Source organism: Mixophyes fleayi, chromosome 2 (assembly GCF_038048845.1).
Source record: "Mixophyes fleayi isolate aMixFle1 chromosome 2, aMixFle1.hap1, whole genome shotgun sequence".
In the NCBI taxonomy this organism is placed as follows: domain Eukaryota; kingdom Metazoa; phylum Chordata; class Amphibia; order Anura; family Limnodynastidae; genus Mixophyes; species Mixophyes fleayi.
Genome location: NC_134403.1, coordinates 334731627 through 334803715, shown reverse-complemented (window position 1 = coordinate 334803715; position 72089 = coordinate 334731627).

Here is a 72089-nt window from a genome sequence, read left to right as displayed (position 1 = left end):
CTAATATAACATGGTTTTGCCAAAGTTCAAAGGTACTATTTTTTTATTTTTTTTGCTGTACTTTCCTTAATGAAACAGGCCCATTGTATCCATTTTTAAAATACCAGGTTTCAGACAAGCTAATAATGCATTTATTAATCTACTGCATGGTCATATACAGTATTTCATAGTAAGTTAAACATCACAGCGTTCTGAATTGTGGAGATATTTCCATCTATACATTTAGCTTTTAATGAATGCCCAGTAGGATAGTAGGAGATTTTACATTCATTTTACAAAGCAGTTATTTTATTATTGCTTGTTGGTTTCAAAGGGTAGTGTAGGAAAGGCATATGGTAAATATAATTCATGAGAAAAAAAATCAAAAGTATTTTGAATGAAAAAGATATTACAAATGTTTGAACAGTATCCTATCGCGAGGTCAATAACCCACAAAAAAAAAAATGCCATTAATGGCCTACGCAGCTGAAACATAGAATATACTGGTTCACTTCTTGAAGTGAGACCATTGGTTTTTTTATTAATAGGGTATGTATTAAATAAGCTCTGAATGTATAGTAGCTGAGTGGATGCAGTTGCTTGTCCTTAATATTAGAAAGGTTTTATGTATTTGACAGATTGTGGACATGGCAAATCATGAAAATGTAATATTAATCAGGAAATAAAATTAATGCAAATGATTGTTCACTATGAATCTATTTAAAAATGAAATTCTAAAAACTTTATTATAAGGAGTCATATTTTTATTAAGATGATAACATGTGATTTTAATCTTTAGTTGTGTGCAAGTGATCAGGGATAAAAGTCGCACATGTATCCCTAACATAGAGAAAATCCATTTTCAGCAGATTTGGTAATACAGTAGAAAGTCAATGCAACCCTTCAGGGCGAAGTTTATATTAGTTTAGAGTTTAAACTATTTATTTTCAGCTTACTGGTAAATTATTACAAACTGAGATCAGTCATAATCATGTCTCTTAGCTGTGCTAGGCTATATGTACTGCAATAATATAATATTGCAAAGGAAATGCTTTGCCCTGATGGCTATTTATTTTTAAGTGGGGCATGTAGCAAGTTAGGAAGGTGAAAAAATATCTACTGTAAAATTAATTTATACTACAAGGTCAGCTAATGGTTCGGTACGTGTTTTAATGTAAGCTGCTAATTACATCTATAATATGCTAATTGTATCTTGATGCCTGCACATTTGTTGTAAAATATTAGGGTTATGGTTTTTTTCCATTCACTACTTCAGTATTTAGATTTTTCTTGTAGAGTAAACCAATATTCCTTTTTCCGTATGTTTTAATTGTATAAATGACATTTATCAAATTTAAGTAGCTGTTTCTTGTGTTTGCTCTTCCAGTTGAAGGGTCCCTCAATCTCTTTGTAAATGTTTACATTTATCCAATAGATCTGAAATTGTATCCATAGACCCCAAACATGTGAATTGGGGACATTGAGCCTACATTTTGCTGTATATGGTCTTTAATATGTATCATTAGTGGCTGTAATACACAAGTCCCTAGAGGGGTTTTGTCATTCAGGGGTGGATCACTGCATGGCCAGACCCAATAATATAATTTAGGTAGAGGCGTAGCAATGTCATTCTTACCTCCCAGGCCCCTCACTCTTCTCTCAATAGAGCAGAGTGATGGACCTCTTCTGAGCATATATGGTGCAGGGCATACGACACTCAGAAGAGGTCTCCGCTCTGCTCTTGGCATTGCTGAGCCACCCTCACTTCTGGTCATCATAGCTATCATATCCTCTGCATTCTCCTGGTGTCATCCAAAAATTAAAGTTAAAATAGAGATAACATTTTTCATTAAAACAATATATGATAGTCAGATTTGAAAGGAACATTGACTTTAACCTTTGTATTAATCCTGATGAAGGCAAAAAAAACCCTAGTATGATAGCTGTCAATTTTGTCATATGGGAAAAATAAATATTCTTTCCTGACCTCAAATATATATATCAGATAAATTCCCTGTATCAATAACACCCATAATGTTATCTAGTAACTATTTATTATAAGATAGGCATCCAATCAACTTTTAAATTCTATTTATTTTTTCTGTTCTGTGAATTTTCCATAATCATCACATGTGGAGAGGAATTCACATCTTCATCATTGTTACAGTAAAAATCCATTTCCTATGCTCATGATGAAATGCCTTTTTTCCATTTGCAATTGATGACCTTTGGTCCTCGTTATTGGTTTTTAGTATGAAGAGTTGATTAGACAAATTTATTGCAACTTTTTAAAATGATAAGTACCTCTCCAAGCCCGATCTCACCTCTCTCAATCTCTCTTCTTTCTTGTATTTTTAATCTGTACCGCCATTCATTTATCCAACCAGTTTAAGGGCTGAGAGGGTACTGTACAGGGAATGCACAATTCCCTGCTGTTAGTACTAAAATTGTGTTTTGGAACAGAGAACAATGATGTCTTTAGTATTTTATGTTTTCATATCTTGTCGTAACCAGTCCATGATTTAAGGGAAAAAATCTTAGAAAGTGTTCATCTGAATGAGCCTTTAATCTGTTACTACCCAATATTTTGGAGTAATATGCATGAGCATTCAAGCAGTAGTATATTGTCCAAACTGTACACCAGTAGCTGTGGTAATCTCACATTCCAACTGGATATGGTAACATATTTTAATTTATAAGAATATTTTAAAGCACAGTGTTCTCTCACCTGCTGCCTGTAAAAAATTATATTGTTAGATTTGATACTGATCCAAAAATTGCTTAATAACCATGGCTACACCCAGGGCTGGACTTGTGGAGAGGTATATATGTTTGATACAGGGCGGTAGAGGTGTAGCTATGACACTTTGCTCATTTGGGTTGTGATTAATGTTTTTGGGTTTTTTTTGTACATTAACATGTACTATTTGCACTAGGTAGAATTGGCTCTGAATGATTTCCGTATTTTTTTTTTTTTAAAAGATGAGATACTGTAGGGGCTTTGACCATGAAGAAATATGATGACAGAGGCATGAATGTATGGTATGCCACAGAAAGTGGCCTAAAGTAATGATCCCCTGGACATATAGCACTGTGTACAATAATTTATGTTGGTACTTTCTAAATAAAGGATAATAATAATAGTAATAATAATAATAATAATAATAATAACGGCAAAGCAGAAAAATAGATATCCACTCCTTGCTACACCTTTCATGGCTATTACATTAATATAAGCTTTACTATTAGTTATTCTATGTTCTTCTTGCTTGTTTTATCTTGTAAATTTTCTTTACCCACTTTCATTGGGATATATGCCATATACTGCAAGCTGGATCTTTGACATAGAAAGAGCAAGAATAGCAAGAATATCAAAGAAATAGGCAAAAATAGACTATAATAATAATAATAATAATTAAAATAATAATTGTGTATCCATCCTCACTAGTATTGTATGAAAGAAATATAGACCTACCGTATGAATTTTTCATAAGTGTCCTATAATAAAATGCACATCAGATTACTGTGTAGTATGAGTGCTCCAGACTTAGATAAAAATTTAGGCTGTGGATGCAGCAAGCTGTGATAATTTCGGTGATCGTGGATATTAGTAAAGTTATAGAAAATTGCCATCCGGAGAAGCATTGCCTGATGTGAATCATGCCTTGAACAAATGAATCTCAGAAGACTTAAAAATAAGAATTGTTGATTTGCATAAAGCTGCAGGGTTACAAAAGTATATCTAAAAGCTTTCATGGTTATCAGTCCATGGTAAATGTCTATAAATTGAGAAAGTTCAGCACTGTTGCCACCAAGGCCTGATCAACCAATAGGCTGGTCAGGCTGCAGCCTAGGGCGCTGGGACCTGGAGGTGCAGCACCGGCAGCATTTAAGATTTTTTTTACAATTTTTTATTTTATTTGACTGATTCTGTGCCCCCTGAGCTGCCCCTTGTGCCGACACCATGCTGACGCTCCCTTCCCCTCCTCCACTCTTCTTCATCATCATCATTATCATCTAGTTATTTATATACCACCACTAATTCTGCAGCGCTGTACAGAGAACTCATTCACATCAGTCCCTGTCCCATTGGGGCTTACAGTCTAAATCCCCTAACATACACACACAGACAGAGAGACTAAGGGCAATTTAATAGCAGGCAATTAACCTACCAGTATGTTTTTGGAGTGTGGGAGGAAACCGGAGCTTCCCCTCTTCTCCTCACCCATCCTTACTGGCTTTAGGTCATGATGTCATCATCACATCCCAACGGTGGAATGAAAGGAACTGACTACTGACAGACGAAAAGAAGACGGAAGCCAGGTGAGTAAAGGGTTGCGTATATGTAGGGGCATAGTGTAATAATGGGGGCAGAATGTGCTGCAAGGGGGGCTGAATGTGATGCAGGTGGTATAGAGTATGCTGTATGCTGCAGGGGGGCAGAGTGATGAAGGTCACAGTGTATTAAGGCGCAATGTGATAAGGGGTACAGTGATCTAAAGGCTGGGGGGAAGAGAGTCATGAATTGGCCACTTGGGGTTAAATCACATTTACGCATGCATCCTTTTCACTAATGCTATAAATTGGCAAGTGGAAGGTATGTGGAGGGAGTTAGGGCGGATGATGAATTGGCTGGGGGGTGTAGGTGATGAAATAACTTGAGAAGTGGGTGATGAAATTTCCATTCATGAATTGGCTGCTGGGGTGTGATGAAATGGCTACGGGGGGTCATGATTTGGCCACTGGTGTTTGAGAAAATGGCTGGTGGGGGGGCATGATCTCTGTATTGTGTGGAGTTCATGAGGATGCTCTTTAAAGAGCCTACCATTGAGGGTTTGTAATGTTTGCACATTTTCAAAACAGAACCCCACATTTCTAGTAGATAGCTACTAGCACTAGAATATCTATATAAACTAACACAGACTTTGCACCTTTGCAGAAGTGATAAGATAAACAGTTGTGCAAGAGGATTCGATGTAATGGAGGTGAGGGGATAGTGAAAGGAATCTGCTCACAAAACGGTAGCTAAAAAATGACACTACTGTTACAGTAATCAAAAGGAAAGAGACATTATGGGAGGTATTGAAAATCAAGGGGTAGATTAACTAAAAAGTGTTTTATTTGGTGGAATTATTGGCCTGTGGAGTGGAGGGTGAAAACCCATACTGCCAGGGATGTGTGGTGGTTCGAAAATCTTTAATCAGTGTGCTGTTTAGGGCAAATCGATTAGGTAGGGTAAAAAAAAGAAAGCAAGAAATTAAAAAATCCTCCATAACCTTCTGTTACAGCCTGTGCTGCTCAACATGGACCAGTAGGCTTTTCATCTACACACTGAAACTTATATCTGTACCACCTGAAACTCTACATAGCAGTTCTTACGCAATCAGTAGGATATAACTATGGTAGTTTGTCACTGCACATTTTGTCGTGAATTATTCATGGCACTTTAGTTATACTGTCCAACTCCAACCTTTAGTACACATAAAATCATCCTCATCCACCTGTTATGCCACGGGCAACAATACATATTCCATACTTGCCAACATTTCTTTTTCTTTTTCCGGGAGATGCCGGCTGGGACGTGGGCGTGCAGGGGGCGTGGCGGCGGAATCGCTAAACGCCGCGATTCCGGGTGAATCGCGGCATTAAACTGAATTTTTCCCACTTCCTATCAGGGAGATTGCCACACTCGTCCGGGAGACTCTCGCAAAATGCGGGAGTCTCCCGGACAATCCGGGAGAGTTGGCAAGTATGACATATTCTCTTTCCCCACCTACCGCAGTGCCACTAACAGACAGCTTCTTTAACAGCTTCTTTAACGAGATATCACAAGCTAGTTGTTGTTCTTTTGAGCAGCACTTATGCTTAGATGACAGCAGGCAACAGTGTAGCATAAATAACACTGTATTTCAGCAACATCATTTTCTGCCTATAAATTTTATTTTCTACAGATCTTCAAAACTGCCTTTTACTCTCCTGGTAGGGGGATGTTTAATTTCTGTCTATAAAAAACAGTATTTAAAGTTCAGAAATATAACTGTCATGCAATAAAACAAATTCAATTACAATCTACAAAGTTTTGAATATTAATGGCAGCACTTAAGTGTGTGATGAATTAACCATCGGCCTCAGAGTCCTTATGGGTTTTTCACTTCTATATATTTGTCAGTCTTGCTTTTTAATTAAACATTTCCAAAGGAATAAGCTACTTTGCATTTTATCACATGCCTTACCCACAATAGTGACTTCTAATAGGCTCTAAATACCCATTAGTGGCTGGGCTGTGTTCTCTCCTCGCCTTAGTTGTTTCATATTGAGAAGAATGACTGATGCTTCAGATAAAGTACACGCCTGCCTGACTGATGTGAACATTTTTATAGATTTTGCTGAGTCCAGAGAACAAGAATAAGCAGTGCAGACTATAGAGTCTTCGGATCGAAGGTGTTAAGCCAAGAGAGACGGTTTTGTTCTGCACCTGTCTCCTATTACTCATAATTTTGTATGGCAGTAAAGTTCTGAAAGACACTTAACCTCTTTGTAAAAATGCATTACAGTCTGTATTCGGTGTCACAAACTATAAGAATGCCAAAGAAAATTATAGACCAAATGAAGAGACAAGACACACATACTGTTCTTATATACAAATAGTATAAAAATAGCATAAAACCTACAGCATTAACACTAACGTTGACATGTTGTAAGGAAACTGCAATTAGGCTAAGTTTAAGCGTTTTCAAACAAACAAGATCAAAATAATGTTTTAGATGAATTACCGGCTTGAACCAAATGTTTCACAGGACCTTGATCGCAGTTCTGTGCACAGCAGGTGACCATCAAGAGGTTCCGTTTTTACCGTCCTGACCACAGATAATTTATCTTTCAATTGCGTTACTATCTGGATAGCATTACACATAAAAATAACTCTACGAATAATATAAGAGAAAACAATTACACTTTAAGCTTTTAAGACACATATCATGATTTCCAGTAAACATGTATTAATTTCAGTAATTTTTTATATATTATTGTTACTATTTCTATTATTGTTTTGTTTTTTATTTCTATATATTCATTGATTTGTTTATACATATAACAGTGGTTTTCCGAGTAAGTGTTCTCTAGTGTGTTGTATTCACCAAAAGCATGGTAGTTCATGATTAAAGAGGCATACTAACTTAGATTTGAATTAATTATTGGTGCTCTTACATCTTGCCTTGGGAAGATTCTATGTGGCCTTAGCTAATGCCGTTTAATAGTACCACCCGGTGGTAGTCTTTACAGTGAATAAGAAAATACCAACAAGAATTACCCCAACATGCTAATTGCCAAGGCTCTCATTGCTAACATACTGCAAAGACAGACTGCTTGAAAAACTGACAGGCAACAATTGCGAGAGAAGAATATCCCGGCACAAAGATATAGGTAACTTTAAAGCCCAACACTGACATTCCTGCTATTAAGGCGGCAATGCAAGGAGCCGACGGCTGTAGAATGTATCTTAGGAAAGCATCAACATTCTAGAGCCGACGGCTACTTGCATTGCCCCCTTAATATTCTCTAACCTCACCCGTACCATCACTTCTGTGCAAAAAATGGAACTTTGTTTTCTATTAGTACCAAAGACCATTTGTTAGGTTTTTAAATATTAACTGGTTATATTTAAGCTCTAATTTTCTTTTACTATTGCAAACCGCTAAATGGTAATCTAATTTCTGGGTTATTTACAAACTCTTTCATTTAGGTTATTTTTCTGTCATATGTTTATTTATCAACATTTCACTTATTCATGCAGGCGTGGGCTGCAATTACTGATCTAGCTTACCTATGCGGACAGTAAGAAAATAAATTTGCAATTTCAGTTGAAGCAGTTACCATTCACAAGAGGCAGGAAAATAGAATAAAAATAAATATAAGATGAAAGATGAAGAGTTCATTGGTTCTAGAAGGCATATTTTTTCTATATTATTTTTGTTGAAAGTCATCACTGGAATTATTCTTTCGCTTGGTTGACTTAACAATTTGTTTTATTTTAAGAAACATAGTAACTCATAAAAGGCGTGATCATTTATTTCTATATCAATATCTGTCACATGGGATATAAGGCATTTAAATCCATAAAGGCCACTTCTCTAGTTTGCAATTATAACATCAATAAAATATAATCTTCCCTACTTTTCCGCAAGCAGTTCAGAGATGTTTCTAAAGAGAGCGCAGCACACACATAAATACACTGCAATCTTAAAGGGGCCCTGTTCATTTTTACATAAAGTACTTATTTATGTAGTGACTTGTGCACTGTGTGGGTCTCATTTAGTGTAGGACACAAGGCCTGATTTGCACCTCCTTAACTCAGGGGAGGGAAGGAATGGGTTAACGTAGGCAAAGTACAGTATATACTTGTTCACATACTTGTGCTTAACTTAGAGGTAGAGACAGCCGCAGATATGTTTATCAGGAGGCAAATTTATTGCGGCTGCTCTGCTACTGAAGCAGTCCGATCTGGTGATGATGAAAATCAGTATGGACTTTTGCAGTTAGAAAAAAGGTTGAAATACAGTAAATACATTTTTAAAAAATGCATACCCCCATTTCAAACATTATCCAGGTACCAGTGCTCAAAACCTGGGCTGGTAGCTGAAATTGCTGGTGGATGAACAGGGTGCCCCCAGCAAAACAAGCTACCGGACCTTGGATACAACAGGCTGAGTGGGTGACACTATAAGAGGCAATCAGTGTGGGGTTCCCCTGTCACAATGGCTACCAGCCCTAGTCTGGTCAAAACGGGACTGAATCCAACATCCGTGCCCAGAGTGTTGGGGTACTAAATAGTTTTAAAAAATATTTCAGCCTGGTTTCCTGGTGCATTATTGGCCCAAGCAAGCCCCTAGCAGGCCTAAACTGCTTGGGTATGCTGACGCTTGATTAATCATACCATGGGAGAGCTGCTCTGTACTACTTCAATAAATTACGCAGCTCATTGATAATGTACAATTTCAACAGGAATACCACAGAGCCAATTTTTCAAGTAACTTTTCCCAATTTTTGACCTATGTAGGACACATTGATGTATCGCTGTGTCTTTTGCTGCCAGTGATCTGTACCAAAATTCCCAATTTTTGGCATTTTTATGCTGCATCAGCTTAACTGCGAGTTAGTTTTACTACATAAGCAAATAACATTTTTGGGGGGAGTGCGGCAGTAAAGGTTTCTTTTGGTACTATGGTAAAGCAAATATATGTTTAAATTATGGACATTATACAGGAAATAGGGGGAAGATGTACAAAATGCACTTTGTCACCATTCATCCATTAGCTTCTTTCAGTAAATACTGTCACGTACCAGTAGGGTTAAAACCGGATCCTAGTAGTTCAGCCGGGATTGGCGTTACTCTCGCTAGGGGCGCGGAGTCTAACAAGTGAAAGGTGTTCACCAGTGATTCCCACAAGGGAATATGGGCTTTTGCGGCTTCCACTTGTAGGTCGCGGTCCCCTAAGGAAGTTCCCAGTGAACCACAATAGAGAGAGCGTAGAATCAATGAGGGATAAACTTGCCACTTGATCGAGATGATGCCGGTAATGTTTTAGCGACGTTGCCACTTGGGAGTGGAAATAGCAGGGAGATACTGCAACGTAGATACTCGGAAGTTGGCTTGCAGACGTAGAATATAGTTGCCACTTGGGGGGTGCTGGCCGGAGCTTCGGTAGCGAAGCCACCAGAGGTGGTGTTCCCGGAGGAATAGCGGCTTGGAACCTCGGAGAGGAGCAAAACACAGGAGCTGTATCCAATACTAGAGTCAGGGACTGACTGAAAGAACCAGCATTGAGTTCTGGTCATAGGGTTTAGATATAGTGCAGTTCCTATTAGGCAGCCAATAGAGGGCAGTGAGAGCACAGAAAAGGACTAGACAGTTCTGCGCATGCGCAGAACACTGAGCGCTGAACGGAAGAGGGGAACAGACAGCGCTGGACGGTGGCAGCGGCGTGGAACCAGGTAAGGGAGTTTTTGTTAAACAGGGGGAGAATCCTGGTGGAGGAGACCTCCAGAGTCAGCGGGGACAGGCGCCGGCTCCCGCGGAGACAGCGGGAGTCCGGCGTGTGACAGTACCTCCCCCTTTAAAAGTGGGCACTGAACACCTAGGACCTGGTTTTTTCGGAAAACTGGAATGAAATTTTTTCAGCAGAAGAGGAGCACAGATGTCTGCAGCGCGTACCCAGGAGCGCTCTTCGGGGCCGTACCCTTTCCAGTCAACTAGATACTTGATTGTTCCCCTAGAACTCTTGGAATCCAGAATATGGCTGATCTCGAATTCATCAGTTTGTTGGAGGGAAAGAGGAGTAGTAGATGTAACGGGCACAGTGAATCGATTAATGATGAGCGGTCTCAATAGGGAAATATGAAAGGCATTAGCAATACGCAGAGTGGATGGTAGTCGTAACTTAAAACAAACCGGACTGATTACTTGAATGATCCTATAAGGACCAATGTAGCGAGGAGCCAGTTTCATACAGGGTACTTTAAGACGAATATTCTTTGTAGATAACCATACCTTGTCGCCAATCTTCAACAGAGGAACAGCTCTGCATTTCTTATCTGCCGCTAACTTGTAGCGAGTGGAGGATTTTTTAAGCGCCTTCCGAACTCGAGACCAGATGGATAGAAAGTCCTGCCGAAGAGTGTTAACTGCTGGTACTTGGGTGGGAGGGAGGGCTGAAAATTCTGGCATGCGAGGATGGTGCCCAAATACCACGGAGAAGGGAGTGGATGATGTGGATTCATGAAAGGAATTATTGTGAACAAATTCTGCCCAGGGCAATAAATCCATCCAATTCCTCTGATTGGCTGAGGAAAATATCCTGAGAAACGTTTCAAGATCTTGGTTTACTCTTTCCGTCTGGCCGTTGGTCTGGGGATGATACGCGGAGGAGAATTTCAGACGGATGCCCAGAAGATGACAAAGGGACCTCCAGAACTTTGAGACAAACTGCACCCCACGATCCGAGACAATCTCCGGGGGACAGCCATGCAGTCGGAAAATCTCCTTTACAAAGTGTTGAGCCAGGCATACTGAGGACGGAAGGCCGATGAGTGGAACGAAGTGTGCCATTTTAGAGAAGCGGTCCACAATGACCCAGATGGTATTGAATTTATTAGCTGGGGGTAAGTCAGTGATAAAATCCATGCTAATATGAGTCCACGGTTTGGTAGGTAGTGGAAGAGGGTGGAGTAGCCCCTGTGGGACTTGGCGGGGGGTTTTGTTTTGAGCACAGGTAGGACAGGCAGCCACGAAATCTTTAACTTCAGAGTGGAAATTGGGCCACCAGTACTGTCGAGAGAGTAATTCTGATGTTTTACGGGAGCCAAGATGGCCTGCGAATCGTGAAGCATGGGACCAGCGTAGGAGACTCTTCCGTAAATGAGGAGGAACAAAAGTTTTCCCCTGAGGGGGAATAGGAGCTGGAGTTGTTGAAAATAATTTTAGACATTTAGAGTCCAAGATAGGACGTTCCGGCAAAGTGTCTGTTCCCAGATTACCTGGAAAAGCCCGAGATAATGCATCCGCCTTCTTATTTTTTATTCCGGGTTTGAAAGTGACCCGCAGATCAAATCGGGTAAAGAAAAGCGACCAGCGGGCTTGACGTGGATTCAGGCATTGGGCTGTCTGGAGATAGAGTAAGTTTTTATGATCCGTGAAGATCGTAACTGGATGACGAGCCCCCTCCAAAAGATAGCGCCACTCGTTTAGGGCCAATTTCATGGCCAGAAGTTCTTTGTCCCCGATGGCATAATTACTCTCTGCTGGCAGAAATTTGCGGGAGAAGAATGCACATGGATGGAACCTGCCTTGGGAGTTTTTTTGAGAAAGGACTGCCCCCACACCGGCGGAGGATGCATCCACTTCTAGAAAGAAAGGAAGAGAAATATCGGGTTGCTGGAGGATAGGTGCAGAGGAAAAGGCTCTTTTGAGAGAATGGAACGCTTCCAATGCTTCTGGGGACCAAACCTGTGGTGTTGCTCCTTTACGGGTAAGAGCTATCAGAGGTGCCACAATAGAGGAATAACTAGCAATAAACCGTCTATAGTAATTGGAGAAACCCAGGAAACGTTGAATGGCTTTGAGTGTGGTTGGTTGGGGCCAGTCGATTATAGCACGAACTTTCCCGGGATCCATTTGTAGGCCTGATCCAGACACTAAATAGCCCAGGAAAGGCAATTTAGAGGCCTCGAAAATGCACTTTTCCAATTTGCAGAATAAATGGTTGATGCGTAATCTGGAAAGAACTTCAGCCACATGTAGGCGGTGAGAGGAAAGGTCTCTGGAGAATATTAGGATATCGTCTAGATATACCACTACGTAGGAATATAGTAAATCACGGAAGATTTCGTTAATAAAGCTTTGAAAAACAGCAGGAGCGTTGCATAGGCCGAACGGCATTACCAGGTATTCGTAATGCCCGTCCCGTGTATTAAAAGCCGTCTTCCACTCATCCCCAGAGCGTATCCGAATCAGGTTGTATGCACCGCGGAGGTCGAGTTTAGTGAAGATCCTCGCACCCTTGATGCGATCGAATAGCTCGGTGATCAAAGGAATAGGGTAGCGGTTTTTAATAGTGATGGTGTTCAAGCCTCTGTAGTCGATGCAAGGACGGAGTGCTCCATCTTTCTTCTTCACAAAGAAAAACCCCGCTCCGGCAGGTGATGAGGAAGGTCTAATGAAGCCGCGTTGCAGATTTTCCTCGATGTAACGTGTAGTAGCCTCTGTCTCGGGTAGTGAGAGCGGATAGACTCGGCCTCGAGGAGGGGTTTTCCCCGGAAGGAGATCGATGGGACAGTCCCAAGGTCGGTGGGGTGGTAGACGCTCGGAAGAGACTTTGGAGAAGACATCCACAAATGAAGAATACTGGTGCGGTAGGATAACCGTAGTGGGTTCTGGAATTTGCGTGAAGCCGAGAGGCTTGACTGGTGTCAGGCAGTGGTGAGAGCATGCTGGGCCCCATGCGATGATTTGTGATGAGGGCCAATCCAGATGGGGTGAATGAAGATGGAGCCATGGTAATCCAAGGATGATTGGGCTGATGGTCAATGGCAGGACGAGAAAGGAAATTTTTTCCCAGTGGAGGGCCCCCACTTGCATGGAGATAGGTCTGGTACGTCTAAGAATACTGCCGTGAGGGAGACGGGAGCCATCGATGCCAGTAGTGGCCATGGGCCTCCTCAGCGCAACAGTGGGTAGCGCAAGTTGTGTTACTAACGATTGTGATATAAAGTTCTCAGCTGCTCCTGAATCCAACAAGGCTTTGGACGACCTGGGCCCTGAAAAAAGATGCAAGGTGACAGGAAAAGAACAGGTTAGATCTGGAAAAGAAGTTGGAGAGGAAGTAAAAGTCCCCAGACTGACCTCTCCAGTGCAGGCTAGGGTTTGTCGTTTCCCGAACGCCGGGTGCAAGAAACCAGGAGGTGACCAGAATCTCAACAATATAGACATAATTTGTTTTTCATCCTTCTCTCCCTTTCATCCAGAGTTAAACGGGAGCGCCCCAGTTGCATAGGCTCATCCGTAGACGTGGGTGGCTGAAAGCGAGGAGCTAGCCGGAGGGTAGTACGTCTAGGAAAGTCTTTCTCGGACGATCTTTCCCGAAGCCGGAGATCTACCCGGTTGCAGAGAGAAATTAATGCGTCTAAGGTGGGAGGTAATTCTTGAGTTGAAAGGGCATCCTTGATTTTCTCTGACAGCCCTTGCCAAAAGGCAGCGACAAGCGCCTCATCATTCCACTGGAGTTCGGAGGATAGAGTCTGAAACTCAATAACGTATTGAGCCACAGACCGTGAGTTCTGACGGAGTCTTAGGATGCTTGTAGCAGCAGATGTTACTCGTCCTGGTTCGTCAAAAATCCTCCGGAATGCTGAGGTGAAGGCTGTAACATCGTTGAGGAGTTCGTCATTACGCTCCCATAGAGGAGAGGCCCATGCTAGGGCTTGGCCGGATAGGAGTGAGACCATATAAGCCACTTTAGACCTGGAGGTAGGAAAATTCTGAGGTAATAACTCAAACTGGATGGAGCATTGGTTTAAAAAACCACGGCAGGAGTTAGGGTCACCATCAAATTTGGAGGGAGTTGGCAAACGCAGAGAGGAAGCAGCTGCAGGAGGACCCTCAGCGACTTGTGGTTGTGGTTGAATAGCCGGCTGAGGCGGAGCCACCTGTAGTGCGTCTAAACGGGTAGCCAGAGTTTGCAGACATTGTAAAAGTTGCATCTGAACCGCATCTTGGCGCTCCACTCTTCCAACCAAGTGTTGAAGCATATCCTTGGCGGAAGGTTCTCTATCAGGATCTGACATGGCTGGTTCTTAGTGTCACGTACCAGTAGGGTTAAAACCGGATCCTAGTAGTTCAGCCGGGATTGGCGTTACTCTCGCTAGGGGCGCGGAGTCTAACAAGTGAAAGGTGTTCACCAGTGATTCCCGCAAGGGAATATGGGCTTTTGCGGCTTCCACTTGCAGGTCGCGGTCCCCTAAGGAAGTTCCCAGTGAACCACAATAGAGAGAGCGTAGAATCAATGAGGGATAAACTTGCCACTTGATCGAGATGATGCCGGTAATGTTTTAGCGACGTTGCCACTTGGGAGTGGAAATAGCAGGGAGATACTGCAACGTAGATACTCGGAAGTTGGCTTGCAGACGTAGAATATAGTTGCCACTTGGGGGGTGCTGGCCGGAGCTTCGGTAGCGAAGCCACCAGAGGTGGTGTTCCCGGAGGAATAGCGGCTTGGAACCTCGGAGAGGAGCAAAACACAGGAGCTGTATCCAATACTAGAGTCAGGGACTGACTGAAAGAACCAGCATTGAGTTCTGGTCATAGGGTTTAGATATAGTGCAGTTCCTATTAGGCAGCCAATAGAGGGCAGTGAGAGCACAGAAAAGGACTAGACAGTTCTGCGCATGCGCAGAACACTGAGCGCTGAACGGAAGAGGGGAACAGACAGCGCTGGACGGTGGCAGCGGCGTGGAACCAGGTAAGTGAGTTTTTGTTAAACAGGGGGAGAATCCTGGTGGAGGAGACCTCCAGAGTCAGCGGGGACAGGCGCCGGCTCCCGCGGAGACAGCGGGAGTCCGGCGTGTGACAAATACATTGCACCCATTAAATCTACCCCTTCTGCAAATACAGGGATATATCTAAGTAAATATACTTTGTTGGATGCTTGGTGTGTATTTACATGTGTGCTTATTAACTTTTGTAAATTGCTAATTTATTTTTCATTCCATTTTCACTTATACTACTATTTTTGCATATAACATTATTACATCGCTGGTTTTTTCATCATGTTACTATATAGACAAACGTATTTGGACGGTTGACCATTACACCAACAGGGAATGTAATGACATTGCATTCAAATACATATACTTTAATATGGAGATGGTCCCCCTTTTGCAGCGACAGTAGCTTCCACTCCTCTTGAAAGGCTTTCCACAAGATGTTGGAGTGTTTCTGTGGGAATCTGTTCCCATTCATTCCGTAGAGCATTTATGAGGTCAGGCACTGATGTTGGACAAGAAGGCCTGACTCGCAATCTCCGTTCCTGTTTATCCCAAAAGTGTTTGATGGGGTTGAGGTCAGGGCTCTGTGTGGATCAGTCAAGTTCCTCCACACCGAGCTCATCAAACCATGTCTTTGTAGTCCTTGATTTGTGCACTGGGGCACAGTCATGATGAAATAGAAAAGGACCTTCCCCAAAATGACTTGCTATGCTGAAGCATTAAGATTGTCCTTCACTGGAGATAAGGAGCTTAGCCCAAATCCTGAAAATCAGCCCCATACCATTATCCCTCATCCACCAAACTTCACAGTTGACATAATGCAGTCAGGCAGGTAGCATTCTCCCAGCATCCGACAAATCCAGACTCTCACATGTGATTGCCAAATAGAGAAGTGTGATTCGTCACTCCACAGAAGACTTTTCCATTGCTCCACAGTCCAGTGTTGGTGTGCTTTACACCACTCCATCCAACGCTTGGCATTGGTCTTGGTCATGTGAGGCTTGCATGCAGTTGCTTTGTCATGGTAACCCACTCCCTTAAATTCCCTCTGTACAGTTTTCATTCTTAATGCCAGGGGAAGTTCAGAACTCTTCAGCTATAAAATCAGCAGAGCATCGGTGACTTTTACGCACCAGGGCCTTAGTAATTGTTGACCCCGTTCTGTGATTTTAAGTGGGCTTCCACTTCATGCCTGAGTTGCTGCTGTTCCTAAACGCTTCCACTTTCTAATAATATCACTTATAGTTGTAATACCCAGCACTGATGAAATTTCACAAACCGTCATATTGCAAAGGTGGCATCCTATCAAAGTACCACGCTTGAAGTCACCGAGCTCTTCAGAACAATCCATTTTGTATGACAAATGTTTGCAAATGGAGACTGCATGGCTAGGTGCTTGATTTTATACACCTCTGACAATGGGTCTGATTGAAACACTTCAATTCAACAATTAACAGGTGTGGCCAAATACTTTTGTCCGTATAGTGTATATAGAAAAAGACGCACATAAAAAAAACCATATTCACATGCATTTGTTGAGTCGAACACATCTTAAGTTGTGTCCAGCTCTAAAACTGCAGCATTTACACATTGAGTACTGCAGGTATAACAAGTGTGTATACTTGCGCCCTAGAGATAACATTTGCTTAAGATGTGACTTTACAGTGTTAGTAGTAAGTGCTAGTTTCATTACCCTATTTGTACACAATATAATAAAACATCACATACACAAGAGAGAATATTGTCTTGACAGTGTTGTATATAAATGTGAAAGTCTAATTTTCAATGTAAAATATAATATAAATTTAATTAAATGCAGTGTTTAAATTAAATTAAATTAAATACAAACCTCTCTTGTTTTTACTGGGCAAAGATCCAATGGAAATCTTCTTTCTTGAGGTAGTCCAATGGCAAATGTCAATTAAATAATGTGTGTAGACAGCCGTGACTTTATATAACTATTATAAGTCACGGCTGTGCCTGAGCCATCGCGGCTCATTGTTTACACTCTGGTTTCATCCCGGCCATTGCTATGATGACCAAGACGCCACTTCCCTCTTCTTCATCCCGGCTGTTGCGCTGGTGATGGCTGGGACACTTCTCTAATCAACTCTGCATCTCGGCAAATATGGTTAGCCAGACGCGTGTGCATTAAGTGCATAATAATTAGTAGCCTCCTGGAAGATAATTATGCATGCTGGTGCCCTAACCTATCAATGGTCAGTTTGAGTATTTAAGGCAGGGAGAGCTAAGCCTCCCTTTTGGTTATTGTGTGGATTCTGTCTGTTGCTGACTTTCTCTTTTACTGGATTCAGTGGATTTTCTGCAGTACCTTTGATTGATCTTGCGTTGTGAGCCATGGCTTGAACTGGGTCATATTCTGATTGTCCTGATCTTTGGACCTGTTCTTCAGATATTCTTGCTTGCTGCCAGCCCTGACCCATTTGCCTGTCACTTACCATTCTCTATAGACCCCTGACCTTGGCCTGCTTTTGACCACCCGCTCCATCTTTTGCTACCGCCTCCTATCTCCCAGCTGCAGTATGGCACATAAGCTTTCGCTATGCAAGAGTTAAGTCCTGGGTGCATCCAAGTACCTGTGAGTGCAATAAGCTCTTCAGAAAAGACAGCTGCAATAGGCGAAGACCTCTGTCATCTGTTTTGCAAGCTTATGTCAATAACAGCTAGCCGTAAAATATCCGACAATAAATTAAGAGCTACCAGCTGTAGGGGTCAATACAAAATCAGTCAATCCAAAGAGGCTAGATAGTGCTGTTGATAATCCTCATCATCATCGCCCTCCAACACCTGCTAGTGATGCGTCTCTGAAAGGCATACCTGAAGATGCGTTCTCATCTAATAAAGTCACAAATATATGAACATGTCCTTACTGTACTCAACCTATGCTTGCCAGCCACTGCCCACCACCTTTTCTCCTCTCCAAGTGTGGGTCAATGCAAATCAGCGATACACAACAACTATTAACGGATGTAAACACACACCTTTTTGGTGCATATGTACGGAAATGTAAAATCAAAAATTATATTTAATTGTTTATCTGTTGCATCTTTTTTTCTTATTATGCTGGTAGGTGCTCGAGATGTACTCTTTTTATTAATAGGAGCACTATTACAGACACTACAAATTATTTTGTAATATTATCCTGGTGTCCTGGGCTGAATGTAACAAGAGGGGCCCAGAGCTCTTCAACAGCAGGCTGTTAGAGAAGAGGAATATTTTTTTTTAAAAAATATTTGTTTCTTTTTTTAAGTTCCAACAGGCTAGATAACTCATACAGCATACCACCCGATATGTTTACTGTTGACTTTCCCTTGTTGTGTTCACTGTCTCCCTGTTTGCTGTTTGCTCTGTGACCTGACTCTGTCTGTTCTCTGTGCCCTCTGTTTGTCATGTATTCTGTCTCCCAGCTGTATGTGCCATTTCTCTCTCTCTCTCTCTCTCTTCTTCCCTTATTTTTTTCCTCTCTGCTCACTATGCTCTTAATTGCTATTGAGTAAAAACAACTTGCTTGATTTAAAATACAAAACACAGACATATGACAGAATAAAGGTGTCTGATCCAATGATGTATCTAACTACTTTATTCCTTGTTATATGTGGCATCCCCTTATCCACCTCTGCATATAGGCACCTTCCAGACCTTCACACTCACAACCAACAATCTCAATGCAAACATTCCTGAAAAAGTCTTGAACCAAAGCTACTAAATCTACCTCTGCTCTAAAAGAAGATTACCCTAGATTACAATCTAGTGACTCTGACCCTTCCACTTTGCAGCAAGCCTCATTGAAAAAGCACAGATCTGCAAAACACACCAAACCGGCAAAGATTAAACCTGCAGACATTGCTGCGATTCTTGGTCCATTGCTCGATATAAAACTGGCAGGCATTAAGGAATCTTTAGCTCTCACACAGCTCAATAATCAGTTGACGAAGCTGAACCGCGAATTTCAACTGTTTAAGACAAACTTCGCACTGTTAAAAAAAACAAACCTTCATAATCTAAGTTGCTTACTTCCTTTGCCGAAAAAGTAGACGATTTGGAGAACTGCAGCAGGCGTTATAATTTATGAATTGTGGGCATTCCTGAATCTGTTAAGGGCAACGAATTGTCCAAATCCTTAGCACCTGGCTTCCTCCAGCAATAGGCCATGGATATCAAAGGTCTGATCATCGGGATGACACATCAAATTGGTCCCAACAGATGCCAGGACTCTAACTGCCCCAAGTCAGTTATCATGTGACTCCTATATTACGCTGACAAAGCTAAGATACTAATAGCTACAGGAGGACCACTGATCTCGCCTATCAAGGTGATCGGCTGTTGATTTTTCAGGACTTTTCCAAGAGTTTAGTCCCATCTGTAAACAACTCTGTGGCCATATTATCTGATTCTCCCTTCTCTACCTGGCTAAATTGAGAATTGTTCAAGATGGCAACGTTTCCATCTCCACCGATCCGGAGGAGGCCAGGAAGTTTATTGAGCGACTAGGTGACTTATGGCATTATCAAGACACTCTACTTTTGCTAGTTATGCTATTTGAGAGGGGAATACCACTGTCTCCTCCACTCCACTTAACCCCTAAATACAGGCGGCCCAATATCGGGCTCCAATGTATCTGATTCTGACTGTTCTAGCATTGTTCTATCTTTCTTTTCACATTGCTCACCCAAAATGGCAATCCACCTTTTCTGTAAGGCACCTTCACTCTGCTGGCTGAGACGGAGTGGAGCCTCATCATGATGGTCTCTTTGCGATATACAGTATATCATGTTAAATACTGGAGTTGGCTAATTCTACTGATACCGTTCCTTTGAATCATTCATGGGAAGTTGGAGCTACTCTCAATTCTTTTAATATAATTTCCTCATATGTCGAGGATCTCAACCACCCTGTCAAAAGGAAGAAAGTGCCCTCTCACCTCAAGCAACTAAACCCATATATTGTATTCTTACAAGAGACACATTGAAGAGTGGACAGTAAATCTACTATGTCTGGAGACTTCTTGGGACCCTGCTTGACCATGTGTTCTCCTCGATTTCTACCATGTTCAGTTTGTCCCTCGATTATTGGAAAACACCATATTCTCTACCATGTTTGCTTATTTGTTTTGAGCGTGCATTGTCATGCAAGACGTTTTCCTCTCTTATACCTTTTTCTGCCTTAATAAGAATACTTTGGGTACAAAAAAAAAAGCATTTGAAAACATGGAATCAATATTATCCCAATTGGAAATTATTTTGTCATGAATATAAGTCGGAATTTCTGACATCTGAGATTTTGGCAGTGTATTACACTAGCTAAATGGTGGCAGTTTCGGAGTAACTCAATACCTGTCACAATAAGGCCACCTCCAAACAAGGTGATTTTAATCACTATGATGTCGATCCCTGCCTTCATTCTGCAGATATAATACAGAGCTTAAATCTCAGCCTATTATCATGAGCCACATTACTTAATGATGCAGCCAATATTATATTAAAAGTTGTTTATTTTGTCTTCAACACTGGCACTCTAATTTAACCTAGGACCACATCTAAGGTGAGTTAATAATATGGGATTATGTTGGCTAAATCTGTATCTATAGACAGTTTATATTTCTAAAAAAACTATGTCTCACTGATGAAAAACACAACAACGTTACAGTTTTCACATACTGTATTTTGGTTTTGTTGTCTTTGAAAGATATGTTTGTCTATATTAACTGGTGTCACATCGTGATTGTCTAGAGCAGTGGTGCTATGTCAGCACACCTAAAGAAAGCTACAGAACATATTAAGGAATCCCCATCTGTCTATATCCCAAACCCCTCCAAAGCTGGGCTACACATTTCTGGTACCTTAACATAAAAAAAATCATATATTGAAGCAGGAGGTAAAAAAAAAGTTACAAATTAAATTCCAGCATTAATTTGACGTTTAGCTCCATTGTGAGGCATTGTTATCTGCTCATGTGGAAAGGTGGAAAAATCAATGTTCAGCAATGTGAGGCATGAACTTTCTACACAGGATTTCGTGATGAGCCATGAGGGGTGGTACTAAGAACTTTTTGGAGTGAAGCAGCAATGGCGGAATGGTTAGTGTTGATTGTCACCACATGAATTTTAATTCATACATACACATTTAGGATTGCCAATAAATTTATTCCACCAATACACAATTTTGTCTTGTGGAACCTTAGACAACCATTGTCAGAACCTTGGGGTTGTGAGGAACCCAGATTGGGAAACGTTGGACTACAGCATGTACACAGTGGTCATAGAAATATGTGCTCTGATCATGACCAAAGGAATAGTTTGGTCAGTGTCTATAGGGTCTATTTATGAAATCCACTCTGATTTTGTCATTAACTATCATTTTTATATAGCTGCTTATTTAAACTATAAAATTATAAAAATATAGTCTCGCTCCTATTTATAAAGCTTCTCCCAGATGGGACAGCCCCGGTTTTATCACTCTTTGGCAAGGAAGAGAACATTTCAGCACCTTGGACACAAACTTAATTTTAATGAATAGTCCTCTTAGTTCTAAAAGAAAAACTGACTATAACAGTATAATGTGCAAATTAAGTAGATATTAGTATTTTTGTAAAACAATGTCAGTATAAAGTGTTTTCAAGGCTTGGCAACCTTGATGAGTAAGAATACAGGAGGAAATTCTATGAAACAATTACTGTGAGGATTCACAACACTAGATCCAGATAACAGCTGTCAGAAACACTTCACGGGGCATCTACAAACACTTACTCTCAAATTCCTGCAATCAGCACTCTTCTAAGAACAGCAATTTATCTATTCAACTCACCCTAACTACTGCACAGCTTTCCTTACTCTGCAAACAGTCCTTCTGTGAAAAGGTCAACTTGATCACCTGTTTGTAGCGTTCATAAACCTTGGCAGGAGCAAGGTTTTGCTTTGGATTTCTCTGCTTGTGTTTTGAAGAAGCCTTGTTTTTTTTCACAGCATGTACCTCATGACCAGTCCTCTAAGGGCTAAGCGGCTCGGCTGGTACCAAGTGGTTCTTTCTTGTGAGCTGCCAGCATTGTGACATTTTGCTCCTGCCTAGGCTTGGTAGAACTGAAGGACTTCATAAAGGCTGCAAACAGGTGAGATAAATTGTTCTGATAGACTTGCCTTAATTGGAGGGCTGATTGCAAGTAAAGAAAACTGTGCAATAGCCCAGGTAGGGTGACTAGCTAGATTGCTGTTTATAGCAGAGAGGACTAGACCTGAATGCAAAATAGTGATGGACAAATCCCAAGTCAAGGTATTGGAAAAGGGTAGAATAATGGGGGATGGAACTGAGGTTGAAGGATTAGAGATGATAGAATTGAGATGTACAGTCCAACAAAACAAGTCTTCTTCAAAGCACAAGAAGAGAAACTTTGTGTATATATTTTAAAATTGTTTTGGGGTAATATCTAATTACAGTACAATAACAACTTGTTAATGTCTACAATTTAATATATAGAAATAGAATGTGTACTTGACGGATATACATTAAATTTGGTAGTTGTATTATATGTTATTATATAGGTTTTATCTTGAAAAAAATCACTTCTGCTCTAATTGTTTTTATTGCAGATTTATTGAGTACAGAACGCTTATGCATTCATGATCTAATTATTTTTATTGTTTGCATTAGAGTTTAGAATCTCACTTTGCTTCACTGCACGAATAAAGATTCTATTCCTCTGAGATGTGCAGTCCACGAACACATTTAGTTTCATAGTGCTGTGCAGTTACATTGTTTTAATTTGCCATACAACGTACTAATATTTGTTTGCTTTCATGTGAAGAATTGGCTCATTTGTTTCTTGCTATGCTTTTAAATGTCTAGCTGTTTTATTTATTTATATATTCTTGGAAGGAGGAATTGTCCTATTGCAACACAATTGTGGACTATTTAATAAATCAATAGAGGGGAATTCTCTCTCCCTGCTGGTCTATATAAAGGGTGAAGTTGGGACACAATGTCATAATTGAGCAGGGGAGGGCTGGCAGACTTTAGCCCCAGGGGGCAAGCACACAGCACTGGCCCAATTAGTGGCCCATCCTTAAAGGGTGGTTTTTGGTACAATATATATGTATCTATATAAAAAGAGGCTATTTTAGTGTTGCTTAATCCATATATATATATATATATATATATATATATATATACACACATTTATGCCCAGGCCCAGAGCTGGATTAAGGCTCTGGGGGGCCTGGGCACTTTAGACAGGGTAACGCCCTATGATGTAACATGGTTATCATTTTAGACAAATACACAGGCAATACTGTGTGCACTACTGTTAGGTGTACACAGTTCTGCCTTCACGAGCAGTACACGGTGAAGCGGGACATACCTCCCAACTGTCCTAAGCGAAACAGTCACCCAAATTCAGGACTGCCCCACTAGATTCAGGACAGTTGGCAGACTGTCCTGCTCTCTCCTACCTGTTCTTGTCACTGTCACCACTTGTGGCTGCAATTTTCTTTATCTCACTTGCTGCTTGTCTGGATCCTGGAATATTAGAGGCCCTATTTGGAGAAAAATGGGTACTTGAAATTTAGAAAAACTCCAACCAATAATAGTATTTACATTTGATAAATAGACCTTTTTCCCTCCAACTAACCCTAACATTAAATTTAATAGTATTCCCATTTAATAAATAAACCTATTTCCCTCCCTCCAAACAGCCCCAGCAATAAATTAAATAGCATTTACATTTAATAAATATAACCATTTCCCACAACCATCCCAGGCATTAAATAATTCATAATCACTTTTAATAAATAGACCTCATTTTCCCCAAACAGCGCTACATTCAATTAATAGATCACAAACCACCCAAGCATTAAATTAAAGGTCCAATCACAACATCTTAACTTCATAGGCCCCACTATTAAATTAAATTGCCCCACCATCAACACAAATAAAATAGCAATACACACACACAATACACTGGCCATACACACACACACACTACACTGGCCCCTCACACACACAGTATATATGCACCTCTCACACACACAGTATATATGCCCCTCTCACATACACAGTATATATGCACCTCTCACACACACAGTATATATGCACCTCTCTCTCACACACACACACACACACACACACACAGTATATATGCACCTCTCACACACACTGTATATATGCACCTCTCACACACACAGTATATATGCCCCTTTCTCACACACACACACACAGTATATATGCCCCTCTCACACACAGTATATATATGCCCTTCTCACACAAACAGTATATATTCCCCTCACACACACACACAGTATATATGCCCCTCTCACACACACAGTATATATGCACCTCTCACTCACACAGTATATATGCACCTCTTACACACACAGTATATATGCACCTCTCACACACAGTATATATGCCCCTCACACACACACACAAACACATTATTAATATACCCCCCCACCGCACTTACCTTTCTCCATCTGCGCTGCGCGCTCTGCACCTCTCATGCTTCCGACATGGGATGGCACCAATCACATGGTACGCGTCCCATGTGACACAAGAATTCTCAGTGAAAGGCAGAATGTTTGGCCTATCACTGAGTGGGAGGGGGCCGTTCTCTCCTGCTCGGTGGCTGGTCTCTCCCCGGGACCAGCCACCGAGCAGGAGAGACCGGCCCAACACACACTTTTTCTGACTGGCCCGGGGGACACATGTCCCCTGCCCCCCGGACCAGTCCACCCCACCCCTGATTGAGAATACCGTATCCTCAGATGAAAAGCGTCAGTGGAAAGCACTATAAACAATTACATCAGGATGGAGTCTAAATGGTATGCACTGATCAGAAGAAGCAACAGAAATCTACATGCTTATCTGGAGGGATAAGCCCTTTTTTGGAAGAGTGGCCAAGCATGGTAGTTAAGTATCAGCTATCTAAGTGCTTTATCAGTTATGCAGCAAGGCTTATTACACAGTGTTACTAATTGAAGAATTGCATGACCAGTCTCATTCCTTTATGAAAACTACTGCCTAAGTCATCATCATTAACTTTTATTTATATAGTGCCAGAATATTCTGTAGTGCTTTACAATTGGGAACAAAGACAGTAATAAAACAATCCTGGGCACAGACATGTGCAAAGTGCTTAATGGGCGATATGATCAAGTCACACAGCAATGTTGGTCAGGAAGTCAGAAGGTTGTTGTCTTGTGTGAATTGGGAAATCGGCAGTTGATACATTTACCCCCAGGTCTCCAGATTTTAGCCTGGATTGCTGGGAATGTTGGGAGGTGTATCCTGTGCAGCAAAATGACAGTGACTGGTTGTACTCACTGGCCTGATCAACATAGTTGTCAGGTATGATCATACTTACCTACTTTCTTCAGCTCCCTTCCGGGAGCCAGCCAGTGGAGGTGGGCGTGAGGGGGCGGGGTGGCCGAAATCGCGTCATTCGGCTCCGCCCCCTGTGATTTCATGACGCAAATCGCGTCATTTGACAGTGGGGGCGGGGCCAAACTCCGCGATTCACCGGGAATCGCGGCGTTTGGGATCTAATTCTGCCCACTTCACTAGGAAGTGGGGCACTTCCTAGTGAAGTGGGCAGAATTCGGGAGATTGCCACACTCACCCGGGAGTCCGGGAGACTCTCGCAAAATGCGGGAGTCTCCCGGACATTCCGGGAGAGTTGGCAAGTATGGGTATGATACAGCGTGTGTCAGTAAAAAGCAGCATTTGTCTTTTGTTAATTTATAGCACTACCGTCTATGGAATCTGTTCTTTGCTGACATCTATCTGTTTCCAAAGCTATTAATGTCCACGTATGCTGCATATAGCGCTGTCACCTAACAGATGTAAGAAGCTGCTGAAATTAAACCCATTTAAATGTAAACATTCTAGTCTGTCACCCACAAGCTGTACAAAGCTAATGAACTATCAAAGAACCACTTTCCCTAGCAGATTTACACAGGGCTGGTACACACAGGCATGGCATTATAATCCTTGTACATTGTCCTAGCTTTCAGCAGAATGTGTGAAGTGTGTTCTCAAATTCTCACTGCCGCATACTGTACAATGGATATAATGAGCATTCCCTCAGAACTCCATTACAGTGCGAAGCTTAAATGTTCCTGAATACTGCAGACAATGCTTAACTCACACAGGTTGGTTTACTAACATCATTTTTAGACTTTTTTTTTTAGACAGCTTTAAAGTTCATTTACCAGACTTTAGAATGCACTTTTAATGCATAATACTAACGCTTATGAAACCACTTTTAATATTTTTCTTGAGTGTTTGTAAGTAACAGAAATATTCTGCTTCTAAAATGCATATTTTTATTGCAAAACAGTGGAGAAGTGAATGGATATGTGAAGAAGTTCACAGTAATTTGTAGACAGCGATAGAATTTATACATTTGTGCATTTGGTACATGACATTGATTTGTAATACTGATCATCACTGTTCCTGCATCTCCCTGTTTGTTAAACATGAAGGATGTCTGTGCAATGAGCAATGAACATTATCTGGGATTGCCGCTATTGTACATAGCTGGAAAAATAACATGATAACAAAAATCTAAAGTCCTGTTATGAGCAACATTTATTGGATGTATTGAACCAAAAAATGAACTATTGTTTCAGCTGGAATTATGGCTTTCACTGTGTTGCTACAGAATATTGATGTTTCACTGCTGATTTTTTTATGTTATTCAATCTCAGAGTATTTGAAATTTCTAGGAAGGGTCAGACATAGAAATAATGAAAAAAAAATATACCAATAGGCGCAAACCCACACTAATAGACAAAGTGTATGTTCTTATATCAAAAAGTCATCAAATCTTTTTAGATTGCAAAACTGGTGAGATGCATTGATAAATACCAGATTGATTAGTAGACACCAAAGTTATTGATGGTTCAAATAAATCCCATTCTTGGAATGACACGTAATGAAATCTTTAATTCGGTATTTATGGTCATTTGTTGCAGATTCATATTCAATGAGTTTGGAATCACTATTCTGTATAGCTCTGCATGGTAAACAAGTGCCACACCTATGGAAAACCTTGTGTTCTAATAGGATTAATATCTTTACAATTTGGAAGGGTACTACGAACTATTTTGTCTTTTAGACTAGGTGCCCTTCTATAGATAAAATCGTACAATAGTCTTCAAGATCGGGTCACTTCTAAGGATATTCCAATGTTTTTTGAAAACATTTTCAGCCTTCCTGAAATCCTTATTATACTCTGTAATAAAAGCCAGGTTACATTTGTTTGATTTCTCCTCCACAGGCTTCTTCGATTTCAACAGCTCGCATCTATCAATCTTATTGATCTTTTGTGGGCCCCCTCTAGACATTCTCTTGAATAACCTTTTTCCAAGAATTTTGTTTTCAATATAGATATTTGTTGTTCACATACAGCTTCCTCTGTGCAATTACTTTTTATCCGAAAAAATTGCCCAGACGGAAAATTATCTAGCCATTCCTATGATGATGGTTATCCCTATTGATATACGAATCGCTATCTGTCAGTTTCGTATAAGTTTTAGTGCATAGTTGACCATTATTGATGTAGTACGTAAAGTCCAGGAAATTTACACAATCCTGACTGATGTTAAATGTAAGTTGAATATTGAATGGGTTATGATTAGGATGTTCACAGAAGAGGTCTAGAGAATTTCTGTCCCCTTTCCACACAAATACAATGTCATCTATATATCTATACCATGACACCAGATTCGCCCCCTGCTTTAGATATACGAATGGATGCATAACAAAATGATGCGATTTGGATGTTACTATGGCAATGAACTCTCAGATCGTGACATCTAATTGTGAATTGTGTTTGTGGTCACGTGACCGGAGAAACGGTGCTGCAGTTTAATCCATCCCTATTCATAGTGTATGAATGAGAATGTGGAGATACTTACCTTTTCATTATATCTATGTCTGTGTATCGATATTGACACTCATCTCTTTTAGACATACGAATGGATGTATAACATAATGACGTGATCTGGTCGTTACCATAGCAACGAACGTCCAAATCGTGTCGAAACGTGTCGGTAGTCAGGAGTGGAGTATATACAAGTCATTCCATGCCATTGGATAAGGGAAAAGCCATCTGTTTGTAACCCGGGAATGATATCATCTTATATGCTGACTTCCCCCTATCATTCTGGTAGGAGTGAACTTGGTTTCTCCTGAAAAGGATTCTCTTTTTTATTATTATTATTATTGCTATGTTTTTATTTTTTTAAATAAATTGCCTGTAAGGTATTATGCCAGAGTCTGGCATGTTCTTTGGTTTTCTATATCACTGCATATTATCCATGAAGACATAAGAAGACTTTGAAAGAAGGGGAATATATTTGAGGACCTATATGTGTTTAGACATACGTCTTTAAGTAAGTGCATTGGAAAGGGCGAGAGTCCTGTCAATACAATTTCCCCACTATTCACGTGGTTTATAATTTCTATAATTACGTTATTTCACTCATATCCACTAATTACATTGTTATGGGTATTATGTAGTGGGAATGAAGTTTGTCCTTTTAGATATCCTACATATATATTTGTCTCTTTTTTTCTTATATGATGATCGCATGGCTATGTGGAAGAACAACAGAATTGTGAATGAGTATTGAAATATCGGCACCCTATAAGAACCATCAATAACTTTGGTGTCTCCTAATCCATCTGGTCTTTATCAATTCATCTCACCAGTTTTGCGATCTTTCCGGTACAAAAGAATTTGATGACATTTTGATATAAGAACATATACTTTGTCTATTAGTATGGGTTTGCGCCTATTGCTATGTTTTTTTGATTGTTTCTGATATTTATATAGGTTTTGTGGTTCCTCTTTATAACCTTTGGCAGTAGTCCATAGGGAGCCCTGAGAAGAAGTCTTTATTTTTGCTTTTTTACACATCAAAATAATTGTATAACAAATATAACAACTTATGTATTAAAAAAGATACCCGACGATAAATAAAATTATCCAGGAATACACCCTCCATCCAATTACTAGAATGGCAAGTGTCCAGTGTCTAGATTACAGCTGTTAGTAAATTAGTCACCCTACTAGCATTTCAGTAGCTATCCTAGGTAGGAAAATACAGCATTTCAGAGCATGCTTAAGCCACAGCTGACTGGATAGCAGCTGAAAACATCCAATCTGGAGCCAACGAAAGTACTGAATTTCAGTACGTTCCTGCCCCCTACCTGAAGTATCAGCTGGCATCTCACCGTTGAATTGTGAGGTTCTGACTCTTGGCTTCTTCTTCTTCCACATGTGTACGTCATTTGATGGAAGCAAAATGTTGCATGTTCTATGTAGATTGTTTTTATATCCACTTAGCATTTTACAGGCTGATGGATTTCACTTCTCTTTGAAAAATTGGTTACTTTTTCATGGTGACTTATACTTAGAATAAGTAGATTTATCATCTATGTTAATTTATTAGCTAAATACATGAAAATGTTTTATCAATTCAAAAGATACAAATCCTTCCTGGGAACCGACAAGACTAGCAATTTATTTTTAGCTATATTTGAGATTGAACATGACATACAGTAGCAAAGCACAATAATTTCTATTTTTTGCATGTGATTATAGACAAGCTATGGCATATTCTACAACTACCCTAGTTTTAGATGTTCTTGTATTTAGAACAGTTATAGCGTATCTACAGTATATAGAAATATGAGAAAAATACAATTGAAAGGTACTGCTTTATAAGAGGAACACACTGAAACACTTGTACAATTACTGTCTCTTCTGGTTAGTGTCAATCTAATATATAAATGCTTAGTGGCGTCTGTCTGTGTGTGTGTGGAAAAAAAAAACCAAGTTGCAGCGCCACCTGCTGGGCAGAGTTATACACTGACCTACTAAATTCTTAGTGTGTGTGGGAAAAGTTTTTCAAAAAGGGCTGAAATTTGGTAGGGCTCAAACTCATTTTCGTGAGGTAATTTTACCTCATGAACACACATGTGTAGAGGTGTGCGTTAGTGTGTTTGTGTGTGTGTGTGTGTGTGTGTGTGGAAAAAACTATTTTCTCAGAAAGGGCTCATCCAATTGACCTGAAATTTGGTATACTGCCATTATTTGACAAAAAAATTAGAATAGTCAAGTCAGTTAACTTCCATCATCCCCCCTTCCCCCCGTGGGAGGGGTAGTAAAGGCTAAATTTACGAGTTGAGGGGTCAAAATCATTTTCGTGAGGTAATTTTACCTCATGAACACACATTAAAAAGGGCGCTTGCGTCGGGAAGTAACGATCTTCCCCTGAGGAGGCCTGGGCTAGGCCCAAATGCATGACAAGAACCTTTTTAAGACCTTAAGTATCTTGATTTGACTAGAATGCATGAGTATCATGCACGGGTTAACTTGTATATTATAATTGGTGTTCTTACTAAAGGATCTCAAGTTAAAGTTCAGTATTACCTCTGGCAAGGTGATACACAAATGGTGTATTTAATAACTATATAAGAAGCAATTATAACACTTGGTCAAATATCATGCGATGTAATTGAAAAGTAGTATTTAATTGCACAGTTAGTGCTTAAGTCATTAAAGAGAGCAAAGCATAAAAAAGGAGTAACTTTGCACCTGGGCAAAACCATATTGCATTGGAGGGGGAGGAAAATTTAAAATGTGGGGACAGATTTTTATCTAGGGTAGGACATGTCCTATATTAACTTTAAATTTCAGTGCAAAAATAAAGCTATCAAGTGTATGTGTGCTAGATGAAAAAAACTGCCAATATTTAACTTGGGTGGAAAATAATAAACTAATTTGCACCACTTGCATTGTAACATGGTTTGTCCCAGAGGCAATTTACTCCTTTTTTTGCCTTAGTTTTCTTAATGACTCAGGCCCTTATAGTTTAAAGTGAAAAGCTCCAACAGGAGACTTTGCCTCTTCCACTTAGGTACTGGTAAAGATATGAGTCAATAAGGTTGTATCTCCTCATCTTTTCTTCTTATCATGACAAAAATGCAGTGTTTCATCATCACATTTGGGATACTAAAAGTAGGTTATATTGTGTTTGGGATGACTTTCCTAGATATTATTTTTGTAAAATAACATCACAGATGTTAACCTTAAATAAACAATGGTAGAAGCCAGTGCTCAGGTAGAGGAGGGAATGCAAGTGTCTATCATTCCCCAATATAACAGAAATACTGGGTACGCTGCTTATAGCGCAAAGAAATCGTCCATTAAAAGTGGACCTGTAACCTACATAATGGAGGCAGTCTTATTTTGATCTAAGCTAATATATATCAGAAGGCATCCTATCAGCTCACTAGGAATGGACGACACCACTGAGACATAATGTACTTTATACACTGTGATGTCACTAGGTTCTGAATGCTCCTACCACTCCCCATCCCTCACTGCATTGAGCATCTCCTAGGCTTTTGGGAGGGGAATTAGCGGGCTAGTAGCATGTAAGATCTGATGGTAATGCAGCGTTAAGGGATATTTGTTTGAAGTCGAATTCAAGATATATTAATGATATATCCACTTTAATTAGAATTGCTGAACCTATACTGACCCTAACGTAAGTGGTCATTTGTTACCAAGCAGAACATTGCACCATTTGTGCCTTTTTGCTGCAAAAGTTTAAGCACAACTCCATTATGCACAAATTGTAGAGGTAAAAACTTAGGTGAAAGCTAAGCTGTCATTCATTTTAAATGTCCCTGTTTTCTGTAAGTGCAGTGCTTGTTTAATCCACCCTCGACTGTAATATACCACATTTTCAATACATTGGTTTACTTTTTCTAAATTAGACTTTTTGTTTATAAATGAAAATAATAGATAAATCCATTTCTTAGGTTGTATTAAAATCCAGATAGTTAGTATATCATCAAGGGTGCCACAATTTTTAATTACACTAATCAATGGAGCACTATTGTTAATAATAGTCATTAAGGGGCACTATTATTAATTACAATAATCAAGGGAACACTAATATTAATAAAGATTTTCAAGGGGCACTATTATTAATTACTCTCATCGAAGGCCACTATTATTAATTATAATCATTATAGGGGCACTACTGTTAATTATAATCAATAAAGGGGCATTATTATTTGATAATTACAATTATCAAAAGGGTGTTATTATTAATTTAGATCATTAAAGGGGGCATTGTAATTACTTACAATCATCAAAGCTGCACTATAATTAATATAATCATCATAGGGCTACTATTATTAATTATTATCAACAAGGGGTCACTCTTATTAATGGTGATCATCAAGGAGGGACTCTTATTAATTGCAATAATTAAGGGGACACTATTATTAAATAAGATCATCAAAGGGAAACTATAATTAAATTATACCATCAAGGGGTCACCATTATTAATTTAGATTATCGAGGGGCTAATAGTGTAGTATATTCTGGACCATGTGACTCAAAATTGGGTAAGTCTTCCTGAACGATGGCAGTATGCTCTTTATTTTAGACCATAGCCCCCCATCCCTGTATTAAGTGCCCAAAGCCCCCCAAAGCCTTAATCAAGATCTTCTCTCAAAAGACCAGACTGGAGGTCACTTCTGACCAGAACATGGGCTCTTGGTGCATGCACCAGTCCGCACATGCTGAGGACGGGACCTTATTATGCTCTATTGAGAACAGAGAGGATGGCCTGGGAATAGAGAATGTCCTTGTTGTTCTCCTACCCAGATTTTGCTTTGGGGCCCAGCGATGCACTGTTTAACCCCTAGCTGGTTATCTGTTTATAACTGGATTGATATAGTTTCAGCTGGACAAACCCTGCACATCAGGATCAGAGTCTAATTTGTCCACTTCATTTTTTTATATCTAATTACCTGATTGCACTGATATTGCAGTGTGACCAGCTTTATATTTAATGTCAATGTAAAGATCTGGGATGAAGTTTATCAGGACCCCAGGGGCTCCAGCACTTATGATTGACAGTTACAGACTGTCACACTGAAAAATATTTCCATTACTTCAACTTTACTAGTTTAGCATTCAGAGGAAAATAAAATGGTAGTAAAGTAAGTTAATGAGAACTTTTAATACACCCGAAAATGTCTGAACCCAAGGATGATCTTCATGTCTCATGTAAATGATAATGCCAACTGCTTACCCCTGGGTTGTCATATGTTACAAACACAGACTGATGTGAGTGAGTTCTCTGTACAGCGCTGTGTGGCGCTATATAAATAAATGATGATGATGATGATGATGACCATTTGTAACATTTTGCAATGCTAACGGGGAACATAAGCAGCACAGCCTTGTAGGCTTTTAAAACTTTTTTCATCATGTACAATGTTTTTGCTAGCGTAGCAATGAATCTTTTGTGCTAGGAAACAATCCATTTCTGTGTGCATCTACATTTTTTAGCACACATGGAAAAATGTGGCTCCCCTACACAAAAGTGGTTGACTACATACATTAGGGTGGGACATTTACTGCATTGAGACATGACTCACATCTCAGTCTACACTCTTACCTATATGACCTTTATTGTACCAAAAAAGGAAGAGAATACCAAACGCACTGGTAAATTTGAAAAAAACATTAATTTATTAGCCTCACCTCTTATTTCCTTATTAGTCAATTATACTGATAGTAATGATATTCTTCCATTCATGACCATCTATTAGACATATTAAAAATATAGGAATAAAAAAGTTGAAGTCATTTTTTTGCGGCACACAAGGAGACACTATTAAAACTGGATTTTTGTTGGTTTGCTTCAAAATATTTAGTGAGAGCAACCTCATTAAAAAATAATAGAGACAGCAGTGTTCAAGAGTGAGAGTAAAAATAATTATTAATCATGATTAGAAAAAAGTATGTGAAATAGGGCTGATATATAATTTATATATTGAGATATTATAGATCAATTCTGTAAAAGTTGATTACTATAGTGTTTGCACTGTATTTTAATAATTATATTTGTTTTACGAAACAATGACATGGAAAATTGTTGGTAGAAATTACATTTATCTATGTTTAACATAATTAAATTAATTTAGGAGAGTCTATAATGGAAAAGGATTTGGGAGTGCTCGTAGATAGTAGATTTAGCAATAGTGTTCAATGTCAAGCAGCAGCTGCAAGGGCAAATAAAGTATTGGGATGCATAAAAAGGGGTATAGATGCAAGGGAAGACAGTGTAATTTTGCCACTGTATAAATCGTGGGTAAGACCTCATCTTGAATATGAAGTACAGTTATGGGCACCAATCTATAATAAAGATCATTTGGAACTAGAAAAGGTTCAGAGAAGGGCGACACAATTGATAAAGGGTATGGAGTCATTAAGTTATGAGGAAAGGGGAAAGGTTAGCCAGTTTAGGCATGTTTATATATATATATATATATATATATATATAAAATATAAAAGCCTAGTGGCGTGTGTTAGTCTGTGTGTGTGTGTGAAAAAAAAAACCAAGCTGCAGCGCCACCTGCTGGGCGGAGTTATACACTGACCTACTAAATTCTTAGTGTGTGTGTGGGGAAAAAACTCAGAAAGGGCTGAAATTTGGTATACTAAGATGTTTTTAATTTGTTAATTTAATTTGTTAATTGTTAAAAGTGTTTATAAAGATTTTAAAAATATATATATATATTTCTTGAAGGAGAAGTGACAGTTGGGAGTGGTTGGTGATTGCCGGGGGTGACAGTTGGAAGTGGTTGGTGGTTGCCGGGGGTGACAGTTGGGAGTGGTTGGTGGTTGCCGGCGGTGACAGTGGGGAGTGGTTGGTGGTTGCCGGGGTTGACAGAGCGAGAGGAGTGTGATACTCAGGACCGCTGAGAGAAATCCCTGTGTCTGGATAAACATCTGGATAGATGTGGCGATAAAGATGAAGGATGAGGTGATGGAGAAAAATGATGAGGTGGTGACATGTGGACAAAACCACGTTAAAAAAGGGCGCTTGCATCGGGAAGTAACGCTCTTCCCCTGAGGAGGCCTGGCCTAGCCCCAAATGCATGACAAGAACCTTTTTAATACCTTAAGTAGCTTGATTTGACTAGAATTCATGAGTATCATGCACGGGTTAACTTCTATATATATATATATATATATATATATATATATATATATATGATCCATAGTTGTTCAACAAACAAACAGACCAGCACCAGCACTAAGATAAATACAAAATTTAATAGAATAAATAGAAAGATACATCACAGTAGTCTGCCCTGCCCAGCGATCGATTCAGCTAGGTTGCTTTCATCAGGGGCAATGACTCCATATTTCTGCTTCTCTTAAATATCATTCAAAGGCTTCAATACTCAGCTGATCTAATCAAACATTAGCACTTAACTTTGAACGATACCTGAATTGCACTCAATCTATTTAATAAATACAAATATTGACAATATAAAGAAACATACCTAAATTACATATAATCTACCTAATAAATATTGACAGTATAAAGGAACAAACATGAGGTAATAAAATTGTTTAAATATAACGTCATATAGTTATGTAGGCACCTGTGTATAAAAGATCAAGGCTCCGATACTAGATATAAAATGACAGAGAGAATAATTAATAGTGAACATTGCAAACTTCACAAATACCACAACAGAAAAAAAATATAAAATTCAAAAGAAATAAACATAACTCAACCCACATAGAAATACTAGAAAAAAATACAAAAAATAATATCACAAAAAAAAATAAAAAAATTAAATAAAATAAAAAAATCTAACTGCTAATCAAACATCCATACTTATACCCATACAATACCCAATATGGGTATTTGATAACTTAATCCAGATGGCTCTGATGTGACCTGATTCATCTGCATGCTGTAAACCACACATTTACCAACTGACCACTGTGGGCTATGAATTTTACCTCGAGACAAGATCGCTATACTTTATGCTTTGGGATCATGGACACTTAACTTAGTGTTATAAGTTCTGATATAGCCGACATGACTGATTAGATATATTTTCTGATAGGTAACTCTTAGGGTTAATTGCTATGTTTGTGGTTGCTAAGAGGAACGGAGCCTTGATCTTTTATACACAGGTGCCTACATAACTATATGACGTTATATTTAAACAATTTTTATTACCTCATGTTTGTTTCTTTATACTGTCAATATTTATTAGGTAGATTATGTGCAATTTAGGTATGTTTCTTTAGATTGTCAATATTTGGATTTATTAGGTGGATTGAGTGTAATTCAGGTATCCTTCAAAGTTAAGTGCTAATGTTTGATTAGGTCAGCTGAGTATTGAAGCCCTTGAATGATATTTAAGGTAGGCAGGAATATAGAGTCATTGCCCCTGATGAAAGCAACCTAGCTGAAATGATTGTTGGGCAGGACAGACTACTGTGATGGATCTTTCTATTGTTTCCTATTAAATTTTGTATTTTTGTCATTGCTGGTGCTGGTCTGTTTGTTTGTTTGTTGAACAATTATGGATCCTGCTTTTTGAATTATGGACTATGCACAGCTTTTTAAGCTTTGATTTACTTATTGTGAATTGAGTGCATCCTCATGTATGTATGTATGTATGTGTATATATATATATATATATATATATATATATATATATGTGTGTGTGTGTGTTTGTAATCATACATTTTGAGATTTTATTTATATTAGCTTAAATGAATATAATAATGCACTTCCTCACCACTTGGATATAGATGGAATAAAAAAGCTTCAACTTGATAGTAATGGACAAGGTGAGGTAAATACAGTGGGCCTTAATCATTAAGGTGAGTAAATCATAAAAAACTAATTGCTTTGCACCCGGGTAAAACCATGTTGCATTGGAGGGGGAGGTAAATTTAAAATGTAGGGACAGATTTACAGTTGGGGTAGGGCATGTCCTAGATCAACTTTAAATTTCAGTGTAAAAATAAAGCTATCAAGTATTTGTGTGCTACATGAAAAAAACAGACAGTATTTAACTTATGTGCAAAATAATAAAAAAAATTGCGCTTTTTGCATTGTTACATAGTTTATTCCAGAAAGCATTTACTCAATTTCTTTGCTTTGCTTAATGTCTCAGGCCCAGTATGTCTAAAAAGTTTTGCAAACTGCAAAGCTGGGAATGCCTTCACATATGCTCAATCTCCTCCCTTAGTGACTTACTATAATACCCCTTAGCTAGCACCATAGTTTGGCCACCTGAATTTATGCACACATGCTGGCTTGTGGCCCTGGAGTACGGGGTAGGAAGTACATGAGAATATTTTGTCCCAGGAAAAATGTATCAATGATATGGTTAGTTCAATAAAATAGCCATATTTTTTATATATAGATGGAGAACAATTAATTTAGATTTACAGTGCTTTGGAGCTCCTGTCACATGGCACATCAATTGTACCATTCACCTTTGACCACACCATACTTCAGTATTAAGCGGGTGGAGTTAACAGTACACAATCTGAGCTGTTTGATTTTTAGCTAAGCTTTTCATGATCGATTTGTATCAGGGGCAGATTGTCCATAGACCTCACCAGGAGATTTTTTTGGTTTGCCGATGGCCCCATCATTAAGCTCGTCTGTCCATTGTTTTCTTTTTAACTAGGAAGGTGGGACCTAAGGCTCTGGACTGAGTTTGGCTCCAGCATTGGTTTTACTTTATGATGGCTGGACCCTTCCACAGACCAGCCATCTTATTACTTGTGCTGTATGGGGTTTTGTGGGATGTTAATTTAATGGTGGGTGCATTAAATGTCAGGGCTGGTTGGGTTGAGGAAGGTCTAGTGTGCTCACTCGCTGCTCAGCTTTCCATGTACATACCTCATCTCCAAACAGGGTCCCAACATTCCAGGATCCAGACAAGCAGCAACTGATGTTCAAGCACCAGCAGTAGCATGTAATGAAAGCTGTAATAAAAGGTAAGGAAATGCAGCAGTGTATGACAACTGTCTTGAGTCCAGAGAAGCACTTTCTCTCTTTGGGGACTGCCTGGTCAGTCAGTACTTTTACTCAACAGGGACAATCGAAAGGTACAGATTGTCGCACTTCACACTACTCTGCTCTTAAAGTGGGAACTTTGTGCATTTAACAGTGTTGTGGACAGCATCGACAGTGTAATTGAAAAGGAAAAGAAGGCAAACGAGCATTGTCAAAAATGAAAGCCTTGCCTCTTGCCTGCTGACCCAATCTGGCAGCATGAAAGCATTAACATTGACAAAGTGCTAAAAAATACATTGCCCCACATCCTGACAAGTTGACCCTCCACCTCCTTAAAATTTTAAAATTCAGCCCCACCTATAGAATGAAGCCAGAATATTTTCCAGGACCACTTTAAGTTCCTAATCCACCCTTGATTTGTATGCTATAGGCAATTATAGAACATCAATTGAAACTGCAAATGAAAACAGCATGTATTCATTTACACTATATAACAGTTTAAGATATTGAATGCAAATTGGTTTCATGTTTCCATTCACGTCACACTGCAATTAATGTGTTCTGTAAGTCTCCAAGGGCTATAGCTTTAGATCAAGTCAATATCAAGTTTCCTACTAATTACCAGACGTCACATGCATTGTTATGCAATGCAACAGCCATGAAAGCAATCACCAGCATTGTTTTCAAAATGTCAGATTTTGCAGTTATGGAAAAAACTAATAGGTTTCTCACAATTCTAAAGCTAAATATATATATATATATATATATATATATATATATATATATATATATATATATATATTATTATTATTATTATTATTATTATTATTATTATTATTGGAATAGTCATCTAGTATCTGACTAATTAAGTTTTGTTCTCCCAACAAAAAAAAATATGTCAAGTTTTCAGTCCAATCATTTACATTACACTACTCTTACATGCTAACCTACAGTAATATAACATTTTTAGAAACTAACTTCCAAAATATTAGAAAATATTAGAAAGTTACAATGCCAGAAACAAGGGTATGTTAGCTTCCTTGATATAGTGTTTTTTGTAACTTTTTTAACTCTGGGAGTTATAACTACTTACAAGCAGCAGCATGCCCACACTATTTTGGGCAACCTGGCTGGCTGGGACTTGTAGTTCCACAAAACAAAATGGCATCCATTTGTTTTTTCCTCTATTTTTCGCTGTTATTACCCTACTACCCACAGCCCGCAGGGGTAAGAAGAGTCCTAGTGCTATCAGCACTGGGTGTCCTTAGGGGGGGGGTCTGCTCGTTTTTTTCGGCGGACCCCACTCCCTAGGGAATCCAGCCCAGCGCTGAACAGCCTGGGGTTGGTTAGTCATTATGGCAGGGGTCCCCTGCTGCGTGTGTCCCCTGCTATAGTGCCTCCAACCCCTGCTGGTTTGCCTAGGGCTGGTTAAGTGAAAATCGGGGGAACCCCACACAAAAATTTTCCCGATTTTCACGGAACCAGCAGTAGTCAGGCAGCACTAGGGTTAAGCATGAATAGAGGGGGGAGTTTTTACAGCTGCCGGAGCTCCGGATGATGTATGACAGGGCAGTGTAACAGTGATATGTTTACAACACGCTGCTACAACACAGGAGAGTTTGCCAAACACGGGAGTGTTTGAAATCGCTGCAAATCGCCGGAAATGACCAGCGATTTTGAAGCTCAGGGTAAAAATCGCAGCTTGATACATTTCATGAGTTTGGAACTAAAATCCGCAATTTGCCGCGATTTTAACACGCTGGCAAAATCGGACCTTGATACATTTACCCCAAGGTCACCACAGTTAATGACTGAACCCTAATTTTGTAATTTTGTCCAGGCCACGTGACAATACCCACTTTTCAATAATGTTTCCATAGACTTTTCTTTTTGCAGTATAAAAAGAAAAGTCATGGATTCCAAACCAAATGGTTGCTGTTCAGCCCTACTAGATGAATATTTGCTTAAATTTACTTTATATTATGTGAGCGGATCAGGAAAAAGTTGAGTATCTTAGTACAGATGCTGCTCTTATAATGTGTCTCATATAAGTGTTGTCCTTGGATCCACAACCCTTTCTGTAAATTAAAAGCTTTACATTTTGCCCTCCTTGATCTTTGCATAATCTCTTATTATGGGCTGATTCTTCACTTGTGTGAAATATGCTTCCATCTTAAATATGTTAGTAATTCTCATATTCCACTTCCTTGAGGCTAAACATTCCAACTTTCCCCAGTGATGATGATGTGGCCACTTTCCATTGTAGCATCTATTCCATGCCACAACAATAGCAAAAGACCATTTAGGGCATTCTATAGCGAAAGAATATGTGCATACGCCAAAAAAGAAGGATTTATACTACGTGTTACACTCTGTGATGCTTAGATTGCCCTGGTAACAATGTTCTCATGTTGTTTGTAAGTATCACACATCTAAAGTATTATTTTAGAAACTGTGTTCTTTATGTACATTGCTGCCAAGTAATGTCCCACTTGGGCATCCTGATTTTTATAATACATTCCAGCACAATCAATTTTTCCCCCTATCCTGGGTCCTGCCACACCAAAAGCTGGATAACAATTTTCCTGGAAGCATGTGAATGAAGGCAGTGCCAGATCACTTGTTAGATGACCTAGGACCCTGCCTAAGGCCTGGTCCTCCCACGGCCACTGAATAACAGAAACACAGTATAACCGCCTGTTTTATCGTCAGCATGGGAAACAAGATTCCAAATAAACATTCCCTCCAATCGGTGACCCCTAGCCATAATCTAAAACAGACTATCTTTCTATCAGATCACCCCACCCACAAGAAATACAAGTCATTTAAACCCTAAGCTCCCACACAGATCTATCCTGAATGACAATTGTCAAACCCCTGTCTTTCCCTTCCTGAAGAGATTAAGATAATGACACAATACCGGGGCAGCCATAGACTATTTACCCTCAGTACCATGGTTGTGGGAACATCAAACACCTTCGGGAAGAATTGGAACACAGTCTACGATCCAGGCTTTAGCGCCTAACATCAGTGTAAAACCATATTTCTGCTGAAAGTTCATCCAGACAATAATATCTGTACATTTCCTGTTTATATATTTATATAAATTAATGTTTCTGCATGTTTTCTGCTTTAGCACCACTTAGAAACCAAAGCCTGCAGAATGGAAATTTTTTTTGCTGTTTGTGGTAACAATTATGGAATTACTGTGCTAACCTCTGCACATCTTGTGTCCATACTCTATTACTCACAAGCAGCTGACGATCTTTGAGGGTGGCTTATGTGTGTGTTTTATTTCTACAGTATTATATGCATTGTTGTCACAAGGTGCTGTGAGATGATTGGTGGCATGTCAGGGGGAGGATAAGAAGAAAAAAAAATCACAAGATATTAGAAGTAAAGTCGTTTATGTCACCCAGCCTGCAGCACTGTGAAATTCCCAAATTTCTTCAGTTGGATTTGTTTATCTGTGGTGGATAGCAGACAGAGTAATAAAGAGGGATGAATGAAGAAAAGGAAATAATTGCTAAAAGTAGAAAATAACACATAGAGGTCAGAAGAGGCGAAAATAATATGAAAGGAAGAGATCAGAAGTTAAAATAAGGAGATTGTAGAAGGAAGATGAGGATAACAAGATATTATAGAGTTTCTTTAGAATAAAAAGGGCAGTCATTCCGTTAGCCTCTCAAATTGAATAGTACAAAAAACTTCCCTCTTCCCTTTGATGAAGTTACTTTTGTAATGAAACCGGTCAGGGTACATGATTATTTGATACTTTCATTCCACTGGAGCAGCTTGTGATGATTTTTATCAATTTAATCAACTGTTGAACACTGAATGAGCTGGATGAGAAGTTACAGCCTGATTAAGTGCAGATACTAAGTGGCTGGAGTTCCATTTGACGAGATGCAGTCTGCTGTATAGAGTTCCCAGATTCATGTGTGTGGCGACTGCTGCTAATTCAACCACAAGATCTGCTCTTATGTGAACAGCGAGAGCCAGTGAGATGGGTCGCTGAATTACACCAACTTCACAATGGAGATCTCCATATTCTAGCATTGTGTGTGCAGCGACTGCTGCTAATTCAATCACAAGATTTGCTCTTCTGTGAACAGCGAGAGCCAACAAGACGGCCTGTTGAATTGCATAGACTCTCCAATGGAAATCCCTGTAAATATAATTTCATACTTTTAACATCCTTTTAAAGCACAAAGTTTGAAATATCCTAGATAAATTCTGAATTATATTGAATGATTTGTGAATTTATACAGCTCGTTCTGTTTGCCCATGTCTGGTAGTACATCTCTCTGGTGCTCAGCTGCTCCACATCCATTCTGACCTGAATCCTAACCATCCATTACGTAGCTTCACTCAATTCAGTTGGAGTTTGTAAGAATTTGTATTGACTTTTTATACTGCTTCAAGTGCTATTGTGACCTGTTCTGAGGGACTCTGGGTCTGTCTCAGAATACTTTGGATTCTCTGGAATTTGTTATATACTGGTGGTAAGTACATTGTGACATTTCGCTGTAACAAGTCTGCTGAATTGGGTTAACCTCCTGCTCTGATATTGGAACTTTCTGTATCCTGCATTTCTGCCTGTTGATTGCAGAGCCATCTGCATATGATTCTGAACCTGATAAGCCTGCATATGATTCTGAAACTAATAGTCTGCATCTGATACTGTTCCCCTTCACTCCCCTTCCCTTATCCTCTTTCTCTCCCTCCCTCGTGTCTCTCTGTCTGTCTACCCCATCCCTTAGATTGTACGCTCCTTGAGCAGGGTCATCTCTCCTCCTGTCTTCACCACTTTTAACTCTGCTCTCCAGCTACCTTGCCCTCCTCCTCCCCGTTCCCACTTGCTCCCTTCACTCCACTCTGGGGGTTTCCCTGCCTTCCGTGCCCTTTTGGGCTCCGCCGTATGCGGGACCTTCCCCTCTCCCCTCCCCCGCCCCTCTAGCTGTGCTTTGAGCTCATGGAGTTACTGTGCGTTTTGTTTACTGTATCGTGCTGTCTCACCTTTGTATTGTAACTTTGTTTGTCCCTTCACGGCGCTACGGATACCTAGTGGCGCCCTATAAATAAAAATTAATAATAATAATAATAATAATAATAATAATACATATACTGTTTGTTGCTGATCAGTTGTGTTAAAAAGTAAAGACTATTATTTTAAGTCACATGACTCATAATTTCTGCTGTTAACCTAACAGCTCTGACCTAGACCCCACTCAACATCTTTGTGATGAATTGGAACAACATATTTGAGCCAACCATCATTACTGCCCAACCTTACTTCCGCTCTTGTGGCTGAAGGGATACGAATCCAATGTTCATCCAGAAAATAATATCTGCATATTTCCTGTTTAAATATTTATATAAAGTAATGTTTCTGCATATTTTCTGCTTTAGCACCACTTTGCTACCAAAGCCTGCAGAATGGAAACTTCTTTTGGTGTTTGTGGCAACAATTATGGAATTACTGTACTAACCTCTAAATATCTTGGGCCTAATTCATCAAGCCACATATTCTGAGCTCAAGATATTAGAAATAAAGTAATTTAGTGACACCCAGCCTGCAGCAAGGGAGATAAATGCTAAAAGTAGAAAGAAAATAGGACATGGAAGTAAGAAGAGGTGAAAGATAAAGACACCTCTAGAGAATAATATGAAAGGAGAAAGATCATAAGAAGTTAAAATAAGAAGATTGTAGAAGGAAGATGAGGATAACAAGATATTAAAGAGTATCTTTTGAACTAAAAGGGTATTCACTCTTTCTCATCTAATGCAGTTGTTATACTATGCATGTAAAGTGGCTGGAGTCATGTTAATGGACACTTTTCTTCTTTGTTGTGCTAATGCCATGCAGATTCATGTAACCCTACTTCCATTGTAGCATTGGTGCCCGCAAAGATGCAGAGTAGAAAGGGGTCAGGTAGGAGCATAATCCCTCCATTTATAGAAGGACTTTTCTAAACATCAAAAGAGCAGTAATAAGGCTCGTGTAAGGTAAATCCCTGTCTGATAACAGCAGCTGTTATGGAGAGTATGTTAGCCTCCCAGAATGAATAGTACAAAACAAATCCCTATTCCCTCTGATGAAGGTTGTTTTGTAATGAAACCAGTCAGGGTATTTGACTACTTGACACTTTTATTCTTTTCGAGCCGCTTATGATGATTTTTATCAATTTAATCAACTGTTAAATGCTGAATGAGCTGTATGAGGAGTTAAGCCTGTTTAAGGGCAGATACTAAGTGACTGAAGTTCCATTACAGTTTAAGTCTGCTGTATAGAGTTCCCAGATATCTGTGCACAATTACTGCTGCTAATGATAAATTGGGCCATTAAGCCAAATAAACATCAATGCATACAGAGAAGGGCTGGCAATTTTAGCATTGGGGGGCAAGACGACTCAGCAGTCTATTAGGAACATTTTTAAGGAAAAAAATGCAGGCGGCTCATTGACCCAGCACAAGGTAGTCTACTATGGAACCAGCCCAGGGGGCAAAAGCCCCCCTGCCCCCAACCGAGCCAGCCCCTGAATGCATATGTTTGTTCTTGAGTCATTCACTTACCTATTAGGGATGAAATCTGCCAACCTATCCAGCCAATAGTATACCTGGAGGAGGTGCCATCCCAGGCTCATATATTCTTCCTCCAGTGGTTGCTGGGTCTCTTTTACTGCACAAATCCTGTGGAAGCAGGCACAAAAGCTCAGGCTGAGTAGTTTCACTGATGTCATTGCATTGCATCATTTCTTTGTATTTTATTTGGTCACTTTTCTTTCTTTGTTCTCCTCTGTTTTTTCTCTCTCATTCCCTGTTTTCGTGCTTTTCTTAAAAAATTTGGTTGCTGTTTTCTTCTCTCTCTTTCGATCTGTCTTTCTTTTTTTTTCTCTTTCCCCTCCCCCTCCCTTCCCATTTCTCTTATATCCCATCTTTTGCTCCTTTCCTTTGTTTTTCATCTCCATATTTCCAGCTTTCCACCCCCCCCACTCCTCCATTCATCCCCCCCGCTTTCATCACTTCCCCGTTCCCCTCATATCCTCTTCAGCTGCCACTCCCCTTCCCTCCTCCATTCACCCAGTCCCACTCCGTCCTTCCCCTTCACACATGACCAGTTCCTCCACACTCCCCAGAGTCGGGTTTCTGCCACGAGTCCTTCAGGTGGATCTTTTACCCGCCCGTGTCTCCCCAAGTGCAGGCGAGCAAAATGGTGGGCATTGGATTTCATTGACTCTCATATGGACCTGACCATATTTCCGATCATCTTAAGTAATAATTATATAGCTACTAGTCCTCAGTGAGATGCTTCCTATTTTGTGGCACATGGAATATTCTCCCCTGATTTTGATTCATTTTGAGGCACTTTTATTCACACATCAAGTTTATCGGCTTACCACTATGGCACCCATTAGAGTAGATTTGGGGCAGCTACCGCTGCAGCTTTAGAAGGGTCTTCCATTGCAGCAATCAGGCATTTAGATTGATTGAAGTCAGATAGCTACATGAACTTGTGACGCAGTCTAAACTCACTGCGAGGTCCAGCCTGCTCGATTATAACATATTGGTCAGGGGCACACATTTTGTTCAAAATTTACAGGTCAATGGCCGACCAATCTGTGTATAAAGCTTGAATCAATGGACATACACAGGCTGATCTGACCATATAATTTTTTTGTTAGAAGATCCAGTTGCCTTATGTACAACAGATGGACCGCAGGAATGTTGTTAATGAACAGGGATGCTTCGTTCCTAATTTGATTGAATTTTAAGAAGTTCATGGAATTTATTGGTTTGAGTCCGAAACACAATGGCGCCCAGTCGCTTAGGATTGGGGCAGCCACTGCTGTGACTATAGACTGCTGGGTCTATTGCCATGATTAGTCTAAAAGGTTTTTGGCTCAAGGCCTTTCTGACATACATGTGTCAATAACTACATACTGCACGGTCCACTGGCCTTTCATTAATGAACTCTGGGGACATGTTCTTGAATACCCTTGATTCAGTGAACATGTTATTCTTCAGGCACAAGTAATTTCACCTTACAGGTAGAAAGGGGTGATATAAATGCACATTCGGGGAGTCCCCACGATACAAACTAAATAAACATAACTGAGTTCAAGAACCATGCCTATTAGGACTCTAAAGAATGTTGGCAACCAAACGGCTCTTCATTATAATGGAATGACATCTCTTATTTAGACAAGAGGGGGTACACCTCAAAGGAGAAGGCTGGTAAGACAATCCTTGGGTCTGTTAATCTCCATTAGGTAGGATCTGCGTACCATACAGGCACAATGGCCAACAGTACTTCTATGCTGGTCTAATGTTATCCTTAAACTCTCCTGAATGGCCGGCATACCTGTCCATTTCATAAGGACGCTCCTTATGACAGTCCACAGTTCTGTTGGCAATATCATCAGGTACCTTGGTAGGGTAATCATTGCCATTCATTATTAATTACTGAGGTTAGGGTCTTGTTATAGAGACCAGAAGGGGTGCACCTCACCGATGTAGGGATTTAGCTATTTTAAGAACAGGTTTACGGCAGATAATGGGTAGTTGTTAGGTTACTTGGAGGTGGGTTGTTCGTCAATTAAAGGACTAATTCATAGGTTAATTCAAGGGCCTATCCCTAATTGGCCGCAAGTCACTTCACCCTTCGAAGCACTCTGACTCTTGGTCCCTTTGTGTGGAGGATCCCTTGACCTGCTTTTTGTGGGCACGTTGTTGTGAGCCCAGAGGGGAAGTAGATATGATGACACCAGATTTAGCACCGGCCAATCATAAGGGACTATGTGCCAGTGGTAGTGTATGTGACTGTACAATGCTTGGTTTTGCTATTAGTTGTTAGCTGACAACTTTATATCGCTGCCACCATTTTACAATTAATTCTTTAAATTGTGGCCTATTTTGCCAAACTTATAAAGTTGTCAATGTCTTTAATTACTAATGGTATTAGAGTTTAAGAATAAACCCTAAGGGCCTGAGTTATTTACTCCTTTTTTTCTTCTTTACTCTCCTTAATGACTCAAGTCTTAAGAGATATTTTTTGCAAAGAAGAAGAGAATCAGCAGTATGCAGCTTATTCAACCACACAATCTGTGACCAGCGAGAGTCAGTTAAACGAGTCGCTAAATTAAAGCAATTTCACAATGGAGCTCTCCAGTTTCTAGTATTGTGTGTGCAACGGCTGTTGCTAATTCAATCACAAGATTCGCCCTTGTGTGAACAGCAAGAGCCAGCAAGACGGCCTGCTTAATTGCATAGACTCTCCAACAGGGATCCTCGCAAGTATACTTTCACATGTTTAACATCCCTTTAAGGCACAAAGTGTTAAATATGCTAGATAAAGTCTGAATTATATTCAATGAGCTGTAAATCAGACTTTGGAAGTGTATGGTAAGCTGGGAATTGTGTTCTACATGGATTAGTGACATTTTAACGTTATTTGAGGCTCCCTCCACATGAATGATATGTAGCAATGGCAACTGGAGCAGGCCATGCATAAGCTTTGAAGCCTCCCCTGCCAGAAGAGAAACTACATTTCCCGGCTTGTAGTGGGGAGAGGAAGAGACCCACAGGGCTGGGTGTAAGAGATGCACTAACAGGCAGAAACCCACAGTGCAGAGTGTAATAGACACACTGAGAGAGAGAAATCACTGAAAAACACAGTGGCCACAGGTTTAGAAATTCTCACAGAGACAGACATCCTGAGAGATAGAAGAGCCCCAAACTGAGAGAGATTTTGATCCCAGACATCCTGAAGGACGACAACAGGAGAAAGTGGCCACAGGCTGAGATATATCAGGAGACACATCCTGAGAGACAGATTGACAGAGTGACCAAGAGACAGACTGAGAGAGGAGTGTACAGCAAACAAAGAAGATTGGTGATGAGGGGAGGCAATTACCAGAAGCCACTACTGGAGATCCGTTGGTTAGTACACATATTTCTCGACTGAGTATGTTATTATTAATGAGATTATAGTAATATTGTAGGTTTGTAGTGAGCACATATAAGTGGGAAGGAGGTACCTTTCAGAGATATAGAGGATTGTGATTGGTGTAGAATTTAAAAAAATGTGTTGCTGCCCACTTTTATTGTGGAGGGTACCTTAATAAAGCGACCCCCCCCAAGTTGTCTGACAAATATGTCACTACAGTTTAGAAAATAGCATTGTAAATAATTGCTCCTTGCCCTATGCTTACAAATTCCATTCAGTTTACCTTTGACCAAGAGTGATGTTCCTTTTATTAGGTTTACTTAAAATGTTATACAGTTATGGCCAAAAGTTTGAGAATGACACAAGTATTGGTTTTCACCAAGTTTGCTGCTTCAGTGTTTTTAGACCTTTTTGTCAGTTGTTGCTATGGTATACTGAAGTAAAATTACAAGTATTTCTTAAGTGTCAAATGCTTTTATTGTCAATTACATAAGTTTATGCAAATAGTCAATATTTGCAGTGTTGACCCTTCTTATTGAAGACCTCTTCAATTCGTCCTGGCATGCAGTCAATCAACTTCTGGGCCACATACTGACTGATGGTCACCCATTCTTGCTTACTCAATGCTTGGAGTTTTTCAGAATTTATGGGTTTTTGTTTGTCCACCCACCTCTTGAGAATTGACCACAAGTTCTCAATGGGATTAAGTTCTGGGGAGTTTCCTGGCCATGGACCCAAAATTTTGATGTTTTGATCTCTGAGCCACTTAGATATCACTTTTGCCGTATGGCAAGGTGCTCCATCATGCTGGAAAAAGCATTGTTCATCACCAAACTGCTCTTGGAGGGTTGGAAGAAGTTGCTCTTAGGGGATGTTTTGGTACCATTTTTTATTCATGTCCTTAGGCAAAATTGTGAGTGAGCCCACTCCCTTGGTTGAGAAGCAACCCCACACATGAGTGGTCTCAGGATGCTTTACTGTTGGCATGACACAGGTCTGATGGTAGAGCTCACCTTTCCAAGCATTTTTCCAGATGCCCCAAACAATCTGAAAGGGGATTTATCAGAGAAAATGACTTTACCCCAGGTCTCAGCACTCCAATCCCTGTACCTTATGCAGAATATCAGTCTGTCCTTGGTGTTTTTCCTGGAGAAAAGTGGCTTCTTTGCTGCCCTTCTTGACACCAGCTCATCCTCCAAAACTCTATGCCTCACTGTGTGTGCAGATGCACTCACGCCTGCCTGCTGCCATTCCTGAGCAAGCTCTGTACTGGTGGTGCCCCGATCCCGCAGCTGAATCAACTTTAGGAGACGGTCCTGGCACCTGCTGGACGTTCTTGGGTGCCCTGAAGCCGTCTTCACAACTATTGAACCTCTCTCCTTGAAGTTCTTGATGAGCCGATAAATGGTTGATTTAGGTGCAATCTTACTAGCAGCAATATCCTTGCCTGTGAAGCCCTTTTTGTGCAAAGCAATGATGACTGCACGTTTCCTTGCAGGTAACCATGGTTAACAGAAGAAGAATAATGATTTCAAGCACCACCCTGCTTTTAAAGATTCCAGTATGTTATTCTAACTCAATAAGCATGACAGAGTGATCTCCAGTCTTGTCCTCGTCAACACTCCTGTGTTAAAGAGAATCGCTGACCTGATTTCAGCTGGTCCTTTTGTGGCAGGGCTGAAATACAGTGGAAATGTTGTTTTTGGGATAAAGTTCATTGTCATGGCAAAGAGGGACTTTTAAATTAATTGCATTTCATCTGATGTCTCTTCATGACATTCTGGAGTATATGCAAATTGCCATCATAAAAATTGAGGCAGCAGATTTTATGAAAAATAATGTCATTCTCCAAACTTTTGACCATGACTGTATATGTGCTAGTTAGGAGATTGTGGGGTAAAAAGCCATTCTGAACACTGGTAGCAAGCTACATTTTATATAATAGAATTTAAGCCCTCACGGGAAGGGTCCTCTCTACCTATTGTCCCACGTCTGTCTCCTGTCCAATGTACGTCCCTTCACGGCTTTTGCTGCACTCTGTGTGAATCCCCATAGCATTACTCACACTTATCTGTGCTGCTGACATGTAATATTAAATATGAGGGTAATTATTGCAATGTAGGATTGTTTGGGGCCTATTAATATAGTATAGGGACTATTACTGCAATGTGTGTCTGTGTTAAATCTGGGAACTAATAATTTAATGACAGGGAATAGAAGTCCTAGCTATTAAAAGTCAGTTTTGTTGATTTAATGTCTGGACTGCTTAGTGGAAGGGAGGGAGGCCAAGAGTGTTAACTTGTTGCCTGCCTTTCCCTGAAATTAATAAATTGAACAATAGCTATCACTTTTCCAAATAATGACCCAGTTAGCCAACTGCCCTGATACTGGTGGGACAGTTTAATTTTTGGGAAATTGTACCACACAATATGAACTTTGCCGGACTGCAGGATCAGAAGTAAATGAGGAGCTTTGTGCACATAAGAGTGGTGCATGAAACAATGCCCATGCATTTGAAGGGGAAAGAGTAAGAAGGTGACCTAGAACTATCTAAAGCGAAATTCATGTGCCTGGCATGTTGCTTTCGCCATTGCAGTTGCCGTTGGAGAAAGGATTGAAGTGCTGTACTGCACTAAACAGCAGCCTACACTGCAGCTTCATGATGTGAGTGGCCTATGCAGAGCATCAGTAAAATATTAGTGGATGTCACTGGCAATCTGCACAGTTCCTTCCCACATGCAGCAGCAGTGGTAGAATCTGCTGTGAAGACTTGCGCCCTCCTCCACCAGACACCGCAGCAGGTAGGAACATGTGGGTGAGGGGCTTGGAGCACATGTGACATATATGATAAGGGGAGAGTGACAAAGGCATATATCTCATATGCCTTTGTCACTCTCCCCTAGTCAAAACAAGTCCCACTACCATTCTCCCATTGTCAAATATTAACAAGGGGGGCAATCACTTTCTTTGCCCACTAAAAATACCCCAGCACCAGAGATCTAGGGTTTGTATAGTAAAGCATAAAGCCACCATAGGTCTGGGATCTGTATGTTTAAGATACTATAGGTCTGGGGTATGTGTGGTAGCTGTAAATCTGGAGTTTGTATAGTAAAGCCACCATAGGTTTAGAGAGAGTGCATTTTAAAGCCACCAAAGATTTGAAGTTCTGCATTTTATAGACACCTCCAGAACATGGCTGGGATTGTGTAGTAGTCACTATTATACATTATGCTGTGCTTTCAGTATCATGTAGCGGTCACCATAATTATCTCTGTATTGTGTAGAGGTCCCTAGAACACTCTATATTGAATACAGCTCACTTGAATACTATGTGTAAATATATATATCATTATCATCAACAACATTTATTTATATAGCGCCAGCAGAATCCGTAGTGGTCAAATTGGAGGTGTATATAGTGGTATGCCATGCGCCACTTTCCTACTGCCTTCATTGTAAAACTATCGAATTCCATTCACTTACATTCCCATTACATTTTTTATACCGTTACTTCTAAATTTCCACTTCAACCACTGTCACAAGTCCCAACTAGCAGAAAGGAGGCATGATTGGGAACAGTAGTGATTCTGGAGGGACAACGTTTGCGCATGGGGAAAAAAAATAGCAATTTAATTAGTTATTAATACCAATAATAAAAATTATAGTTTAATTGTGAATATGGACAGCAGGCATAGTTTCTGTCCACAGAACATGTACTGCAGATATTTGTCCTTATTCTTTTACATCTAAAATTAAAATACACAGGGGGCAATGAGCATATGCTATGCCAACAAATCTATATATTTTTCTAATTTTAGTGTAATAAATTTATAAATGAAACAAAAAAAGTATTCCTTTTTTATTTATTCATTAATGACATTCACAGCATTATTTCATATGCTTAAATATGCTCATCTGTATATAATCACCATTGAGTCTTGGGACCTATATAAAAGCTGTTGGCCTGCACCCTCTAAATGGCCACAGTGTTAACCTATAATTTGTAATATCTGTATAATCTACAGTAGGTTAAAAAATATAATATATACATTTGGACCAGAGTTCGTTTGGGTACCATACCTAAGGATTAATTGAATAATTATCTGCAGGATCGGCAGATCTGTTATTAGCTAGTTGTTATTTGCTTGGGATGGTCAAATTAACTGGTAAAATAGTTCTGTGTCCAGTAAATGATCTACTGTCCCTTTATCATTTATCTATGTCACAACACCTAAAATTATTATACTAAAGTTATAAAATTATGGACCTCAACATTAAATAAATTGTATTTAAATGTTAGCAACATTCAGTCAACTAATGAGTAATTAACATCACTAAATCAAATTGCAGACTTTTCTATGACATTCTGATAGTTCACTGCTAAAAGCAATGATTCAACTGAACAACTAAGAAAACTAGGTAAATATTTAAATAAAAGAAGATTGATTAGATAATTTGGCAACATATAAATACACAAGAGATTGATCAATATGTCCACATGAGCAATGAATATAAAAAAAATGCAATTGACCGTGAACTTGCGTGAATCATTTATCTAGACTTTCTAATAATCGATCCATTCTCTAGGAATAACCATAGGGCAATCGATCAATGCATTTAACATATTGATCATTAAAAATGAGAATGGAAGTTAAAAATAAATAAGCTACAGTAAATCATGTGAGATTAATTTGTTTTTGCAGTCATCTACAGAAGCTTCTATAATTAAGTATTGGCTATTACAAGGAATAGCAGATGCAAACTCGATGTAAGTATTTTAATAAAAATAATGTAATTCAATGTGCATATTTCTTTACTCAATATCATACAATCTGAATTTATAACAAGGTTGAAATAGATTACTTAAAAATGGAAGTAAGAAACACTGCCTGTTTATAAATAAATAACAGCAATTCACTGATTAATATTATAGCATTTTTCTAAAAGACTGATAGGTAAGTAATAAATAACATAGGTTGTACTTGAGAATCTAAGTATTATTTCCCTGAATTATTTATTATATAAATCTCTTGCATCTTGTGTGTAGTCGAAGGTGTTAAATGCATTGACAGAATAGGGGTTACTTATACCCTCTCTAAAATTAAGATATGGATAATGAACTTTCTAGTTTAAATTATATGCATATTAGAAGTTACAGAAGAGTTCTATGACCAAATAAATGCATGAGGCTGCAGGCAAAGTGCTTTAAAACAGATTACAGAAATCAGAGGTGACTTCTAATATTCATTATAGTTTACAATGGGGAGTGCTATTATTCCTTATGATACCCAAGCTTTCCTAATGAACACTAAAGTGATGATATCAGAATGCACTGATTATATGTAACATCCGAGCTCACTATTTGTACATATAGGCCCTGATTCATGTTCAGACATACGTCTATTTGTGTAGCGTATCTTGCGTGAAATAGCTTTGCACATGCCCGGAAAACAACTTTATGTCAATAAACGCAATTGCATGCAATTCATGTCAGAACGCAAATGACACTTACTACTCTCTGCGAGCATAACAGGGGAGGGAGGAGGCAGACTACCATAGGACATGTACAGAAGGGGTGTATTGATGCAGATGCGGCTGATTTGTCGTAAGGATGCCTGTTTTCAGCCATATCTTTTGCACACACTACAGGACAGGTGTAAATGCCGACCAATAGTGGTGACTGATACGGCATGGTCTGAATTAAAAAGTATATATATGCATGCCAGTAGCTATCTCAAAACAACTATATGCAACTAAGATAGACTATAAAAATGCATTGTATGAACAGTGTGCTATGAAATCATATTTCTTTTTGTAATTAACGTAAAAAATGCAAAAAAAATACTTGAAAATAAATATTTATATTATGATTATACTCTTACGTGTTGTTATTTTATTTCATGTTAAAAACATTTTTATGGGCAACACTAGGGGAGTACCTGGAGGTCACCCCTGCTGCACTCCTGTCCCACCTGTGGGAGATCCGGGCAGAGTCTTCAGACTACCAGCACTACAGCTCCCCTCCATCTCCTCCCACCTTTTGGATGTAAGATGAGGATAGTGGGGTATCCCCCCTGCTGAGATAAGAACACCAGTCTAATTAGCAGCACATTGACTTTACTCCTGCCAGCTCTGACTCTCTTGCAGTGGACACACAGCTGTCCTCGTTCACCCCCCTGCTTCCTCATTGCACCCCTTGCATTGCTTCGGGGTACCCCCACAAGCTGGATCACCTCCACTACGGTCTATAAAGATTATCATTGGTTCTCCAATTGAACAAACACCAATACTTCTGCTACAAGGATTCTCTCATATCACAATCCGGACCACTTCGTTTTTAGTACACCAGGCTTCCACAAGCTCAACATCACTATACCACCAAGCTTGGGCACCAGCCACTGAGGTTTGTACCTGTGGACACAAATCCTGAGTTCTTTGTCTCCCTCTGCCACCTCCTCTCCTCTCAGGCTGGGGATGACTTGATGCAGAGTGTGCCCATGCACCCCTCCTAGCACTGAGATCTACACTACGGAGCAGCCGACCTCCATCCTCTACGCTTTTCTCCCTTTCTGTTAATCCCCACCTTTACTACGATGCCAAGAGGGGGGAAGAAACCCCCAGGTGGCGACCTCCTTCCCTACCTCTCCAGAAACAAGACGCCTGCCAAACAAAGCAATGACATACCTGAGTCATCTCCTGGAAACTCTGATTCAGATCCCGACGATGACGATCAGTCACCTATCACCCGTCGGGATTTTTTATCCCTCCTCAAAGAGGTAAGGGATGTCAAAACATCTGTACAGGCTCTCCATTCCCTGAAAGCCGACGTTGTTGAAATTGGGGATAGAACAAATCACCTGGAGCATCGGGTTGAAGAAGTGGTGACCTGCCAACAGTCGTTTCAAACTAATCTCCATGAAATGCGAAATGACATCACCCAGCTACAAGATGGCCAGGAAGATCAGGACAACCATGCTCGACGTAACAACCTGAGAATTCGGGGGATCCCAGAACAGGTTGAACCCACCCACCTGGAACTCTACCTTAAGAAACTTTTTACCAAGCTCTCCCCCTCGACTCCTGAAGATCAACTTCTTCTCGATCGAGCCCATCGAGTCCTGAGACCTCGCTCCCAAGATCCATCTCAACCTAGGGATGTTATCCTCAGATTACATTACTTTACAGCAAAAGAAGCCATCATGAAAGAGGTCCGCCGGCTTCAGATGATCACTTTCGACAACTCCAACTTACAAATCTTCCAGGATTTATCCCCCCTTACCCTGGCCAAACGGAGAGACCTCAAGCCCTTTACTACACTTCTCCGGAAACGAAACATCAAATACCGCTGGGGGTTCCCCTTTCGTATTCTAGTATGGCACCAAGGATCAATGCTTACGGCCAGGACTCTTCCTGAAGCTCAATCTCTAATTCCCAAACTTGGCATCACCACCGATAATGCTGACCTTCCCGTGGACTCTCCTCTTCCCCAGAGATCACAAAGACCGTCCACACGTGAAGCCCCCCGTTCAGAGTGGACCACAGTTCCTGGGACCTCGGCATCGCCAACTGGATCTTCAGGGACGTGACTCGGCTTATCAGGTTTTATCTTTTTGTCTCTTTCTCCCTCTCATTCTCCTTCTTCACTGTTTGGATCCAGGGCTGATCACGGAAGAAAGACTGTCTACACGCCACTTAGGAATCCCCGCCTTCTGTGGGATCCCACTTGTGCCTTAAGCTCATAACCCTATGTTGACTATTTTGCTATAGGAGGCCTCCTATTTATCAGTTTGGTTTGATTTACTGTTGTTATGCCTGTTACACATGTTTTCACCATTATTATGTTGTTTTATATGTTTCTATATGTTGGGCCTCAAAATCTGTTAGCTCCCCCCCCCTAGGAAGTCTACATACTGTTTAAAGGCTCCCGCCTTTTGCGGGACCTCACCCGTGCTTTTTGATGTTTCTATTATGCTACTATGTAGCTTTTGTAAGATTCTATCTGTTGGGGTCCATTATAGCTTATCTGTCCCCCCATACTGAAGGCTCGTATCCCATACTACATATCACCTAAGGGTTCCCGCCTTTCACGGGACCCCACCCACTCTTTAGGCCTAGAGCTCTTCCCTGCCAGTTTTGACTCCGAAAGCCCTCCACCTACCTGCTTGGTTTAATACACTGTCGACAGGCCTGATTTACATGCTCGCACTATATTACAATGTTTTGATTGTGTGTTATTACCTGTCGGGCCTTAGATTCTGTTTGAGGCTCCCCCTTCTATTAAGGGTTGGTCTCCCAGACTCTCAGTGCTCAACATCCCTTTTTTCTCCTGTGCCTCTGGCGGTGTCCTCTCTTTGCGCCTCCCTGTTATACTTGCCGTTTGGGCCACCACCGTGACACCCACATGGTCAATTGGCATCCTTTCTATTTTATTCCGGATGCCCCTGGGGAGGTGTGATGGGAGAGCGCCGGAGGCTACAATGTTGTTTAGTTCATTACAAGTTAATGTAATATAAGTCCATTCTGTATAGTTTAAATAACTGGTTGTATTACTGTGTTATGCTACATACATTCCTTTGTTCCTCACCATCTCTCCCCCTCTTATCTCCCATTACTCCCCCTTTCTACTACCCCCCTACCATAAGTTCCCCCTTCTATCTTCCCTCTCCATACTACCCGGCTGCTCCGCACATCACTTCATTATTCTTTCATTTCCAGTGCCCCATCTCAAAACCCTAGGAGGGTGCGCACTTCGCCCCCACTATTTGGACCCTCCTGATGCATCCTTTGGATGTTCTGCCATTCCCCCCGGGAGCTTTAGGCTCCCTTGCTGACCTATGTGCCTTATTGGCTCATAGCCTCCCTTCCCAATGTCGGCACCACAGGTCCCGGCCTATTCCGCCGTGTGACCACCTCCCTCCACCCTCCCTTCGTCCCCTTCTCCCCGCCCCCTTCCTTACTCAAATAGACCACAATAAGCTAAGGATCTTTTTTGCTCCATTCTCCACTATATGTGCCCCAAGAACCACTCAGATACCACGTCAGGTTTACTCAGATCTCCCACCTTACCCTTTCATCTCTTGCTCTCATTTTATCTTCCTCTCTCTCATCGCACATGGGTCTTAGGGTCCTTTCCCTTAATGTAAAAGGGTTAAATAGTCCCCAGAAACGAAGTAAACTTCACGTGACCCTTAAATATCATGGGGGAGACCTAATTTTCATACAGGAGACTCACTTTCTACATGACTCTCACCCCGAACTTCGCTCTAAATTATATCCCGACTCATACCATGCCTGTGATCACTCAGCTAAAAAACGGGGGGTCTCGATCTTACTGGCACGTCACCTCACGTTTGAGCTTAACAATTCTCTCGCTGACAAAGACGGACGTTATCTCATTCTGATAGGTAAGCTAAACAATAAGCTCTGTACACTAGTAAACGTTTATGCCCCTAACCAACACCAACACCGCTTCTTCACCAAACTAGATTCCTTATTGACTCGTTTTAGACAGGGGGATCTTATTGTAGCGGGCGACTTCAACACTGTTCTGAACACCACCATCGACCGTTCTGCCCCGGTGGCCGCTGTTCCGCTCTCAGCAGACCCACAATCCACTAAATCCCTCCTCAGTCTCATGAAATCCCAGCTTCTATATGACTCCTGGAGAGTGAAGGAGCCGACTACACGCGATTACACATTTTATTCTTCACCCCATGGCTCATACTCCCGTATAGATATGATCCTGCTCAGCCATGATTTGGCCCTAAACCTCCAGGCGGTCCAGATCCACCCATTGACTTGGTCTGACCATGCTCCTTTTACAATTGACATCTCTGACCTCCTACCCCGACCTCGCCCAATGACCTGGCGTCTTAATGACTCCCTTCTTCACAATACGAATATAGTATCTCAGATTAGGACTAGACTGGAGGACTACTTTGAGCTAAATGATATTCCAGAAGTCTCCAAAGCCACCTTATGGACTGCGCACAAAGCGGTCTTGAGGGGACACTTGATCAGCATGGCCTCCAGACACAAAAAAGAATACCTCACCCGAACCAATGAGCTCTCCATCCAACTTCAAACCCTGGAAGCCCAGCACAAAGCAACCCCTGATCCCGCAAACCTGACAGCCCTCCGGGAAACCAAAGCCAAACTAAACCTCCTTCTCTCTAAACAAGCGGCCACACGCCTTAAATGGCTCCGTCAGACTTTTTATGAAAAAGGAGACAAAGCTGACAAAATTTTTGCATCACGGCTGCGTACAGCTAGAACTCATAGAAATATTATTGCTATCCGTGATTCACATAACCAGTTAACTCACGATCCAGCAGATATCAGGTCAGCATTTCAACATTTTTACACTGCTCTTTATAACCTCCCGGCTCCCGCTTCCTCCCCAACACTGAAAACCCCCTCCGCCCTGATCACTGACTTTCTTGCCAAAGCCAGGCTACCTAAATTATCCCACCAAGCCCTTTCACTTCTCAATGAAGAGATCTCGACAGACGAGATCCATCAAGCCATCAAGGGACAAAAAAGTGGTAAATTCCCAGGCCCTGACGGCTTCACGGCCGCATACTACAAGAAATTTTCTGATTTGTTGGCCCCTCATCTCAAATCCCTTTATAACAACACTCTCCAAGGTGACCCTCTCCCATCAGAGATGCTGGAGGCCAAAATTGTAGTTATCCCTAAAGACGGTAAAGACCCACTCCACTGTGCTAGCTACAGGCCAATCTCTCTCCTCAATCTCGATTTGAAAATTTATGCCAAAATCCTAGCAAACCGTCTGAATGCCTTCCTCCCTTCTCTGATCCAGTATGACCAAGTAGGGTTTATCCCGGGACGCCAGGCGAGGGACAATACCAGACGTGCCATTGACATCATCCATATTACAAATTCCAGGAGATCCCCAACTATTATGCTCTCTCTGGATGCTGAAAAAGCATTTGACAGGATCTCTTGGGACTTTATGAAAGCGGCTCTTGAGTCGTTCGGCTTCGCTGGCGACTTCCTCACTGGCGTCCTAGCATTATACACCACCCCTACTGCTAAAGTCCTGGTTAATGGCACTCCCTCAGAATCATTCTCCATTTGAAATGGAACACGACAGGGTTGCCCCCTTTCCCCTCTGATATTTGCTCTGATAATTGAACCTCGGGCTTCCCAAATTAGGTCTAATCCTAGCATACAGGGGGTCAAGGTGGGTAATACGAACTCCAAGATCTCACTCTTTGCAGACGATATCCTCCTATCACTTACCCAACCGGGGATCTCCTTGCCCAACCTATATGCCATCCTTCAGAACTACAGCGATGTTTCGGGCTATAAGATAAACTACACCAAGTCAGAGGCCATGCTGCTTCACGTTTCTCCTCGGGATACCGAGCTCCTCCGGGCTAACTTTAATTTCAAATGGCAGAACAGGAAGATCAAATACCTGGGGGTTTTCCTCACTTCTCGCTATGACCTCCTCTTTCATGAGAATTTCCTACCCCTTTTCTCCAAGACGCAATCAGACCTGACCTCTTGGAACCGCCTTATTATTTCGTGGCTGGGCAGGATCATAGCTGTCAAAATGAACATACTCCCCAAATGGCTGTACCTCTTCCAAACCCTTCCGGTAGCTGTCCCTGCCTCTTTCCTTGCCAACATCCAGAAGGCCCTCACCCGCTTTATTTGGAACCATAGACCTCCTAGAGTCTCATCCAATATCTTAAAACGACCAATCCCTGGAGGAGGAAGAGGCCTTCCCGACATCAAATTATACTACTTGGCATCCCACCTTTCGCAAATCGTTGCCTCCTACGCTCCCTCTGGCTCCACTGCATGGCTTGATATAGAATCGGCCCATCTAACCCTGCCCGATCTCTCCTCTCTCTGGGGCGTATCTCCCGCCCGTCGCCCCCCTGCTGTTAGAGCACTGCCTTCTATCAAATTTGATGCTATGCTCTGGGACTCCAACTCCTTCAAACTAAAACTTTCAATTGCAATATCTCCTTTAACCCCCATCTGGCATAACCCGGTGTTCCCTCCCGGATCTGCCTCTACAACCCACCGTAACTGGTCTCGTGCAGGGCTTAAATTTCCAGTAGATTTTTCCAAACAGGGCCGCTGGCTTTCGCTAGCGGATCTCCAACCCCAATCCCCGTCCCAAATCCTCAGCCCCTTTGAATTCTTCCAAATTAATCATTTCTTGCGATCCCTGCCACCAACCTATGTTCTTAGGGACCTTACTCCATTTGAATCTCTTTGTAGAAAACATCCCTTGGACAAGGGCATGATTTCTCAAATATATAGTATTCTTCTCACTTCTGCCCTTCCCTCTCCAAACCCTCATGAAGACGAGTGGGAAAAGGACCTTGGTCCTCCCCCGGATGAAGAGGCTTGGGAGGACATGAGACTGGGGATAGCTAAATGCTCCATATCAACTAAACTCAAGGAAACCTCTTACAAAATTTATTACCGTTGGTATTACACTCCCACAAGACTCCATAGAATGTTTCCCTCTTCCTCGCCCTGCTGTTGGCGTAACTGCGGCCAAAGGGGTATGATGTTTCATATTTGGTGGTCTTGCCCGATTATCACCACCTTCTGGGATTCAGTCCATAGTTTCCTAAATACCCTTTTTGAAGCTCCTATCCCGAAAGATCCCTGGATATTTCTTTTATGTTACACTCCCCAAGACCTGGACAAATTCTCCAACAATTAACTGCCCACATCCTGACAGCAGCCAAATCACTCATAGCCCTTAATTGGAAAAAGACCTCACCACCATCCCTTTTGGCTCTCAAGAAGCAGATTTGGCACGTGGCCGCTATGGAGGAGATTACGTACTACCTCCACGATAGAGGCCACGTCGTCAGTCAAGTCTGGGCTCCATGGCTAGCCGTGGAACACACCTTCCCCCCTCAACGCTCCATGTCCTCCGACCTGACCCATGTGCGATGACCCTAACTCTTCCCGACACATATCTCCCCCTCTGCTATAGGCTCAACACACCCTAGTTATCCTCTAAATACTTACAGTGCTTATCTTTGTGGTCCTACCCCCCTCACCCCTCCCCCACAATCCATTTTGTTCCTACACCCATTTTATATTACTCTTTAAAAATGTAAAAACCGGTCATTTTTGTCTAAAGGTTTCCTAATATGCGATATACCACAATAACTGTTGTGATTTTACTGTGCATGCTACACAGTGTTATCGTTTTGCTGTCTGTATTTTCTTGATTGACCACTGAAAATAAAAAATTATAAAAAAAAACAAAACATTTTTATGTTATTCTAGTGTGACCTTTTATTGTACATATGCATGGGCATATCCTGCAGTCTGTTATGTATGTATACGTCCAGCTCTGTAATCCTTCAGTGGGGACCCCCTACTGGTACCTGCATTCAGCCTGATAGCTTGCAAAGTAGAGTGCTTAGGTTCAAATTTCTGGTTTTGGTTCTGTGTGTATGTACCTTATGCACTAGCTGAGTTGACGAAAATTATGACCAAACATCTGCAAAATACAAAGAATATTCTCTGACCTTGCTTCATAAATAGCTAGAATGATTTCAGTCCATCATATCTGAAAGTATTCTCCTCTGCACGCTGTCAGGTTCCACAGACTGGATTTGAATTAAGGGAAGGTGGAAATCACTACCATAGAACAACATGGTTTGGAAGCTTATATTGTAATACCTGCAAATTGCAGGTATATTACTGCACACGCTCATTCAGAAAACGACATCTCCTAGTGTACCGCTGGGAAGTTCATTGCAAGAGACATGGATCATTTTGGGGTGGACAAACTGCAAACCAGAGCCCCAGACTACACACTAGAGCCACAGACTGCACTAGAAGCATGCAAATACAGTTAGACAATACAAAATGTTTCAGAATGCTGGAGGCTACTGGGGGGTTGCTGTGAGTTGTGCTGTGTTACTGCTGCCTGGGATAATGGAGGATCTACCTACAATGAGTCACTGAGTGCTTCTGCTGGACAATTGACTTGAGGAATGTTTGCATCTTTGAAAGCCAGTCCAGAAGGAGGCATCTTGGAAGTAAAGGAAAAGACCCAGCCCTTACACTGTCCATCAGATGTCAGCAGGAATTATAAAATGCAGATAAGTTAATGGTTTTATTTAGTCTTGCTATGTTAAAGTTATTAAAGTGAAACAAGTGAGACATCAAGATGTGCTATTAAAACCTCTGACTGGGACTGTAGCATGGCTATTGAGAGGTTATTGTGCTGTCTAAAGGAAGAGTTTGTTCCAGCCAAAATTGCTGTGTTTAAAACTTATCTGTAAGCTGACGCAGTGTGCTAGGGACATAGAGAGAAATCATTTGTCACAAGAGTTTGTCTATATTGCATCAGAAGTTTGATTGTATTGTGAAATTTTATAAAATGGCTGGAGAGAATGGCAAATTGTTTAACCCTACAGTTGCTGGGAGAGATCTGCTTACTCCATTAGACGGATTACTAAGTGAAGATTGTGGTCCATGTGCTGAAAATCGTGTATTGTGTAGAATTACTGTTTCTCACACTGAGCTCAGGAGTCACGTATGCTTGAAGTCGATTACTGTTTTCTTTATTTACAAGTTATTAATCTTCATGTGTCCAGCTTAAATTTTGCTTTAACCTGTGAACTACAATTTACCCCCATGGGTTCTGGCTATTGTAAAGTGATCCTAGCAATTCTTGTCTGAACACATATGACACGTACTACTGCCTATGAGTTACAGGGCGGAACAGCGGGGAGGAAAGGGACAGATGAATGTAGGCAATGTACAATGAGGGTGGGCGAAGGGTGTTCCAATGCACATGTGGCTGATTCAAGTTTTCAGCTTGTCTTAAGTGCACTTGGTTTCAGCCGAATCATTTGCACAAGCTGCAGAGCAGGTGTAATGCGGACTGATAGTGGTGACTGTCAGGGCATCATCTTTGTATTAAAAACTACACATATCTGTGCCACAAGATTGCAAAGAACGTGTGTATGCAAGTAAGAGGAACCATAGAAATGGATTGTATGTATGTATTAAGAGCCTCCTGATTTAATTATTTAATGTAAAAAAAAAAAGAAATATTTGTTTTAAACACATATTTTTTAATAGTATGAGTTGCTAATTTCATTTATACATTTTAATACAGTAAATGACTTGATATTGCACATATGCATGTGCATATCCTTCAACCTGTTCTGTTTATTAATATGACAAGTACTGTTTAGGCAGAGCATACATATACCCAGGGCCGCCATCAGGGGGATACAGGCAGTACAGCTGTAAGGAGGCCCTCCCTCTGTCAGGGCCTCCTGGTCTGACCGTCGTGACTCTCATCCCTCCACAGTGTAGCATCTCTCAGTCACTGATAGGCTGGGAGCACCAGGCGCAATGACATCATCAGTGCGCGGCATGCTCCCAGTCTATCATTGTCTGGGACATGCTGCATCACGGCAGGTAGATGGCGGAGGCACATAGCTGAATAGTAATTTGAACATAGCATGAAACAATGCTATGATCATTAGGATAGTGTCCTCATTACTTTTCAAATCACTGAAATAACAACACAGGGACACACATTGCAAAGGCAGAACAAGGTGAGTTGTCGGGGGAATGTATTCTAAAGAGGGGGGTGTAATGTGAAAAAGGGGGCATGTGTTGTGAAGAAGGAGGCATGTATTGTGAAGAGGGGGCATGTATTTTGGATTAGCTTGTATGTGATCATAAACATACATACACACATTTAAAATAATGAACATTTGAAATACATGTTTTGCTTTTAGAAAAGACACAATCAGGAACCTGACACAAAGTGCATTTATCGAGCTATTTACCTAGAACTGTGCTGCACTTCAGTAATAATGCTATTCATTGAGCGGAATTAGTACAACATGGTCCGGTATATCTATTAGATCTTGGAGGTGATTGATCATGTAATTTAGCTTAACAAATTGTAGTCTATAGAATTAAGATGGCCTTGGTAAAGTAAACCAGCATATAATGCCTTTTAGGAAGTATGCCATATTAGACTATCCACTAAATCTATCTGTGTGTAAATATATCCTTGTGTCTGAACATAGCTATATGAATTTTTAGCAATTAATTTCTGAGGTTGGAAAAAGAGACACCTTTGTAACCCTCATAGGCTTATTAACCAGTCCATGAACCATCCATTTTATGTCTCCCAGTGACTCAATTACAGATGATATAACTGAACGCAATTCAAGCTATTATAGTTTACAAGCTGTTGATTGCTTTAGTACCCAACACCACTAAAATAAAGCTTCAGAATCAACAATGTTGTTTTGCAATCTGCTCTTACATCTGTAAATGTAGCTCTATATTTGCCTAATATTAACAACTGAAATATACATTTTTACTATATGTTGCACATTAATTCACATTCTACACAAACCATTTCTTCTGGTTCAACTAGAATGACAAGTGAAGCCATAAGCGAAACGGCCTTAAACACAGGGGATAGGGTTTATGTCTGACGGTTACACAGTCATAGTTAAGCCCTCTGTTGATTCCAGCCAAAAGATTTCTTTGTAGAAGTTTCCTGGTTAGTATATAGGCTCTCACAGGATTTGTTCAAGCCTCCTCCTGGCTGGAAATTCGTTGGAGACTTTATACAGCAGGCTCAGTATCTATAATAATAGTTGCATAGCTACTTTGTAATTTGTTAAATTTTACACAATTAGCTTTACTCGTTTCCCCTCTTTATCTGATTAATTCTTTCCTTATTTGTTTTCTTACTCTCTTTACTCCTGTTTTCTGCTCCCATCACCACCTCTTTTTATTTGTCTATACATTGTTCCCTTTCCCCTTGTATTCCTACCATGTCCGCCTCTCTGTGTTACTCTGATCCAGATAACTCCCGTCATGACCGCCATCTTTCCACAGCTCCCAGTCCTCTTAATCCCCCTCGCGCCCTCAATACTCCCAACATTTCTGCCCCTGTTCCTACCAGCCTTTCCACGCTTACAACTTGCAGAGCTGCTCCGGCGTCTGTCACCCACGGCAGGAGTGGCCCTGTGTCTCAATTGCGCATGTACGCCGGTCACAAGCTCCGATGCAAGCAACGTCGCTTCCCGACTCCGGAGTAGTAGCAGGTGCTAGGGAAAAGGGAGAGTTTGGCATACTCTGTAAAGTCAGCCCAGTCAGTTAGATGTCACCCATATACCCTGGTTAGATACTGAGAGACCAGAGGGTTACAATCTATCTGTAGGCACATTCATTAACCCCAGTGGCGGATGCAGGGGGGGGGGGCGATCGGGGCAATCGCCCCTCCTAGCAGAGACTTGCTGCCGATGGCTGCACAGTATGTGCAGGTCCGTTCAGCAGTGACAGTATGCTGCCCGGCTGCTATGATTGTGTTTTAAACACAATCAGAGCGGCCGGACAGCACACTGTCACTGCCGAGCGGACCTGCACATAGTGTGCAGCCGCCAGTAGCCTTAGATGTTAGAAAGGGGGCGGGTCCTAAATCGCCCCCCCTAAATCTCCCCGGGTACAATAGATTTCTAGATCCGCCCCTGATTAACCCCTCAATGCCCCTTTCTCTACATATCAAGTGCCACAAGTTAGATCTGCCCCTTCTCCCCCTCAGCAGTACCATGACAGCAGTGTGCCTGGTAATTCCCATCATGTCAGCCCAGGATCATCTACCCTGCCCTATCCTTTAAGTCAACCCCACAACCTTCACCTGTTATGCCCCAGTTCCCATGTCCCCTATCCCGCACCACAGCAAAGTCTGGTTCACTCCTCTGCCTTTTTTTTTTCCAGGTTTCCCTGCCCTCTGGATCACTAGTAGAGTAGAGTGGCTCCCGGCATATACCCCCCCCCTCCCAGAGTCCAAGAGCCCCGCCCCCTCCCCTCATGTCCATTAATACATGACCACCAGTTATTAGCAATTCATCCCTTCTTAGTGATTATACATCTTCTCTGTAAATGACTTCAGTGACCCCAGACATAGCTCCGTCTCATATCAATCATTTGAGACAGCTCTTAATATAGTTAAATCATTTGTGGTGGGCCCATTGCTAGCTAAATTAGACATAGAATCCGCCTTCCATCTCCTTCGATTTATGGGGTTTTGACTACCTGACGAGTATTATGTGGACATTTGTCTCCCCATGGGTTGCTCAGTCTTGTGAACAGAGAAGTTCAGCTCCTTCGTGCACTGGTGTATCCAGGCAGGAATGAGTCATGGAGGTATAGCTCATTACTTCGATGACTTCTTGTTAATAGGCCCAGGTGATTCTTCAATATCTCAAGACGTACTTCAGTCAGCACAAAATGTTTTCGCTGTCCTAGGAGTCTCGATAGTATGGAATAAGACTGAAGGACCAACGAGCTGTCTCTCTTTTTTAGGCATCGAAATAGATTTAGTCTCCGGCTGTTGTCATCCACCCATTGATAAGATAGATACACTTCGCACATTGATAATTACAGCCCTATCCTCTCACAAGCTCACTCTACGTCGGATACAGGCCATGTTGACTCATTCAATTTCGTTGGGCACTGCGGGTTATACACGTCCGCATAACAGGGTTCACCTATCAAATGAGATCAAAGGTGATTTAGAAGTGTGGTCCAATTTCCTCGAGCCAAGTCAATAACTTGTTAGTCCTCGAGCTTATCCCCATCATAGTAGCAGTAGATCTTTGGTCTCCACTCTTTCAGGGCCGTGATATCATATGCTGGTGTGATAACTTGGGAGTGGTTCAGTGTATCTATAAACAGAGTGCATCCTCCCCACAAGCAATCCAGCTACTACGACATCCAGTTCTTCGATGTTCAGAATATGATATTTGTTTTAAGGCCCTGCATGTACCAGGAGTGGAAAATGAAATTGCAGATGCCCTTTCATGACTTCAGTGAGGACACTTCCGTGAACTTGCCCCTAATGCTCAACTTCCTGATACTCTGTGTCTGCCTTTTGTTTGGCAGATCATCGAGCCGTCATTCAAGGACAGGCAGAGTGTTCAATAGCCCCTAACACCAGGAGATCATATAAGGCAGCCTTTAGTCCAGAGGGACTGTGGAAGCAAGTAGCAGCCATGATATGCTGGCGTTTGTTTGGTCAAAATTTCAAGAAACTATCATTAAGTCATCAGTAGCAGTCTTGTTAGCAGGTATATCATTCATGGCCCGTCTGTTACGTAAAAAAGATCTAGCAAAAAATGTTTGATCAGCAAAGTACTTAAGGAATGGAGTAAGTTGCAACCTGGAGAGGCGGACTTCAGACATCTGGGGGTAAATGTATCAAGCTGAGAGTTTTCTGGCGGGTTTGAAAAGTGGAGATGTTGCCTATAGCAACCAATCAGATTCTACCTATCATTTAGTAGAATGTACTAAATAAATGCTAGCTAGAATCTGATTGGTTTTTCAAACCCGCCGGAAAACTCTCAGCTTGATACATTTACCCCCTGGTGTCTTTAGCTACATTGCACCAGCTAATTCAAGCTCTTCCGCAGGTTGCTCATGACAAATATGAGACCCTGTTATTTAGCGTCGTATTCTATCTAGCCTACTTTGGGGCCTTACGCATCAGCTTCACAACTATCAGAAAGTAATGTAATCCTTGCTAAGTATGTTAACATCTGTTTTTCAGGTTTCCTGCACAATCCTCACATCAAAAACGGACTAGTTTGGCAGAGGACGCTGGATTACATTGCAGTCTCACAACGATAAAATGATGTGCCCGATGCCACTATGCACACGTTTTTCTAAACTATGTCCCACAATTAGTAGCCCCTGATTGGTACACGCCGATGGAACGTTCATGAGAAAGTGCCATTTTAATGCCCTGTGCAAAAAAGCAATATCACATGTGGGTATAGATCCAGCCTCATTCGGCACCCACTCCTTCAGGATTGGTGCGGCTACCGCCGTGGCCGAATCAGAGGTTTCCATAGAGTGTATTAAATCTCTGGGGTGCTGGACATCTGATGCTTATAAAGCTTACATTCGCCCCTCACATGTGTAAGTTATCTTTGTTGTACTATTTATCCTGGCCTTGTGTTAACCCAGGGTTCGCCTGCTCGTCGCTTTAAGCGGGGGTGTGAAGGAATTTTCCCACTTTCTTATGGATCAAGGCCTGATTAGTGGTGTACCTACAGAGTTGGATGGGTTTTTCACCATTCATATGGGTTAACGCATTCAACCCCCACATCACTCCCCCTCACTGTTCAGAAACCCCCCCAATTGGATTTAATGTGTGTTTAACTGCAGAAGCAGAAAAAGTAAGGTCAGTTTTTGTCCAGTGTCTGATGTCAGGTCCCTTTTTTTCTGCGTTCAGGTGTTTGAGGTGTGAAGTCATATGTTCATTGGGCGGTCAGACATCATGCCGCTAATAAATGCTCTTGATTCTCCCATCCGGTAACTGTATGTTGGCTGGGTAGGAGAGGTTTAAAATGGTCCTCCCTGATACCATTACTCACATCAGAAATTGAGCAATACAACCCACCAGATATATAGGTAATTCACTTTGGAGGCAACGACTTAGGTGATGGCAAGCCACTAGACCTCATTATAGCCATTAGAGAAGATTTACGATTGACAAAAGCATGCTGGCCAACAGTAACACTGTGTTGGTCAGAAGCAATTTCCAGGAGAAGCCCTATCATGGCTCCAGTAATTACAGGCCTGTTGAAGAAATTGAATAAATCCATTGGCAAAGTACTACAGTCCCTGGGAGGTTTAGGCACCTGTTAATCACATTAGAACAAGCTCACCTTTATTGTAGGGATGGGGTTCACCTCACAGATGAAGGTTTGTTCTACTTCATCGAGCAGATCTTTTGGAAACTGTGGACAGTAATTAGGTCATTGTTTGCATGGCTGTAGGCCGTTAAAGTCCCCAGCTTTGGCAGAAAGGCATTTGTGAGCCAGCAACCAGTAATACGGTGTTAACCCTGATTGGCCGAGGTCACTGCTTTCCTGGAAGTACCTTGGCTCTTGTTCTCCTGCTTGGGAGATCCCTTGATAGGCCTAGTGCGGGCATGACATTGTGAACCCAGAGGAGGTGTAGTCACTCTGCCGCCAGATTTAGCACCGGGTAATCGTATAGGACTGTGCTCCTGGCACCAGTGGTTAGTACCATATGGCCATACACTGTTTGGTTATGTATATTGGTTGTGCCGTCTCACAACTTGCCTTCTCCACCATCAATTTAAGTTAATTTATTATTTAATAAACTGTGACCTATTATTTCGCCAAAACTCTTCTCTTGTGTCGTTATTTTAAGGTTTAGCAAGTAGCTCTTAAGTCGTGTAAGGTGTAACGGCAGTAAATGACACGTCTTCCATCTGCAGTTTATAGCATATGTAAATATCAATAATAACAGTTCAACACTTATGTTTAATGAAATGTTCCTTTTATAAGGCTTACTTCAAATATTATGCTTTACAGGTTTGAAGCAAATACAGTGCATTAAAATTTGATAACCAAGAGCTTTAATATTACAAAACCTTTAATAGCACAAGATCTTTAACACTTAAGACATTTAATAACACAAGGCCTTTAACAGACATCATGTAATTAGATAATACATGATGTAAATTTCTTTGGAAAATATTTAATTAAAATAACTAATGACATGTATATACATCCTACAAATAGCCTAAAGATTAAACGTATATATTGTTTGTATGCATCTCACATACAAATAGGTGAATTTGACAGCACAAAAAACATTACATTTAACCATCTGCTGATATTGAGGTTTATTTGAGTAACCTATTTGAAACAAAGATGTGATCGAATGAGCTTACTTTGGAAGAAGAATGAAGGGATATTCTTCATGCACAGTCTGGGTTTCTCTCTCATCATCAGTAACTGACTGCTACAGCCCACTCCTACTGGTGTCCCCTTGCCACCAGACACCCGCTGACTGCGAATGCCAACTGTGCTATAGTTGTAGGAGAATTCGGCTGCCACCACTAGGCTCCTTCAACGGCACCTAGAACCGCTTACTTCTGGGTAGCTAGTATAACTGCTGCAGCACCTCTTTGCTGTGGGCTGGCTGGTACCTTATGACCACTTACTATGGATCAGGACTGCTGGGTAGCAGGCAGAGCATTGACACAGAGATGGTGGGTTCAACACAGGACAGCCGGGGAACGGATTACAGTATAAGCTCTTATCTGTTGGTCTCAGGATACAGTAGGCAATAGGCGTCAGGCAGAATCTTCAATCAGTGATGTTTATTTGCTCAAGGGGTCCTTACAAGGACCATTTCACACTAGTTGGAGGTACTAGTGACCATAGAGAAGTACAGATGGTATAATACATTACATGGTCAAACAGACTATATGCTATTTCTGACACACATGTTGGCAGGGGATTAACCAGCCCCCTTTCCTACTTGGCACCACAAAGTCTGAGATACTACATTCAATGATTAGCATCAGGATGTAATATGTTCTCTAAACTTGGATTTAAATGCCATTCAAATTTAACAAAATTTACATCAATCTGTAAATTCCTAAATTACTTGCTATTAGGTTTCCTATCTCTGTAAGATACGGGAAAAAAGTCTAACAACCCCCTCCTGTGCATTCAGGTCTTAGTCACTCACAATTGAAAAGGCCTAATTAGCATGGGATTTTCTTTCTTACAAAAACACATTTCCTCCAACATATGCCTACAGCATCAGAATTCAGTACATTTGTAATACAAAAATCAGTACATATGCAATGATATACCTTGGTGCACTGCGCCAGTAATTGAAATAAATGTATACAATAAGTTATTTATAAGTGATCCAGCAACAAAGGGCTAGGTAAGCTCTGTAATCACAAAGTTTAGATAATATTGCTGATTCTGAAAATGTGAAACAAGATAAAGATAAATCCCCATAAAACTGCAGGAGAACTTAAAATAGCTAAACTCTCAAGAGAATTCTAATAGTGTGGGCCAGATAGACGTATAGACTTCCCATACCACAGTGTAAGCAACAACAAACAGCATCAATAAACTTCATGGTGAATAATATACCCCTAAAATGTTTATTTTAATGCTAACTGTACAATATTCTGTTCGGTCTTGTAAAGCTTCTATATTATTTTAGTGCAAACACAGGTTACCATTAACAATTTCGTTGCTGACTAGTTATAGCTTATAAGACTAGTTATAAAACTTTTTGTTTGTTTGTTTGTTTGTTTGCTCTTAAGATGTAGCAAGAAATAGAGAGAAGTTTAAAGCTTATTGTGATATTTAACAAATGTGAATTGAAGGAGATGTTTCGGTTATTTTTATTAAAGACTCAGCAGTTCACAGTTATGACACTTCTGAGTGACTCAAATGAGACACAAAAATCTACTGGATCCCATTTCTGAATTGATTCAGCAAAAATGTCACTATTCTGCATGATAAACAAAGCCAGTAATGTAACAAGAGAAGTGATTGGCTATATATGATCAATTGCTTCTGTATTTCATATGGAATTTGGTACAAAAATACATATCTATCATTACTTATTCATCAGTTGCATTATTAATTTCTATTAACACAGTTAGAACTTAGTAAAAGTTGAACCAAATATAGTTGTGTGTTCTTTTCAACCTCCCTAACTAACCATGCCACTGAGATGCATTAGCTGTGTCCAACCATGGATGTCGTCTTACTTAGAAGAGCCCACATCAGATAACAGAAAGGTGGAGGTCCATTCCCTGAGCTGCCCCTGGTACAGTGTGTCTGGAGGAATGGATTTATTCATAGGACTTTGTCAGGACTGTGTCCTGTAAATCTTTTGTGCATGTAGTTCCTCTATTCAACCAGAGGTGCTGCTGTGGACTTTGTGGACTTTTTACCTGTGAGAGGTTAATCAAATCTATCACCTTATTATGTGCACCTGCCTCTCTGTTTTATATTTGTGTCCCCATGCGCTGTTTACTGCTGGTCATTGTTTGTTGCTCCTTTGTACAGAGTGTTGTTCTGAGCTCCAGCTTGATCCAGCATTTTGTTCCAGTCTCCCACCAGCTTGTTTCCTGTTTTGCTGCATCTCTTCAGATTCCTGATCCTACCTGCTGGAATATTTCACCTTTGCACCTTCCAGCTTTTGTTCTGTATGCCTTCTACTCCATATTATTATTTCAAGTGTGAGTTTATCCGCACTTCAGTGACTTTGGTTTATATGTAATTGTGTCTGTGATTATTTTTATTCTATATCCTGGACTATTTGCTGTGCACTACTGTTTGTCACTCTCCAGTCTGAAGAGCTCTGCTAGCC